At 42.3% G+C, this 72089-nt stretch overlaps 4 protein-coding genes across 9 annotated transcripts in view; 1 reads left to right on the top strand and 3 right to left on the bottom strand.

Moving 5' to 3' along the window:
- The window catches only part of LOC145455339 (uncharacterized), a 6646-nt gene extending 4371 nt beyond the window's left edge, over positions 1-2275 (bottom strand). Inside the window, exon 1 of the mRNA XM_080333305.1 lies at positions 1-2275. This exon is cut by the window's left edge and continues 439 nt beyond it. The gene's annotated coding sequence lies outside the window, so the exon portion shown is untranslated.
- A 14984-nt stretch (positions 2276-17259) lies between these two features.
- Positions 17260-28036, top strand: LOC145455056 (cytochrome P450 2U1-like). Its single transcript, XM_080333011.1, has 5 exons — positions 17260-17563; positions 21520-22091; positions 22154-22340; positions 25235-25449; positions 25525-28036. Exons 1-5 carry the CDS (start codon positions 17434-17436, stop codon positions 25930-25932), a joined length of 1512 nt encoding a protein of 503 aa, XP_080189137.1. The 5' UTR covers positions 17260-17433; the 3' UTR covers positions 25933-28036.
- Positions 28037-30521: 2485 nt separating this feature from the next.
- Positions 30522-36279, bottom strand: LOC145455057 (uncharacterized). 2 transcript variants are annotated; one of them, XM_080333013.1, is made up of 6 exons: positions 35734-36279; positions 35591-35676; positions 35051-35293; positions 32898-33050; positions 32131-32381; positions 30522-30811 (listed from the first exon to the last, which is right to left on the bottom strand). In XM_080333013.1, the coding sequence occupies exons 1-6, from the start codon at positions 36213-36215 to the stop codon at positions 30605-30607; spliced, it is 1422 nt and encodes a 473-aa protein (XP_080189139.1). In that variant the 5' UTR covers positions 36216-36279; the 3' UTR covers positions 30522-30604. The 2 variants fall into 2 exon arrangements, with proteins under 2 accessions (XP_080189139.1, XP_080189138.1); XM_080333012.1 differs by having other exon boundaries at positions 35591-36277.
- Positions 36280-39461: 3182 nt separating this feature from the next.
- On the bottom strand, positions 39462-67650 carry LOC145456506 (transmembrane and coiled-coil domains protein 1-like). Of its 5 annotated transcripts, XM_080334627.1 has the most exons (13): positions 67392-67650; positions 66718-66779; positions 62451-62505; positions 50213-50309; positions 49172-49268; positions 48267-48414; positions 45958-46101; positions 44401-44488; positions 44144-44340; positions 43227-43336; positions 42902-43037; positions 41277-41489; positions 39462-40261 (listed from the first exon to the last, which is right to left on the bottom strand). In XM_080334627.1, the coding sequence occupies exons 1-13, from the start codon at positions 67446-67448 to the stop codon at positions 40157-40159; spliced, it is 1509 nt and encodes a 502-aa protein (XP_080190753.1). In that variant the 5' UTR covers positions 67449-67650; the 3' UTR covers positions 39462-40156. The 5 variants fall into 5 exon arrangements, with proteins under 5 accessions (XP_080190753.1, XP_080190757.1, XP_080190755.1 ...); XM_080334631.1 differs by lacking the exons at positions 62451-62505; positions 66718-66779; positions 67392-67650 and adding exons at positions 50604-51729; positions 51804-52804; XM_080334629.1 differs by lacking the exons at positions 62451-62505; positions 66718-66779; positions 67392-67650 and adding an exon at positions 55478-57059.
- Positions 67651-72089: the final 4439 nt, after the last annotated feature.

Genomic DNA, 72089 nt, shown 5'->3' with positions numbered 1-72089 from the left:
ATATACACTTGACTCTGAACGGTCTGGCTGTAAAAATGTTTAGTTAAGAAAGGAAAATAGAAAAAAAATTAAACAATGGTAGCAAATGATCAATGAAGCAATGTCTGGGCGAGGTAGGGCAACAGTGTTAGTGTAACGACAAGAGATGATCAAGTACGGCTTTTTTGAATCTATTATAAGGCATTTCACGGATATGTGGTGGTAATGCATTCCAGATGATAGGTCCCGAGTAGTCGATAGATCTCTTAGTTAGGTTGCTATTGGGTGGGGGTAAGTAGATGTTTCCTTTAGACAGTGATTCCCAACCGCGGCCCCGAGGGCCGCATGCGGCCCTCAGCTAGCCTTTCTGCGGCCCCCACAAAAATATTGAGAAATCGATTTATGGAAAAAAAGTTTTATTTATAAAATACTCTTGCTTGGCTTGGAGTCTGAAGTTTTCAATTAGGATTGCAGGAAAGTTGTGAGTAGACTGCTAAAATAACGTCACTACTGTTTCAATGCAATGTGCCCTAACTTTCCAGTTGAACGAGCAGTACCTATAGATATAGGTATAGATATAGGTATTGACAGGACCGTATCTGCCGCACCTCAAGTCCCCCAATTGGGGGGAACGAGCTCGAAGAGGGCCCAAAATTATTTAGTGAATTAGCATGAATTATAGAGTATTTTATTCAACTTTTTCAAGATTTTTTCGCGCTGCGCGCGATTTCAAGTTTCCAAGTACCTTCATTTTTTGGATACTCTTCCACCAAGATATAATACGCAAGATTTATAGAAGTGGGCATATCGGCGTTGGCCATTACCGCGTCACGACGCACGAATACATGTAAAGTTTTAGGCCATATAACATGCGACTCCAAGAAGTGTGCCAGAACGATCGACAGCGAGAAAACCATGGCCGAAAAGGACTGCCCTTACGCTGACCGGAAACTTCGTTATGTATATACAAAATACATATAGGTATAATTGACCATAGGCGCCTAAATGACTGGCGCCGAATATTCCTGTCTTGGCAATCTGAACCTCGCGAGACAAATAGGCTACCATCCCGCTGGGAAGAATTATATGCCAGTGAAGAACTACCAATTTGAAATCGTGTGCGTCTTTTAGTTTAGTACGTTCGGGCGATTCTATATTTTTTGATATAGCAGACTGGAGGTCACGAAATAACATCATGTAACGAAGTCGTACCAACGGGTCCGCCCGTCCGAATATGTTTAATTATTATTTACGGGCCCTACTGTTTCCCAGACACCTCACTCAGCTCTACCGGTAAATCTGATTTCGTGAGCAGATAGGACAAGTAATTGATAGCAATATATATGCAATTCCCGATCTTATTGACCAATTTTATTTTGAATTATCGAAAATTTTCGCGCTCCACGCTGGCTAACTAAACGGTGATCCTGATTTCATGGCAGAAGAGAACAACGTGACGGGGGTTGGTTTATCACCCAATGGAAGCTCAAGATCAAATTGTTGTGAGGGGCCTGACGAAGTGCTGTTTCGTTCCGGCCAACGGTTATACGATCGAAGATGTTTAATTATTATTGAATCGTCCTACCTTTTCAATCACAACTCACTCGGCTCAACCGGCAAATCTGATTACGTGAGGAGAGGGAGGATAAAAAGTTATACCAATATATTTTCAATTCCCGATCATATTGACCGATTCAATCATGAATTATAGAAATTTTTCGCGCTTCGTGCGATTAGTCGAGAGAAGCTGCCTAAAATGGACGCCCGTTTTAGATGATAAATAGCGGTCAACAGCCATCTAGTCTGAGGGTGCCAAGAGCAACGTTTGGGGGGGCTGACGAAGTGCTGTTACGGCCCTGGGTATTGATATCTAATTTACGGATAGATGTGCAACAAGTGACTCACGATTAAATACGCCGAGATGCGTACTGCTTAGCCGGCAAAAAACAGCATAATTGGTAGTCCTATAGCTCGCGACACAAGCGTCCGAATAATTTGATATGACGGTGTTTATCGAAAGGAGGTGTCGGACTGATTCCAAAAATACGAATTGAAATCTTGCCAGGGCAATAAAACTACTCCGAAATAGCCAGCAAAGATTGATTGTTCTGAGCAACGGGAGCGCGGCAACGCAATGGCCAATGGCGTCAAGCGAATGACCGGAACAATGCGAATTTTCATATTTTGGTGACTATTTTGGGTTCCTTTCATTGCCCTGGTATTCGTGCGGCCCCGACCGTACTCTGACATTCTAAATTTGGCCCTGCCACCGAAAAAGGTTGGGAACCACTGCTTTAGACGAGGATCTCGTGTAATGGGAATGGACATCTTTAGCAGGTATGAAAAAGTCATCAAACACAGGAGGCAGACTATTGGAAAAATATTTGTGAACAACTTTTGATACTTCGAAGCGATATAGTTCATCAACTCGCAAAATTCGTACTTCTACTAAAGTACTTCGACTAATGCAGTGGTCGGGAACCTTTTTTGCCCGAAGAGCCATATTGGCCCTATTTTTTCCATCTCAACACCCAAAGAGCCATACGTGACAATCAACTGTTACGTCACAATTGGAAATTCGTGACGTCATGGTAGCACTAATTCGAACGCACTACATGGGATTCCTCGTGTGCGCCACATTTTCTCTGTAAAAACTGGTATTTATTGTTCGAAAATAAAGCTCGTAACGAGAGGTAAGACGCAGACGGGCCAAGCCTCCACCAAGGATAACGCAATTCCTTGTATAAGTAGGTTATAATTTATTATAACTGATATTAATCGAATGTGACTGTCACACTGATTCTGAAAATCCAAGGGGCGGAGATAATAAAGTCAGCTGATCCGGGAGAATGCTAATCATGTGATTAAAAACTGCTAATCGGGACGCATCTCAGGCGGAGATAATAAAGTTAGCTGATCCGGAATATTGCTAATCGTGTGATTAAATACTGCTAATCGCGACTCATCAAGTTGGAAAGGTTACGCCCGATGGTTAGTCAAGGTGTCCCGAGTTTTCAATCAAGTGGCGTTATCTGTTGCATCATAATGCGAAAACGCGTTATAGGTCATCAGTTGTCAATTTGTTGAATGAAACAGCAGCCTGTTGATAGCGACACTGCCACTGTAATATGTCGAATTATCATCATCGCGAAATAAAGGTCGTGTCAAATTCGTTCGGTACAGCTAAGAAATGGTTTATAGAATATTGGTATCGCTCTGCAATGGCGGGTACATAATTAGTGAAGCTATTTATTACATAGGAGAACATCGGCACTGTCATTATCGCAAATATTTGTGTGTAGGAATGGTACGCAGTTTTTATAGATAACAAGTTATCTATAGTTTGTTCCGATTTGATAAATCAAGAGATTAACACTAACTTTATGCGCTGCGATCAACCGGTTTCCTTAATCCTGGGTTGATAAATCCTGGCGAACGCGATAATCGACTTTTATTGCTAATCCAACTTTATTATCTCCGCCCTAAATAATTATATCGACTTCTCCATTCTCAAAATATTCGGCGGTAACATAACGTTGCGCTACACGCATAAATTTTATACTACACAGAACGTGGAGAAAACGGACGTGGATAGCTATGGCGTTGTTTGTAATTCGAGTTTGTAATTGTGAATGTCACATCCACAACAGCTCATTTCGCGCCGTAGATCAGGAAGACAATGTGTATTGGAAAACTGCGTTTTGAAATGGGCGGCGCCATATCTGCTGTGCTCTTCGACTCAACGTATCGCACAATTCATGATTTCGATTCGTTACATCGCCAGGAGGTTTGAGTCAGTAGTCATTTCGATGGCGTGGGTTCGAATCCCATCGCTGCCACAACGCCAGGATACAGAGCCTGTACTCCTTTTTGCACCTCGAAACGAAGTCACCACACGATACGAAGTCGCCACACGATAAACGTTTATTACAGAAGAGACATCTTAACAGCACGAGTACTCGTTATGTCAGGCAACTAAATAAACGGCGCAATCAGAGAACTAATCATTAGCGTGTCAATTAACAGGTGCCGAGATTCGGCTCCAGTATATCACAAACAATACTGGCGCATGGAATTTGCGAGTGATATTGGCCGCTGGCGTGACAGTAACTTAAAGTTGATGATTTTGAAGAGAGGGGGTCCGAGCCCCTAAACCTGAAGACGGCATTGTCTTTACCTCACAAAAACATGTTTATACTGCCACGAGAATAGTTATTTTGGCCGTGATGAAAATTTACTGCGATATTGAGCAATTCAATAAAAAAATAAATATTTGGCAAAGAGCCATATCTTATACCCAAAAGAGCCATATATGGCTCGCGAGCCATAGGTTCCCGACCACTGGACTAATGATATGTTCTTTGAAAAGGCTATTGAGCATGGCTCAACGACCGGACGTATCAATATGGAAGGTTTTAGTCTACCAGCAACGGTCATTTTTGACCAAGGTCTTTTCGCCGCCGATATTTTTAACACCGCATTCCGCCCAGCGGAATGTTGGTCAAAACGTAATGTCTTCACTCTTCATGTACCCCCCAGCGCGGAAGGGGTTGGCGTCGGAAGACCCGTGTCTCATGTTGCCGGATCCGATCGTTGCACAATGCACACCCATACACTAAAGCAGGAGTTCTCAACCCGCGGCTCGCAGACGTTTATTTTGCGGCCCGCCACATCTTTCATTATGAACGCAATTATTACTGGCACGGTATTGTTAGATGTTGATTTAGCTACTTAGCTCTCTTATCGCACCGTCTCTGTTTCGTTTGATTACTCATTTTTTGATGTGTTCTGATTTCTTGATTCATGCTCGAGTTTAGATTGTTATTGTTTTGAATCGGGTACTCGGCAAGAGTCTGGTTCAGGAGAATCCCGCTACGTACTACATTTTTTAAAGACTGTTTCACTCACCGCGAATGGTTTTAACAGAAACAAGAGCAAGGAGCAGGAAAATATACGGCAAAAACTGGTTTCGTAACTCTGCGTGGCACAATGAATTTGCTTTCTCAGATATTAAGGGAAAACCGATGTGTCATATTTGTCGAAGTACAGTTCCAGTAAGAAGCGTAGAAGCTTAAAATGATACCACGACAGTTTCTTCTGGGGTTAGACATATCACTTGATCTTGGAAAAAGCGTTGCTAGCTAGGTGTCAAGCCCAGCAATCCATAATTCGAGGCAATGTTGAAATTGCACACGACGTTACAGACGCATCTTTCAAATTTGCTTGGAATATCGCTAAATCCAAGAAATCTGCTAGAGAAGGTGTGACTTCAATAACACCTTAACACGCTGTGCGAATATTTGCTGTTTCCGGATCTTTGCAGCAACGACAATATCACCTGACAAATTTCGAAGCTAAAGTTGTCTGATTCAACAGTGACCAGAAGAGTAGCAGCAATGTCAGTCGATCTTTTATTGCATGTTATGATGAAACATGTTGCCGAGTAGAATACTTTAACCTAGCATTGGGCGAATCCACCGATTCTGCAAACATTGCATAGCTAATTATCGAGGTGCATTTTATCACAATGGACATATTTGCAGAGGAAATGCTGGCTGCTAAAATGTGGAGAGGGGACCAGCGAAAAACTTCAACTTGACAAAGCTGACTTATGTAACTATTGGTGCAGTGCCCCCGCCATGAAAAGAAAGGAGAAGGGTTGATTGGTCTGCTCAGAAATGAATCCGAACGCCAGACGTCTTCTCGTAACACTGAGAGCTCAATGTGATAGTGGCCTCTGTAACGAAAAAGTTGGTAGTTATATACTTGCTCGCTCGCGCATTGAAAAAAAGAGTTCGGTGCTCTGGCGGAAGAGCTTGAAGGTGAATATACCGACCAGGCAACGAATGCAATGCACGCTCAATGAAGGGATTTACTTATGCCACTGGAAGATACATATTCTCACAAAAAGCAGCAACTGAAAACTTACGAACGCTGTCCATTAATGCTTGAGAGTGCAAAAAAATGTGCTAAATGCCCGTATACGACTGGTAAATAGGCTACAACAGCCTAAATGTAATTGTAGCGCACAAATACATTGTAATAATATTCTGCGGCCCGCAGTGTCTTTTGCTGTTAAAATGCGGCCCGTCATACAAGGGAAGCTGAGAACCCCTGCACTAAAGCATCGCGACGGTCTCCGACAGTGTTTTTCAGAGAGACCAATGTCGGGCAAACCTGCCATGCATTCAAACAAATATATGTAAGGTCGGCCCATTTTCATGATCAAGCCATGTCGTATAGTAACGACTTTTTTACGTGTCTTGCTTGTGGCGAGATAGCGTCATGGTATGATTCACAGCTGCAACGCCAATGGGTTGCGGGTTCGGGTCCGACCGAGGTCGACTCCCAAATTCCTGCCTAAGTGTTAAAGGTTTATTTATTCTAGGCTCCTCCTCGCCACGTGATCCGCGTAAGCGGTGCCTAATGAAAAGCCTAGAAGCGGGCCGTACTATACAAGTCGGTAAATACGGAATCAAAAGTAAAGAGTATCGGCCTGGTGTAAAATGACCAATTTAGTCAAAACACCATGAATTTCAAACAAACCAACGTGTATTGCTTATTGGCAGTAGTACCCAAAACTGTGTCCTGGTCTTCGGATATATGGCCACAGGAAATCGCGCGAAGCTCGAAGAAATTTCTTATTGCTAGTAATTAAACAAATATTACAGACATATGAAAGATCGCTCTGATGCCGTCGCGACTCAAAAGTATACCCTTTACCACCCATGTTTGGGTCGCGACTCATGCTTGAAGAACCCAGCATGTGCTACAACAAAGAATACAATGCCCGTTTAGATAGATTGGTACTCGTAATCATTGTGTCCAGCCCTAATGATGAAGTAGAAGTATAAGTGCTGCATCACCGCCTTATACTTTGCTCATCTCTAATATGTTCGCTGTCGCTTTATGTCGCTATTAGCCTACTGTAACTAGATATTCATTCATATATCCCTCCTAGTAGATATGGCATATGGGCCATCTTAAAATCTATATTTTCTACCTCATTTTTAAATGTATATCGGGGTCGGGGTGGGCGAATTTTCCAGCTCGAGCGCTGAATTCAGATTCTGAATGATTGCGCTACGATATAAGATGTAGTACAGACGAATTACGAGTATAAGCTAAAACATTAAGGCGAATGACGCAGTGTGTTAAACGAGACCGTGCAGTGAGTAGTGCGTTAGTGAAACGGCGCAGACATGTCATCGAAAGTAGCAGGTTCGTGCCTTAGCTCCACCGTCGGAATATATCTTGGCTACTACTCAGAGGTGGTCAAATTAGTCAAGAATGCTACTCAAGTAGAAGTAGAAGTAGCGACGAAAAATCTACTCAAGTACAAGCTGAAATAATTCTTCGATAAGCAACTCAAAACTACTTGAAGTAGAAGTAGAATGGACTGACTTAATATCTGCTCAAGTAAGTAAGTACATAGTTGTGAAAACGTTCGTAATTCGTTCATGTGGATTGACAAAAGGTGCAAATTGAGCTATGCGAAAGGTGCCGAGCTTGATTCATATTGATACCTATTTTCGACAGCATAAGCATTCGTCCGCATTATGGGATGAAAATGATAGTATTGATATGGAAATGCGATACTAATCCTCTGTTTACTCGAACAGCACGCTTTAGAAAATATCATGGTATGGTGCCCTCCCCCATATTATAAGACTCGTAGTTTATTCGAAGAGCAATACGGGGAAGCTGTATAGGATACGGTGTAAACACCTTGCGCGATTACTAAACAGTAATAAAAATATTGTGAATCGTAAAAATGCCATATTGTGTAGATTTAAATCCGGAAATTAAAGGCATTACTACACTCGCATTAATACTTCAATATGTGTGTTATCCAGAGGTGGTCAAAGTAGTCAAGAAAACTACTCAAGTGGAAGTAGAAGTAGTGAAGAAAAAATCTACTCAAGTACGAGTAGAAGACTAGAAGTACTTCTTCCATAAGCAACCTAAAACTACTTGAAGTAGAAGTGGAATTGAATGACTTTAAATCTACTCAAGTAAGTAAGTAGTTGTGAAAACGGCCCTAATACGTTGACATGGATTGCCAAAAGGTGAAAATTGAGCTATGCGAACGGTGCCGAGCTCGACAGCGTAAGCATTCGACCGCATTATGGGATGATAGTATTGATATGGAAATGCGATACTAATCCTCTGTTTTCTCGAACAGTACGTTTTAGAATATATCATGGTATGGCGTCCGCCCCCCATATTATAAGGCCCGTAGTTTAGTCGAAGAGCAATACGGAGATGTGGTATAGGATATGGTGTAAACACTTTGCGCGATTGGTAAACATTAATAAAACATATGGCAGACCGTAAAAATCCCCTATTGTGTGCTTTATTTCCGGAAATTAAAGGCATTACTACACTTGCTTTTATACTCCGACATATAGGTTATCCAGACAAAAGAACTGATATAAATTAAAACTCGAAGTATATGATACTGGGAATTGAAAGTGAAATATCTTTTCCAGATTAGGACACGCCATGGACATGCTAGATTACGATATGATAAGTAAATACTAGATTGCGAAACATAACTTTAAACGTTATGATGAGCCATATATACTGTGATGAAATATTTCATATGGGCGAAGGGCGACAATGTGGTGTGAACGGAGCTACGCCAACCCGCTGCCTAAATTATATTCACCAATACTTTCGTGAAATCATAGTGGGCACCCCGCATCCACTGCGCGCGAAGCGCGACGAAAATTTTGAGCTTTGCTCAACTTTATGAAAATGAAATGTTGATACTCCGTGAAAACAGCCCCGAAACTCCTCAGGCTACCTGATTGGAGGATTGAACTACTTCTACTTGACAAACTGAAAATAGCGAAAAGTAAGTAAGTAGATCACAAAATATCACGAAGTAGAAGTAGAAGTAGCGAAAATCAGATCTTCTTGAGTAAGTACCATTGGGAGTAGAAAACTACTTGAGTACTTCGAAAAAGTAGAAGTACTTCGTTACTGACCACCTCTGATGTTATCCATACAAATGAACTGATATTGATTAGAAGTCAAAGTATATGATACTGAGAATTGAAAGTGAAATATAAATACTACTTCTAAAAGCGGAATATGTATTTCATGTCTTTAGTCCAAGAAGTTTCGAAGGTTGGTATGCTAAAACAGCTCTAAAGCCAAATAAAAGTGAGAGTCCACTTTTCCAGATTAGGACACGCCATGGACTGCTAGATTACGATATGATAGGTAAATGCTATGGATTGCGAAACATCAGTTTCAAACGTTATGATGAGCCATACATACTGTGATGAAATATTTCACATGGGCGAAGGGCGACAATGCTATGTGAACTGACCCACGCCAACCCGCTACCTAAATTATATTCACCGATACTTTCGTGAGATCATAGTGGTCACGCCGTATCCACTGCGCACGAAGCGCGACGACAATTCTGGGCTTTACTCAAGTTTTATGAAAATTAAATGTTGATTCTCCGTGAAGACAGCCCCGAAATTCCTCAGGTTATATTCCTGATTGGAGAATTAAACTACTTCTACTTGTCAAACTGAAATTAGTGAAAAGTAAGTAAGTAGATCACAAAATATTACGAAGTAGAAGTGGAAGTAGCGAAAATCATATCTACTTGAGTAAGTACCAGAAATAGAGGAAAAGTACTTGAGTACTTCGTTACTGACCACCTCTGCTCCTACTACTGTTGTAGACGCGTACTGTGTCCCGGTGGTAGCTGGGTGAACCGAGCTCGAACAATTTCGGCAATTGAGGAAGACCCGACAATAGACTCGCGAAAAGAGATGATTACGCGTGAATGACAATTAGTCGACTAGCCTTGCGAAATAAAGAGCTGGAACATTTCAAAACGCATGTCGAGGCGAGCAAGACCTTAACAGGTGATAAGCGCCACCGTTACTTAGTAGGATATTATCAATATTAATAACATCTAAAGTAGTCCAATCGCAATATATTTTATATTGATTTTATACAACTTACCGCGGATCGGGCAGGTTTCTATGTGTCGGACCTTTGACTGGGCACTCCTTGTCGAGGGACGTAAGCAGTGCGTATACAAATTGAAAGCCCAGACGGATAAAGTGAGCCAATTTCAAACCTGGCAGAAAAATGCTGCGGACGCGGACTCGGGGAAACGAGTGGGAACCATAGTGAAAGAGTGCATGCGTGAATGGAAGTTGTCCGAAAGCGTGTATACTCGCGAATAGCTATTTGCATGTTTATGCGACTGTTGACGTCAAAGTCTTGGTTTCTGTTTTTTCAGCTCTATCCTCCACGTATCATCCAGTGCACCGACTCAAATTCGCTACCAGCAGCCTTACAAGCGCTACGTATCCCCATATGTTCCGAGAAGCTCACATGTCATTTTGCATTGACATGATAATGCGAGATGACACGCGCAGTCGCGCATATAATCACAACGTGACAAAAAGGTCATATCATCGCGTTCGCGACGTCATAAGGGCATGGGCAGTTATTCTTTACTTCAAGGAATAGATGTTAATCATATGAGTATATTCACACCTTGCTATTGGCAGAGGTGGTCACCGGTCTGTAACGAAGTACTTATACTTTTTGGAGTACTCAAATACGCTTTGCCTATTTGCACTACTTATTCAAGTGGTTAGGTTATTTTTTAGACTATACTTCCACTCTTACATGAAAATTTTGACAAAACTATACTTCCTTTTTTTCAATTTTGATTCTGAATAGTACGTCATACGAACTCCGGTGAAATAGCGAAGAATAACGGAATCGGAATATAAGTTCGAAAATTCCTCTATTTACAGTGCCATCAGTCGAAAGGATAGATCTCACAATTTAGAAAGTAGTCATCTTCCACTTGCAGCAGTTCAGACATGTTTTGGAAATCGCTGCTTCTACATGTAATTAGGCAGACATCTATACTTTCAGTTGAGTTGCAACACCGACTACTTTTTACCAATGTTCTCTCTAAGCTCCGTACGTGCGCAATTGTGCAGTGCTGACACGGACTATGCGCACATAATCACAGAATCTAAGCTGCGCACAAAGAATACGAAGTGATGACCTTTTTTTAGTCGTTGCGCACTGTTGTCCAAGAGACCGCGCAGTGAGTTGGTGAGTGCGCGGTGCGCGCAGACTCGTCAATAATTTGAGGGAACATTGCTTTTTTGACCACCTCTGGCTATTGACCATTATATAGTCGTAGTGTATTAGTATACCTACATGTTTGAGAGACGTTTATACGCTCGTGAAATGGTTTCAGCAGTATAGCGCGATGCATGATATTGAGCGCGATATATTACCGGTCGTAAATCTCGGCTATGTAGCGAGAAGCAATCCATGCTTTTTATTAGAATTGATATTGCTGTGAAGGTCATCAGGCGGTGATTTGACGACGAAGGGATCTGGTTCGGGGGTTGTTGTTGTTGTAGGTGGGGTTAATAGTGCTTGACTACTATGGTCTTGTGCAACAAACAATTTCGGAAAAATAATATATCCGCCAAAATTAAATTGATCGGATGACTAATACGAATTCATTAACAGGATAGGTCTGGGAGTTCTTAACCTTTATTTTGACCGTGGCCCATTTTCTCGTTTGAAAATGCTCTGTGGCCTATACCTCTTATCCTGGCGTCCTAGTCCTGATCAATACGTGGTAATTGCCGGCGCCTATGCCTATTTCACTAAAATATTCGTATTTTTCTCTCACTTATCATATTTAAATCTAGACCTCTAGAGACATGAAATTTCAAGTTAAATATATCTCCTCCGACCCCCGACGAACGAAATAATTTTGCGGCCCGTCGATCTCCCCCCCCCCCCCAATTGGGGGTTTGGGTTCGGTAGATCGGATAACTCTTGATGTGCATTATGAGGATGACCGTCCGCTCACGTCGCGAAACCCAATGATCTTATCGCCGCATCCACTGCGTGAATGGGGTTTCAGTACATCTGTGGTGGGAAATAATATAACCATTATGGGCCAGCTCCAAACAATTCTTCGGAGAACGGGATGCTACAGAAGCTGCATAATGTCATAGTATGTCTTGTACTTAAGTTGCGATGTCAGAACATTCAATCCAATGATGCAATCAGTTCATGTGACTCTTCAATTATGTACAAAATCCTCATACCATTACGATTCGTTGCGGTGGTGACGTATGCTTCCACAATTATGATAATTTTATGATACAATATTGCGATCTACCGAAGTACCGTATAGATCTACATTAAATAACTTCAGTCCGAGTCCGAGTTTAATGCACATCATTTGCAACGACATACGACACGACCCTCCCGGAATACTTGGTTACTTCCGCATTAACTTCCATAGTTATGGTATAATCACAATTATTTTCGTTTCTGTTAGCCGTTGGTTGTCATGGCCGAGGTACAAAAGGCCGCCGTTTCCCCAACCGATTTTCGACTTGTACAATGTGACTTTATGCAGCCCATACGTATAATTCGATAATATGAATATTTTTTGAACTAATAACATAACAAATATAACTGAACTTTCACTAAAGCTACAATTTTCCGAATAGGTCTGTGGCCCATCTCAAAATGCTTCTGTGGCCCACCATGACGGCCATGGCCCACTGGTTATGAGAACCCCTAATCTAGGTATAATGTAGCGAGAAAATGAAGAAAAAAAATCGTTTTTATTTTTGGAAAACCGAGAACACTTTTTCGTTTAGCACCATCACGTCCATACCCATTTCGGTTGGCCTGTCAGAATGACGCAATCGCATAGAGAGCAATCCCAGTTATCCGACGGTATATATTGGTCGTAGGTTCACATCCCGTGATTCGGATATTTTTTAAGTGTTTGTGAAGTGTGAACCCATGGGAATTTTGGATTCGAGGAAGACCGTGGTCTCAGTGTTTGAAGAAGCCGTTGGGGAAGAAAGCTAGGCTACTTCAAGTCTCACTGATACGAAAACCCTAAAACTCAAGAACTGTCTTATAATTGTATTGAAAGATATTGTCGGGCTTTCATTAGTTTTGTATCCCTGTTGATGGCAAACATGCTAATATGACACGATAAAATGATTCTTTAGCAATTCAACGTAATATTTGGTCTTTGGAACCAACGTACTTGTCTGATGATCGAATGAAAGTGGTATCTCTTGAAATCGATGACTGTATTGCATAGTCCTATAGAATCCTATAGTCCAATGCTTTTCAACCTTTTTAAGCTCCATTCGCACTTTTTTCGTGAAATAAATTTTATTCGCACAAACATATCGAACATTGTTATACAAAAAGATGAAGATAGGCCTACTCAACATTTAGTTCAGATGTGCAACAAATTGGATAACTATGTAGCTTAAGCTATCAAATGTCTCATTGAAAAGGCAACTTTTTTGCTCGTTTCACTTCCAATTATTTCAATACAACCCTTCTCGACCAAACAATAATGTTGTTCGGAATTCGTACAAGAACTTCTACTAGTGCTTGGATGACCAGGTCTTAAAATCTGTTCTGCACTCCTATCCAAAATACAGCGTATTTTTCGCGAGTGAAAAATGCTTGCTGGCAGAAATCGTTTTTGAGAGGTGACACAAAGGTCCCGCGAAGCTCCAGTTTGCCGAAAGGATGAGAAACCCACATGTTTGTGTTGAGGCTTTTGCCTTATGTCTTCGAAACATATGGTGCAAAACGATCAAGGAGAGTTGGCACATTAGAGCTCGATACCTGATGATACGTTGCTCCAACTTCTGTCTCGCAAGTTTATGAGAAGAGCAAATGACTCATGGTACTGCGTGTTCTACTCTTCACCTCAATCTAACTTGAGAATTCATAACAGTTTAATAACGGTAAACCAGCTTTCAGACTACCACCAAAATCTGCGTTTTTGTGGCATCTCGCGACCCGAGCCTTACCCATGAAGAGGAATGTATATTTAATACTACAGTTGTATGCTACGATGATTACGGGCATGTATGACATACAGAACGCGCACATCACAATTCTAACCAACACAACTGTACAACACATGTCTGACGTGCGCGACTGTCTACTCAGATTGCAAGAACGCGACTATTCCGTGCCGACAACGGAGCGTATCCAATCCATCTTGAATTGTTTGGTCATCCAGCATCAGTCGTTTTTAGCCCGAGGTTTTGTCCCCGCTCATGTTTTTGGCACCGCATTTTATCAGCGGTTTATTCGCCAAAACTTTACGTCTTCATTTGCCCCGACGCAGAAGGGTTTGGCCTCGAAATGAATGAGTCTCATAGGTCTGAACTCGCTCGTTGCACTCCCCTACACTAGTTCATCCCAACGGTCTTCGACCATGATTTCCAGAAAAAAAACTGTCGGACAAATCTGATCATGAATTCCATGCCATATGCCCAGGCCGTGTTATTTTTGGCATGTGCCAAAACCGCCAAAAATAACTTATTTTTGGCATTTTTCGATTTTTATTTTTGGCAGTTTTGGCATCGTCCTCTAAATATAGATAGTTTCAGACTCGAATTTGTCACAAAAACGCTTTATTTTGGCCATTCTGTCAAAAGACACCACAAAATGTGCAGCATCCCCGTATAATCAGTGCCAACAAACAATAAGAAGAAAAAACCTAACGATTTCATAGGTTATTTATAACAAACGAAACCACAAAATGTACAGTATCCATCGGAATCGGTGCCAATAAGCAAAAAAAAGAAAGAAAAGCATAATAAACACGCTCAACACCTGATTGTTACAGCTGTTGAATAGACTTAAATCGTTTGCACTGTAACAGTGCTTCCACCTCATGTCAGCTAAGTTTCTCCTAAATTTATTTCTCGCCCAGAGAATCTGGGAAATATCGGCTTCAAGAGTAGCCGTTCAGGGAAAGAATGTTGCCAGTCATCCACAAAAGGTTTTCAGAGCTTCAAAATCTCTGTAGGGCCGAACCGGCATCCATGCATCATGAAAAGAGATCCCTTCGCCAGTGCCAGCGATCTCATCGCGGAAAGAATTTTCTTCTCGATACTTTTCCAGGAGTTTCCTGTGTTGTCTCTCAGCACATTCTATTTAGTAGCCCGACTATACCATCTCCTTCAGTCTACCGAGATATTTTCGGATGACTTTTGTCACTTCAGGTGGCTTTAATATTACCAACTCGCATGGAACAGTCCTGGGAAGGTTAGCTTGTTCAAGAACATTGACGCAACAAGACTGTCTGGCAAAACGAGACTATGCAGCTCAGAAATAGCCAGACAGTTTGTTGCGTCACAATGTTCAACTCGATCGCAATGCAAAAATCGTGGTTGATTTTGGGGGTTCCAGTTCCATGAGCAGAATATAATTTATATTTTAATAATCAGTAGGCCTACAGCGGCAGCTTCTCATTGATACCCGTTTTATCAAATTTAGCGCTCGGCAAGCCGGTCAAAAATGGTCGTAAAATTGCCTTTGGACAAATGGAAAGTATGACGTAAACCAAATGCAGTCAGCCGTTCAATCTCGCTGTGCCATCACCATTTAGGACACCATGCTTTCACCCCTAATGGGTGGGCTGGACCCAGATTAAGAAACCTGCCTTTCACACACGCTCTTCTCGTTTGTAATGCGGTCCACAACACCATGAACGAAATACACTATTTGGCAGGCCGTGTTATTTTTGGCATATGCCAAAAATTGCTTATTTTGGGCATTTTCAAATTTTCATTTTTGGCAGTTTTGGCATCTGGCTCCTGAAATGCTAAAAATAACACGGCCTGCATATGTCATATTTGCTGCGCGTCTCGCTTATTGGCTACAGTAACCAACACAGTGTATGTAGAAACGGTCGCAGGATTTTTTGCAATAAATTCAATAAATATCACATACATATTAACAGTTAGCTCTGGCACCGTGTCGACCCGAAATTGTACCCTTTGCGGTCCATATACTTTATTAACCATGAAGGGGTAAAAATTTACGTTACAGTAAACTTGCGAATGTGAGTCGCTGTAATGATGGTTTATTTACTACTATCATAGTTCCTCGCGCTAATCGAACAGTTATGACGAAAATATGATGATTGTTTAGCGAAAGAATGCAGAAAGTCAATTTGACGTCATTTCTCGAGCCTGTCGCAGGATCAGACGGGCTGATATACTTTATGTTTGCCACTATAGAGAGAGAGAGAGAGAGAGAGATGATATTCTTTCTCGCCTGCACCATCGAGATGCTTTGGCGACGGAGTTGCGATACGGCCCCATGAGGTCATCTAGTCTGCGCCCCCGTTTTTTTTTCTCCTCCATGCTATCCGTGATTGCTGAGCGCCTAGCAGGATAGCTGCGGATACCATTTTTCGAGTCTTTGGTATGACCCGGCCGGGGATCGAACCCACGACCTACCGCTCGAGAAGCCGGACGCACAACCATTACACTATCTCGCTCTATACTACCACCACACCAGCTTCCAAACCAGACTTTTGGTGACGAAACAGAGTGGGAATATTAATTCACTACGGCTTGTAAGAGCTACGATTAGTGGTGCGTAGTATTAAGTTTTTACAATCGCGTCGCAACTACAAAAGTTACACTGATTCTAAATTTCCTATCAAGCTTATTTGAATTATTCCTCGTCAGAATAGTTAACAATTTTTCACGATTTTCATTCGCACTTGATCCCGATTTTCATTCGCACCATTCGCACCACCTTCGTCATTCGCACTTGACCCGGATTTTCATTCGCACTATTCGCACCACCTTCATCATTCGCACTGCATTTTTTTTCATTCGCACCAGTGCGAACCGCCACACAGGTTGAAAAGCACTGCTATAGTCCGATAGTCGAAGTATATACGAGATCTGAACCATCGTTATGTAATAGCTTACGCATCGCGTACCATTTGCAGTCAGTGTATCAGAGATGAGCATGGATTAGGATTAGGTTTTGAAAAAACAGGATTTGTGAAATTTTGTCGGATTTTGATTGGATTTGGATTAGACATTTTTTCGGAACGGATTAGGATTTGGATTGGATTTATCTATTTTCCGGGAGATTGAAATGTCATGTGGCGAATGGCGACAAACTTTATTCAGATCAGTTATTAATGTACTTATGGTTACTAAGTTATATTGAATCAAGTGAATCGTTAGTTGTGAAAGAGAATTTTCGAATCCCTCCATTGCATGAATTAGTATTTTTTCTGAATTTCCAGTTTGAATCGGATTAAGATTGGACATGGACTGGAATATGAAAAAGTTATAGATTAGGATTAGGATTTGGATTATGACATAGAAATTTCAAATCCGCTCATCTCTACAGTGTATAGATAACCAACCTACGTAGGTTAGTTATATAGTCAATCGTTTTCGTTCGTATCGATTCACCGAGTCGGTCATTTCTCTACTGTTGCTCGGCGAAGCGTGAGAACGGAAGGAATCTATGTCTGCTCTGATAGCTTGGTCATCATAGGCCGTAAGTTGTAGAGTTACAGCAGGATATATTCGTCAATGCAGAGATATAAACAGCATGGATTTCAGTATGTGGATGATATCCAACTATGCCAATACGCAGAGTGCAATACTTGGCCTTGTAGTTATAGTATCATGCTGGGCGTTGTTCAGACTACAGCGACGGAATGCTGATAAGCTGCCGCCAGGTAAGTCACATCTCGTGTAACAACAGGTAATAAATAATATCTTACGAAGTATCTCGCGATAAAATTCGTATCTTGCACATTGCACATGGATGTCAAAATCAATTTCGGTCGCGTGACGGATACAGAGGCCTTTAGATCGCTTGCGGGCTGAATCAATCAAACTATGCTAAAATGTGACCGCAAACTCACTACACCTTTATTTTTCAGTAGGCGGCATGATCATCGAGCTCTCTATAAATATGATGTATGATACTACGGATCATTAGGGCTACTATTTTAAACAGTGCTCTTCAAACTTTTTCGTCGTGGTACACCCTTTTAGCATTTACTCGAAACTCGTACACCCCTGACCACATAACTCACTGATTCCGTAAAGTAAGCCTGATCTAGGGGTGTTCAACTCAACTTCCTTGCTATTCACGGCCATGCTTCGATTCCATATATAACATACGGCCGTATTCCGGTGGTGAGTCCTCATTACCCATCTGGACGTCATATACTCATGTTAAATTGGCTACTGGGAAATTCGCACCCCGGAGGACCGTTGTGGTGTTCTGTGTCATCACTGATATCTTGAGGTATTTCTTGGGTATAAAAGTTTGAAATTGTAGCAGCAGAACATCCCGCAGGCTTACTATCTTTTCACCCGAATCGCGAGCATAAAGGTAAAGGTAATTGGATTGCCTCTGTGGTCGCGCACAGCGCGAAAGATCTTTGCATCTGAAAAATTAAATTTCGTCGATAAAATTGGTTGTTTCACATATTACTGCAAATATTAATCCATTCTAAGCCCATGCCTGGTCGCTTCAACATCCTATCGTTTCATCACATCGCCTTACATCCTATCGGGCACTAGGCCGAGGTAGATGCCAGATTAAGAGACCACAACTAGTCGCTGCGGTATCATCCAATATGTTCATTACATCGCACTGTGTCTTGTACATCTCATTGTACATTGCGTGTGTCTTGAGCGGATGAAAATAGAATCTGACGATTGTTGATGTTGTGTCTTGTCTATCACATTATCCACTGATAGCTAAAAGTAATAGAACCGCTGATTTTTATCGATAATTGTGGTTTCCACGGATACGATTTTAGGTCACGGCAAAAAATATATGAATCCGCCGCACTGAACTATTTCACCACAGTAAAGAAACTGTGAGATTTGTAGATTAGATAGAATTAGATAGGTGGCTTTGTAAGACTGGTACCTTTTCGGCCAGACCTTGACCTTGACATTTTTGCCTCCATTGATAACCAGCTTTCACTCCATTTGTTACTTGGAAACTCACATGTGAACATTTTGCCCTTCTCCTTCTTTGACGACGATGTCACAGACGGTTACTAATGGCGACCGGAGTGAGGACGCAAGATTGCTGCCATTAAAACTGACTTGATAATGTGTCCAACCTTTTCTGTCTTGAATGATCGCTTACTAATAAAAAAAAACACTCAACTTTTAATATAAATGAGCTGGACGCATATGATATGAATGGTATATGATATGGTTTGGTATACAATGCTATTTCTTCTGTCAAGTGGCAACCTTTATCGAAAGCAAAAAGTAAATCCGTAAAGCCCCGTCCTGCCTGCATCAGGAGTTTGTAGCAATAGCAACCAAAGCAAGTGACGAATAATTAATTCAACTTGTAAATGTAAAGGAATCCTAAAATTTAATAACTTTGACATGATACTTTGTTGTGGATACAGGGTAGCAGCTAAGCATAGAGTGCAAGACGGAACTAATGGGTTTGAATTTTTGCGACATGCGGTTCTTTGCTCGAATTTGCACATATATTTTGTTATAATCCTCGAAGCTATACCATGTTTACATCCAAAACGTTACACCGCAATATCCATGCACAACATAATTGTATTACCCAAAAACTCGTAACTGTTCCCTCGGCAGTAACGTGTTTCAAATTGTTGAATTGTCGGAGGTTACCAGGGTGTTTCTTACCCTACATCACTGCTGTTACGGCGTCTTTACAAAAAATCCCCAAAAATACCCGGTAAAGGACGAATAAAGATCAAGGTAAAGTGTCCATAAATGAAAGACAGCCGAAAGATGAAAATCGAACACTACTGATTGAGAGACCGCGTATTTGGTCGTTTCGACCTCCTATCTCAGCGGTGGGCAAACTACGACTTAACTAAACTTTTTCTCAATATACTTCATCATGCCAATGCTAAGTTATAGTCTTACTAAGATGTTTATTTTTTATTCGATTGCTGGCGCAATATACTGACTTCAAACCCCGAGCATTTTGAACGGGTTCCATTGCTAAACGGTTGCCCGACATATGAGCATGCGGCGCAATGGAAAACGACAGTTCAGCATAGAACACATCAGCATGCGTCACTTCAGCATGTGACTGTATAACCCAAAAACTTACCCTAACCCGAAACATAGCCCTGAAATTAACCTTTATATATATCCTAACCTAAAGCCTAACCCTAACCCAACCCTAACCTACCACTAACCCGTAATTTAACCCACGTGCTCATGTGTCGCATGCCAAATTGTCGCATGCCGTAATATCGAATGCTCATATGTCCACGGACCTTGCTAAACACCACATTTAGTGCTGCACTTTGAAAAACTGATTCGCGCGTGAGTTAGATAGATTCGTCCTCGATATGTATAGAAGTATATTTTATATTTATAATATCAAGATATTGTAGAAGAGTATAATTAAAGATAACATGATTATTATGATGTCGTCAGCATTGTATGTCCAGGAGGCAGAGTTGCAACCAAGTGACAACTCAATCTCACATTTGTGGTATATTCAATTTACCACCAAGTAAAGTCCGAGTCCAAGTCGGATAACTGAGGGTCGAGTCTGAATCCCAACGTTGAGACTCGAGTCCGAGTTCAAACCATCGTGCTCATTGTTAATTTTCCCGTTCAGGTCATGCTCATTGCTCAACCCACATTTTTAAAACTCTGCATATTGACGATATCGAATGTCTGGCATCCGTATAATACTAATCTCCTCACTCTTTAGTTTCTTGTCCTGCTCTTCAAGTACCAGTACTGATAGACGAAACAGGAATAATACGGAAACTTTACTATTCGTTGAAGTTGCAATGAAATGCCTATCTTGGCCGTCCTAGTCTCGAGTCATATGACTTGGTCGCGTTATGCGAACTGACTCGAGTACAAGTCGAATCAATACACAAATTGCCTCGAGTTGATTCGATTCATTTTCCGTATTTTAAGAAAATATGTCGAAAAATCGCGACTCGAGTCGGACACGGATCAAGTCCGACTGGAGGTATCAATCGTCAGATTATATATTCATATGCCCAAGACACACACACAATGTGCAATGCGATATACAAGATACACAATGCGGTGTAATGAACAGATAGGGGGATGCCGAACGACCAACCAGTTGGGCCGTCTACTTGGATGGCGCCTACGCTCACCACTATACGCTATCAACCCCGCAAATGCAAAAGTAGAATCAGCAAAACAGATCGTTGCCCATATGGATTCAAATTTTCATCCTGTTCTAATAATCGGCACAACCGACTTTCATCCCTAATTTGACAAATTGGTGATTGAGGACGAGCAGCTCATAAAATCTTATCAATGTTTCTGACGCATGTACGTTATCACCGAATCAATGTTTGGCTTGTTTTTTTTTATATTCCCTCCGTCACTACTGTACTAAATAAAAATATTGCGTTTGGCTAATAATCTCGATTTACTAAAATGCGACCCGCGAATGGATTCAGATGTTGAATGCGGCCCGCGAGCCAAAAAGATTGCCCACCCCTGTATCTGATCATTACATTTGGCAGTGTGTCTGATGCATCTAATTGTACACTGTGTGTCTTGAGGAGATGAACATAATCGAATCGTATATTGATTAATTGGTTGATTGGTTATATGTTATTACAACAACAACAACCACAACAACGATTTCTGACACAATACATTTCAGGCCCTATGGGTTGGCCCATCGTGGGCAATCTACTCTCGCTCAACTCCCATGTCGAAGAGCTTTTCGCGAAATGGAATAAAAAATACGGCCCCGTCTGTCATCTGAAGTTTGGAAGCATTAATTTCATTATATTGGGAAGCTTGGAGGCCGTTACAGAAGCTTTCGTGAAAAAAGGCGAAGTTTTCAACGACCGCTTGCATAACACCATGCCCGGATTTGACAGCGATTCAGGTATCATATTTCTGAGCAATGGCCCTCGGCTGAAAGAGCAGCGACGTTTTGGTTTGTCGACATTGAAGATGTTTGGCATGGGCCGAAAGAGCCTCGAGCCCAAGATATTGGAGCTGTGCGAAGATTTATGCGACGAGTTGGATCCCTTCGCCGCATTGCGAGAACCTGTCGACGTCAGGCCTATGATCTGCGAAAGAATATCAGGGGTCATATCACAGCTGGTGTTCGATAAAAACCTGCCAAAACACGACGATGAATTTCGGACCTGGACCCACGTGATTTCGAACGGGACGAAATACTCCGGCATAAATATGTTGACTATGTTCTACCCGTCTCTGAAAGTATGCGAGTGAAATGTTGTAACCGCGTAAATTATATGTAACAGCGTAATTTCGGTTGTTAGATCATTCCACCTTTTCGGTGGGGTGCACAGGAGACGAAAAGATTGGAGCTTAAAGGTCGTCGATTATTGTTGAAGCAGATCGAAGAGCACAAACTTACCCGCGACAGCAAGAACCCCAGGGATATCATAGATTGCTTTATGCAAGAAATGGCAGACCGAGAGTCAAATGCAACACCCGACGACCATGGTAAGTTATAGTACGAATCTATCAGATTGGATTATGTTTTGTGGTTCAAGGTAATTTTGAAAGTATGATAGTTTGAAAATATATATATCAATGACGCGATGTAACTGAAAACTACATTTCTCCACTATTACCTCGAAGAGGAGTTTCTAAGAAGCTTGTAAATACACAGTCTCGATTCGTAACTCAGCATAAAACACTTAGCAACAGCACATGGCACAGGATCGAATTTGTCGACCAATCCACGCGCAGGCCCGGCAATGAACATTATTATTCGGAAATTTACAGTGCATGTCTATTTGGTCACCCTCTCCTCATATTGTCCGTGCAGATATCACGTTGGATATCGTAAACCAGCAGTGGGGTACGTTTTGAGTACTGCGAGCCACATGTATCTCATAGAATTTTCAGTGGGCCATATTAATTTCTCAATTCGGCTTGAAAGCCAAAAGTACACCGGCAGGTGGCAGTGATGTCATATTTCGCTGGTTGTGCTCGCACGGGAATGAGTGAAGGATTCTTTTCACGGGGCGAATCCTACGGTGCTTGCTCGAACTGAACATGTTGCTGTTTGCAATTTTCATTTCAACTTTTTACATTGAATGACTTACGTGACTTACCTTACACCGAAATTAGACAAGATGTCGTTTGGGCCTGACTCGAAACAATTTCTCCCCGACATGTACGACCGCGTGTACCCTATTGTTACATCTTAAACTTTTTCATCATAATAGTATGGAATTTCCGTGTTCAAAATGTATCTCCTTGTTACTCATATAATGTAGGGCAGGGGTGTCAAACTCAACTTGCGTCGCGGGCCGGATTCAAACCTTCAGATCGCTCGTGGGCCGGACTAGTCAAATGATTCCAATATGTTGCCTCAAAATCCATGGCCTTGTTTTTCACTTGAATACCTAAGAAAACTAAATTTTGACCAAATTCTGACGTCACGTATGCAAATTAGGTGTTTTCCCACATAATGTTAAAATTGTATTACTTATCTTCTGGTGGGAACTGTCTGTCCTTACGAAGTAGTTTGGCCTGAAAAAACGTTTTCGACTGAAAAACTGACAAATTTTTTCATGAAAATACTACTATTTTAACGAAATCTGGCCCTATGAAAAATTCCAGTAGATATATCGCGTATTATGGTAGAAATAATTAAAATTTGTTGTAGAACAACCAAAGATACTTTCCTACATTCTCGGGTAGAAAGTGTCTGTCCTTACTAAGTAGCTTGTCAAGAATCGAAAAGGAACATTCAACAGTAGCAGTTGTTGGCTGGCAACACTGAAGTTGTGCGTACACCGTACACTGCTGGTGACACACCGTGTTGCTTCATTTTGATAGTGTTGTCTACATTCTACATCACAAAATTTTTCATCATGCGCTTCTTGATATAAACCATGGAATGCCCAAGCAGTCTTGCGTCAGTCACCTACAGTGCATAATCTACGAGATGCAGAGGTCAAAAATTTTGTAGACAAATTTGATTGAGCCAAAACTGATGCAGAAGTGTGACATCAAATATTTGAATCAAATTTTGTGACTATTTTATTCTCCTCCTGCGTATAGCGGTTTTGCATTGACGTTTTCGCTTCTATGTGATGGATTCCTTTTTGGTCCATTTTTTCCAAAACTTCTGAACTCAGTGTGCACATTTTTCCTTTCTGGAATTGAATGTCAATGTCAGCGACTTGGTTCCTAACGGTGATGGTGACTAGAGTGAAACCATAACAAAAGGTTCAAAAGGTCCCCGGCCTCCACAGAAACCTGAGTCCCGTTCTAATCTTGATGAAGCAAATTCCAACGCCCTCGTTTATAGTTTGTTTGTTTTGTGGTATTCGTGGTGTTTGTCGACTACTATGGTCATTTACACCTCTAGGCTTTTTGTAAGACACCGCTGACGCGCATGAGGTGGCGAGGAGAAGCCTAGGTAAACCTCCAACACTTAGGTATCGGAATTCGGAAGTCGACCTCGGTCGGACTCGAACCTGCACCCATTGGTGTTGCAGCCGCGTATTATACCACTGCGCTATCTTGTATTCCTCACAACGCATATCCCGGGCTAACGCCACATTACGACTGAAACAAAGGAAGCTTAGAAATATGTAATCTCATATCGTCGCTAGAGTCACTGTTTTATAGGTTTAAAACTTTATTTGACCGGCCGATCATCCTGCTTTTGTCAATTCCATTGCTTGCGAATAAAGGTGTTGCTAGAAAAGAGCCACTTCATGGTAGTATAATATAACATAATATCACATGTATAGGCTTGGTAAGAGGGTATTCAAGTGAAAAACAAGGGCATGGATTTTGAGGTAACATTTTAGAATCATTTGACTAGTCCGGCCCCCTAGCGATCTAAAGGTTTGAGTCCGGCCCGCGATGCAAGTTGAGTTTGACACCGCTGATCTAAATCCAAATACATTGAAATAGCGCGATAAATTATGTAGGACTCGTGTCGAAAATGCTCTCGGGCAGACTTGTTCAACATAGATATAACTTTTGACAGATCACCTGTAAGATATCTGACGCGGTAATAGCAGCCATCGTAAATGATGAACGGTGCGTGTGATCGATATAGTCTATGGAAGGTGGTGCGCACTGCACAGCGCATCGTACATGGTGTACCTGTACGGTAAGTTAATATGGTGACTGGAGTGCAGACGCAAGACTACCACCGTGCGGTTGTTAGGTGACATATATTAACGGATTGAACGTGTTCCACATTTGCTATCTGGTAGCGGGTCGAATGACCGAGGTTATTATTACTTAAAAACTTAAAACTACTTAAAACCAAACTTTTTTTATAAATGTGCTTGATAATACTGTCCTTTATTCCATTTAGTTAGCAATATATTACGGTCCGTCTTGCAGACATGCCTGCTTTTCAGGATTCAATGACGCTCAACTGTTGGGGATGGTGCGAGATTTATTTCTCGCTGGAACGGAAACGTCATCTACCACCATATATTGGGCAATATTGTTCCTATGCAAATACCCGGAATACCAGTCAAGACTCTATAGCGAAGTCGACGCGGTGTTGCATCAAAGGCGACCGTCTCTGGAGGATGGTAATCGATTGAGCTACTCAAAAGCTGTAATTCAGGTTTGTTTCGAGAATGCTACTCCTCATAATAGCTGCAAAATCTAAATATATAACAACTAAATGCTTGCTTCATAGGAAACTCTACGCATGAGACCTATTGCTCCGATGGCGGTGCCTCACGTTGCGAATAAGGACGCTGAGATAATGGGATATCACATTAAGAAAGGATCATTTGTGGCTCCAAATCTGTACCGTATATTACATGACGAGAAATTGTGGTCCGAACCGGAAAAATTCGATCCGAGCAGACATCTCGACGTGGAAGGCAAATTTGTCAAACACCCCAGTCTCATTCCATTTTCCATCGGGCCCAGACAATGCCTCGGAATGCAACTAGCTAATATGGAAGTTATGCTATTTCTCGTCTCGTTGGTACAGCGGTTCTCATTTGAAGTGCCTGGCGTGGATGAGATAGATTTGAGAGGAAAAAATGAGATCGTCTTGAGACCGCACCCATATAAAGTTTTGATCAAGCGGCGATAGCACTTAATAGCGAGTTGCTCATGTTCACCTCAAATATATTACTATCCCTTACATAAAAATCATCTGGGAAGCATATGTGGAGTTTGATGCGGGTTGGTTTATCGGTCTTTGTAAATTTGAAGTTTTTACGGTGCATTTATGCATACACTGGAATAAACAAAATTTAATATTCAAGAAATGGGGCTACAGCTCTTATGGCAGTGCCCACGGGTCACTTGGCGCTAAGACGTGTGAGTATAGGGATAAACAACATATCCTATTGCAAAAAGTTGAGACGGCAGTGGCGTGTTCGCCACCGAAATAGATTCCGTATAGGTCAGACCTGGGCAAAGTACGGTCCGCGGAGCTATTCTGAGCGGCCCGCGAAAAGTAGCTAGGAAGAAATTCAAAACATAAAACCTACTTTTTGATGTTGCTGCGTGGATTAAACCCATAGGCTGTATAAAGTGAACCGGCATTTCGTTTACTCTGCCGTGATTACGCAGCCTACGTAGTCTACCTCACATGCGTAATCCATATTCAAAATAAAGTCAATGTAGCAAATTATGCCGTAACAATTAACGTCACTATAGTAACTGGTTCCACATAGTTTTTAGTAGTTCAATCCATTGCCATTGTCACATTGTGGATAACACGGGCTGTGCTTGAAATTGTTACTGGATGCGTTTCCAAATCGCTAGCTCGTAAAACTATAGATTACTATCCTACGGATAAGCGATCAGCATCGGACGGACTCGGATAGCATTCGGACCGGATATTGGCCAATTTTGTGGGAGTCGGATATGATTCGGATATTATTACGGAATTTTTTTCGGATATTGTCGGATAGTTGTAACTTTTGATACGGATATTTCAGTATGGTTGTAAAGTGAAGTTAGTTTTGATTACAAAGCCCGATAAAGAATTCATCAATTCGATAACCAGTCACAGACAGTTGACACCTTGCGATATGACTGCGGCATGGTAGCACTGCAAAATGTCAGTCAAGGATTCAAGCAAACATAAATCAACTAACATCGCTACCATTGGAGAGTAGACAATACCTTATAAGGCCAATCATATTATCACATCTATTTGGTAAAACAGATTAGGCCAGGGGTGTCAAACATCCGGCCCGTCAGACGATTTCATCCGGCCCGTGAAGCAATTCTGAGCAGATTAATAAAAAGATTATATTATCCAGCACGTTTGTAACAAATCATGAGATTTGCGGAAAAGAGTTCCTTCAAATAATCGCTCATGGTAGAAAGTGTCGGGCACGTAATGTTCATAGGTCACATTATAACATAAGTTCTTAGGTTTCACCAGTGGTGGCCCTACGAACGGGGGGGGGGGGAGGCTGGGCGAGACTTACCGGGGGTGCCCCCTATAAGTATCTATCCGTAACTTCAGACCCCCCTTCCGCATCGGTTATTATTATCTATCTTTCACCGCCGCAAAAGGTTTGCCAGGTCCTGGATTCGGCCATGTCTGTTTTGCATGTGTGCAAGGATAGACTACATCAAAACTAAGTAATTCTGCCGCATGCAGAGACGTGATGATTATCGGGATACGGACTTTTCTAACAAATGCAGTGATTTGATGATGATTGACACATCTGTACGGAATCATATTCTTGCTTGGTACACGTATTTCCATGTTTATTCGTCATTCTCCTTGAAAAAAGTGCAAAATCCAAATAGGGGGGGGGGCGGGCGACCGCCCTCCTCGCCCACCCCAAAAGCCACCACTGGGTTTCACTATACCGGAACAAGTCGGTGTCATTGACACCGAATTTCGAGAAGGCACACGGAGTTTAGAGTTTCATGGGAAATGGACCAAAAAGTAGTTATTCACAACAGAGAAAAGCCCAGTATTGTGTTCATCACGCTAGATTATGACTAAAGCAAAGGGAACATATAACTATTCCAACTTCTATCGTCGGTAACGCCCCTGTTTTAGCAGTTCTTAAACTGTATTCAACCGTACAATCATTTTATTTTCGCCAATTTCATTGTTCGCGAATAATGGTGTTGCGACTTGCTAGAATAAAACCCCTACGACACATCATGCATGTATTATTATCTTTAAATGCTTGATAATAAAGTATTCAAGTGAGAAGCAATGGCACGGGGTAATATTTTGGATTCGATTGACTGGTCCGGCCCGCGAGCGATTTGATGGCTTTAATCCGACCCGCTACATAATTTGACTTTGATGCCCCTGGATTAGGCCAAAGATACAGCACAGTTGAAGATTAATCTCTTCTGTTCGAATAAACACGTAACACGTCAGCGAGACAACTTCTGAACTGCTACTGGGGAGGAAATTTGGACATCTTTTGTGGGACCAAATTTCAGAATGGTGCCTTAGCATTATGTATATTGACATTTTGTGTGACTCGACTATAAGCAATAAGCATTGTGCTCCAAAGTTTGCGCTGATTGACCGATGGTATTTAAGCATCAGCTAGTTGCTAGTATACAAGCTTTCACGCCTTCCAGCATTTGGTAGCAAATGTGGCTTATCTGCATCCAACGTTAACCTCTCATAATTGTAAAATTCCATGGCAACAATTAGCTTCTATTACTCATCTTATCAATAGTTATTGGGTAATATGGCTCAATGCTTGGTTGTTTCATATGACAACTGCCTAAAAATTTCTGTCCTGCTTTCGATCCGAAATGCAACTTTCATCAATTCAATGTAAAGTAGTAGCGCGTCTCTTTGCGTTAGCCTTCAAATAATAATTAAATGTCCGATTTTTGTTATATTTCGGATATAGACAGATAGTTTGATGAGATTCTTCGGATTCGGACGGAAAATTTCACCGACACTCAACCGGTCGGACGGATTCGGATTCTCAAAAATCAACATCCGCTTATCACTGCTACGGATAGATGCGTAACTCCGTCGTCACACTTCATTACGCAGATAGGTTTACTGCTGAGCCGGCTAAAACCAGCATAATAGATAGTCCCATAGCTGGCGAGCCATGTGCTCAACTGTAATAAAACTGGTCTTAATCGAAAGCTAGTGAAAATACAAATTAGAATATGCTCAGGGGGCAATGGAACAACTCCGAAATAGCCGTAAAAGCCGATTGTTCCGAACAATCGGATCGCCACAACAACGACGATGGCCAATTCCATTGAGCGATTGTTCGGAACAACGCTGATTTTCAGACTTAAGCATCTATTTCGGGGTACTTCCATTGCCATGAACAGATTTTAATTTGTACACAACATATGCTATACATTTGCATTTGCATTACATTGGTGACATTGACAAAATAGATACACCCATCAATCAGTGCTCGTGATTACTATGAGTCATCATCACTCATCAAGGATGAACGGGCATGCCAAAAAAGGGAAGCTGAAATTCGAAGAAGATTTGGAGCACTAAATATCTGTCAGGGGTAAACCCATCATCCGTCAATTTAGTTTGTGCTGAGCTCGTCAACGTGTACAAGGAGTATAATTTAAGTATAGGCTGGATCATAATACAGATACTCGGTCAAGGGAGGGAGAATTTGAGAAGAACCGAAGGCTTTGCTCAACAACAAGGCTATATTTCACAAAGCTGCACTCAGTGCATCGTGTACACTGCTCAGAAGGCAACGACCAAATCAATAAGGTTTACAGTATCCCAAATATATTTTAATGTTTTATATGAAAAAACGTGGATACGGGTGTAAAGAGAATTTAAAATCTATCATGCTTAACATTGTTTCGAATGATGACGATAAATAAACATTTCTCATTACCTTATGTCAATACATCCACTGCACAGCATCTATTAAACAATGTAATTCTCTGCTTTCATATTAGAAATAAAATTAATACGTTGGAGGGAATTGTAGCTAACATTTTTGACTCGACCCGCCAACGTATTCTCTACTTCTCGCTCGGTGCGCCGAGAAAAATTATTGTCCACCCCTCGTAGGTAGTTGATGATTAACGATGTACCAACTACTGCAGAGATTTTATTAATGCGTATCCGCCGCTAAACGGAAGACACTCCACTCGCTAAGGCAGCCTATCACGAAAAAGAAAGAACAGACACCTATACCAAGTGTCATATGTGCAATATACAATGAATCTGCTACACAATTACATAGTAAGGTCGTCGCATGATTAGGAAGTATTCTGCTTTGCGCAATTCCATTGCCTTCTGCCGATTTTGCCAGCATATGCGAGGAGATGCAATATGTAGCGTACATTCACCAACACCACCGAGAGCTAGCGTATGCAAATGCACTCGCGTCAGTTGAAACCAATGTAACAGGGATTGTTCGATTCTAAAATGTTTCCATAAGCATACAGTTTCCTAACCTCAAGTAAATTGATACATTCTTGAAAAATATATCCGATGATATCTACTTAATACCAAACGGGAAATGCATAACAACACCTGTATAATTTATTTTATATCTGTTGTCTTAACTCCCATACATCAACCCCCCCCCCCCCAATCGCTCACTCATTTTAACATGCCCAAGCATTCGTGGAATCAAGTAATACTCCCGAGTTTCGCAACGCAGGATGATTGCCAGCAATAGTCTTATTGATGAAGTTATGTCACAATGAACCTCTTTCGTAAATACATTTGACGTTCCCAGTCAATTTCTTTAATAAATACAGAAGCTGATCAATAATAATTGAAAGAAATTGCGCGCAAAAATTTATTATCACAAAAATTTGCATTTATCTGAAACGCTGCTTCCCCCGGGTCCTTCGAATTCTGCCGATATATTTCCAATGCCGATCTCTATCATCCTTTTCGATATTCTATCGATCCGCTTTTCGACAGCATCTTTTAAGCCGAATTTTCTGAACAGGCACTCGATTGACTCGGACAGGGCGGAGTCTCGGCGGAAATTCCCATCCCGGTCGGTCTAAGAAATATTCCACGCGCACAAGTTTAGATAAGTGCAGTCAAAGCATAGTGATGGTCAGCAACGATGTACTTCTGCCTTTTCGGAGTATTACTTGCTCAGTGATTAGGGTTTAGTTAATACTATTTCTACTTCTACTTAGGAAAAAACACATACTTTTTACACTTCTGATATTGCAAAGAATAAGCACAACCTTTACTAGTGATATCGTCATAACAACCGGTAGTAATTGTGACTGTATCGCGGTAACCGAATTCATTTTAGAAAATTGAACCCATTTTACGTACGTCGCGTGGACGCGTCTAGCATTTTCGAACCTCTGATCAATTGCTAGAGTGTGGGACTCCTTGTTCAAATCTACTTTTTGAAAGTACTTAGGCTTTAGAAATTTAATTTATACTTCCGCTTGAAATAGCTTTGACATGTCTTCAATATTGTAGTGAATAGGAATTTCCTTTGTCATAATACCAATTGCCGATACTCAATCATGACTTCGTCACAAACAGGATCAGAGATTTTGATGACATTGAACAATTGACTACAATTACAAATAACTATGTCTGGAAACTAATTAAGTAATAAGTAGCTTAGGGAAGTCGGTCGGGACGACGTGTCGCATACTTGCAGTCAAATTCCAAGGCGATAGCTCGCTATGTTGCTTGAGGCGCTCTAATAAAAGTGATGCAAAACTATCCAATCGCTACTTTGTACTTAACAAAATCTAAAACGCGAAAATAGTTTGACTACAAAAAATGTTGAAGAAGTCTAACAACATAATCTCTATTGTAAGCATTCGGAGCAGGTAAAATATATACTGGAATACTGCGGAATTGATGTTTTTATTGTTACTGAGCGCCTCCGGTATTATATCGATGGATTGTGATTGAAGTAAGATGTTCATTATTCTAGATGGCGTGCAGTGTCTTAGACTTGCAGTTTTAGCCGACAAGACTGCAGAACTAATCTAAATGACGGCGGTATCGGATTTGATTGAAGTAGTGGTTATCTTATCAAGGTATGTTTTTAGCTATACTTCCCCCGTATACTCCAACCGTTCTCGAAGCGTATAAATACTAATTACATTTTGTCAAGAAGTAGAAAGTAGTATTCAACATACTTGCATCAAATTTATGAATGGAATTGCCATAGCAGCCGGGTGATATAGTCTCGTTCTATCAACCGATGCCGCGCATTTGTGGCGCCATTATATTTAGTACTAAAAACAGGCATATAGACCATCTTGCGTGTCGGAAAGAAACGGCTCAAAAGTATATACTTCATCTGCTAGAATACATTTCGATTGCCTCATAAAACATTACCTCAACGCAGTCTTTTCGGAATTCTTTCAGTCCCAAGAACTCGACAACCCGTTGCATTTCCCTGGTAGGGTTATTCTTTATGCGTTCGTACGATACCAGCAGCAACTTTTTCGAAGATTTCGGATCGCGAACAAACGGATTGCTGTCGGCGTCAAAAACCCGGTCCGTCTTTGGGTCGTGAAATTTTTCAATCCACGTCATTGTCGTGTCAGTCCATTTGTCCGTTCTGTGGATGACGTGATCCATCCATACTTAGGGGAGAGAAGTACTTCAGACGTGTGTTTTAGAGATGAGGGATCCCAGAGAACCTCTGCCATATGAGTACGCTATAGTGGAACAGATGACTTAGTGACTGAAAAACTGTTGGTCGACATGGAAATTACTGCAGTGTGTCATCACAATTATGGTATCTATAAGCAGGAGTATTATTTTGATATAGGCCATTACGAAATATTTGCCCGAATAGGGAATGATATCCGCGGATGAGATAAAATTGGTGATGATACAGCAATCGGTATGCTGTTTAATAGCCGTCTCCACGAAGGTAATGACTACATATACCGACATCGGATCCAATGTGGCCGAATCACAAGTGTTCGGTCTATCTCCTGAATATATACCAGAAACAATAAAATTTCTTCTCGCGAATTCCCTCAAAATTCATTTGGATATCGGATAAATACGGTGGACGGTGGACGTACGATAAAATTATGTATAGACGGGCCATTTTGACAGCTGCTATATTCATGACAACAGCTAGAACTCACGCTTCGTCCTGAATAAACGCGGGTCCGCCACACCAGTATGGCTGCTGCTAGATCTCCAATTGAACTCGGACAATACCGCTCGGTGCGGATCTCTAATCACTATCACAGCTCTTTCAAATTTGCAATGTGCTCGCGGGCCCGTTGGATAATGCGCTGAAAAATTGCGACGAACGCTGCGTCATCTTTTGAGGCAAAGCGAAACCGCCACTGCTCATCGGAGAAATGAAGGAGTAAATATCAACATCTCGAATGGTAATGGTGGGGGGTAGCAGACCGCCGTAATAGCTGATTTCGATAGTAATTGAATAGTTGTTACGAATCTGCACAATTCAATTAACTCAATAACAGGCAGCGCTTCCAATATTGCAACCGGCGAGGGCTTTATTTCTAGCAAGGATCACAATCGATTCACATGTACGTAAGGTTGGTAACGAAATAGTTCTACTCTTTCGGATAGCTCACGTCGGTTTTGCCTACTTTGGCTACACTTACTCAAATACTTAATTTTTCGGACTACTTCTACTTGATTGTTTTTAGGCAAAACTATTTTTTTACATCCGGATATTATAACGCAGAGAAAATTTTTAGACAGGTTTGCATTACTCAGATCAGTGAAATTGTGATACCAACCTGCTGAAATAGCCACTATATCACGGTAGCACAAACTGTATAGGCTACGTATGTACGGAATATTATCGTCTTTTATATCGTGCTATAACGATATCTCACAAAAAGTGTTAAAGCCTCGACAAAATCTACCATTTTCAGGCCTTCTATTTTCTACTTCTACTAGGAGTAATTTTGTCACGGCTTCGAAATTGCTACTTCTAAATATAATTAAGTAAAAAGTTGTGACATTACTTCTTCTTGTAATTGAGTGGTAATGCTGACTACTTCAATTAACTCTGATGGTTTCAATAAAGGAATTTTCGCCATGCCTGAACACGCCGATAACACTGGGCAACAATTTTGAACGAAAAATTTGTTGACTTTGATTTAGCCTTTGAGTTCAGCTTATTTTGGCATCATGTCATAAGTTATATAGCCAAGGGCTCAGTTGAATTATTAAGAAAAAAGGGTCAGATATCGAGCTAGGCCGATGCTTTCACCCATTTTTGGTTAGATGCAATTATCCGTGGACATTTCAAGCACATATTTGGTGCAAGCTGCAGGATATGGCAAGAAAAATAAACATTACATTCGCTATCAGCCATAGGTCCAATGCCCCATTCTGCCTATCCAGTGTGAATTGAAACTCCTACGCTCGATAGAATGGATCAAGATGAAGATCTTAGGGATGAAGATTTTGAAATCGAAGAAGATTCAGAATGTAGAGTAGTTTATCAACACAAGTTAAATGGTCTGACATATGCTTTAGGACTTGGGATAGAAATAGTCGAAACTTTCAGCATCCTTCCGAATTGAGAAAAGATTACTTGGCAAGAGAGAAGATATCTCACTCTCGATCATGAATAATTGCATTCTCATCTTAGGGCTACTGTCGGTTGCTTCGTGTATTGCTTTGATACTGGCATAGGCATGATACTGTTACTATGGATGGCTGGAAGAGTTAGGAATCCCGATTAACAACTCAGGTCAATGGCAAATGTCTAGGCAGCTCGAAGAGGATCTTAAAGTGTGGCATTCTCCAAAATGGCATAAACATAAACAATTGCACACTCAGTTAGTCTTCATGAATAACACAGAGAATGATACATAAACATTGAGAATAATACATAAACATTGAATTATTGCAACATCACAAGCCCGATTGGATCATATGTGTCAGCTTTAAAATATTGTGTTTTCTTAGTGATGGTCAGACAATAAGGATGGACATGTACCCCTGATACGCATGTGCCACTGTCACATGTTTGTGTCGGTCAGCAGACATTCAAAAAAGCAAAAATATCTAAGTTAGTTCAGATTTGGCAGGTGCCCTAGCTCAGTAGTTAGGGCACAAGTCCCGCAATTTGTAGGCTCAGCAGTTCCGATCCAATCGGTGGCTGTCACCGTCACCCTAATACCCAGAAACTGATGAGAAATTTTATCCCAGCTCTGGAAATGGGTATGGGCGGCGGATTACTATTCCCCTGTGGCACTCCACACTGGGAAATCGAATGACATTGAAGCATTTTAGTAGTAAAACTAACCTTTTATCGCCACCGTTCCCCCATCCATGCAGTCGTCTAATTCAGCACGGAAACCACCACGAAGCAGGCTTCGGTCAGTGTATATACTGCCCGTCCAAAATCCCGTCGCTCGTCTGATGAGATAGCGGGTCCACGTGTTGCCGCTACCAGGGAAGCTTACTAAGCCCGTTAGCGGGTAATGCAGTGCTTCCTGATGATGGTTAGAGTTGATTCCTTTATTCATGTACTCCGCGTGACTACAATCTGCGAAATTTACAATTTACATGTGGACGACTGGCAAAGGTACGAATTACTGTTGATCCTAGCACCAGGGTCAGCACCGTGGCTCAAACGGTATTTAAAGCGGGGGCCGTTTTCAGAATGCATAAAAACTATTCAGGTGGTATACTGGAGTCAACCGTTTGAAATCCACGCAATAGCAAACCAGAACTGCTTTTCGATATCAAAAAGGTATTTATATACTTTACTATGTCGGAAGGTTTCGAATATGGATTGGGGGACTTTCATTTTGATTTACAAGAAATAATGGTGACTTCATACTTCCGATATTAACATGTGGCCAAGAATGGCTCCATTTGTTCACTTCTTCCCTCGCAATCCGAATTTCCACTTTCGCGTTTGACACCAGCGTGGTGATTGGAGGCTCATCTCTAACAGGTTTGCTGTGGCCAACCGGCAATACCGTTATTTCCTTTGGTGCGGTATTTTTCAATGTTACTAGTTCTTTCTTTCCCTCGGGTTTGCTGCGAGCCCGCTTAGTGTTTCCCCAGTCAATTTCATAAGCTTGCTTCCACAAATCAGTTGTTTCTTCGGCTGTATTAGCAATCAGTCCAGCGTTACCTTGAGATTCCATTTTCGCCTTCTGTACCCTAAATTCGCTATTAGCCTGCTTAATATTTCCAGATTCATCCCCACCATTTTCATTACGCAGAACAGATCCCGTGTTGCTTGCATCCGCAATCAGCCCAGCATTAGCTTCAGATGCAAAGTTTGATTGCAAAGCATTAATTTGATTCCTGGTAGCTGCCTTATCCAGTAAGAACTGAGGCCACCTCGACTTCCGGTAGCTAGCACACTCCGCAATATACACGCGGTACAACAGAGGAACTGAACATAGCAGTATTGTCCCTAACACCAGCGCATTACGGCGAGCTATTCCATGCATCGGTCTTCATTCGCTAGTGGGAACCGATTCTCAGGTGTTACCCGTAGGCTTGCTTACGTTGCGATTACATTACGTAGCAGTAAGCTTAGGATAATGGCATAGCCGTAGGGTTTGTTCAAATCTTACAAATTTAGAAGTCAAACCCGACAGCGGCATCAACTTATGGACGCTTAGTGAGGGCAACCACAGCAGCCTTATTATCCTGGAATTGTACCAGGAGTCGGATTTCTAACACGAATCACGACGTCATAGCGACGTGCAGTGCAGTCCGCAGTTCACGCTGAAACCCGGGAGACAAGACTACAGCAGTGCCTGTAGTCGCCAGCTGAGTAGTTCCAATCAACGAGAGTCATTAAATCACGGAATCCAGCAGTTTTGCCTTGACCTTCACACAAGTTTTCCAACTTATAGGCGCAGTGATACGCACGTTGAGCTACCACTGTGCTGCCAAGGCTTCACCGGGCTCGTTGACCAAACAGTTCTCTGAGCGTGTATCCATGTTAGATTAGGGTTGCCATACGTCCGGAATTTTCCGGACATGTCCGGAATTTCACTGAAAAATCTGCGTCCGGTAGGAATTTCTAAAATATGCCTAAATGTCCGGAATTTTGAAGGCTTGAAGCAGGCTCAAAAGTTTTTCGTAAATAAACATAAACAATATTATTTTCAAGCAGATTTATGCTATTCAAAATTGTTCTTCGGGCCGCGCGCGAGTTAATGCAACGTATAATGTAGGCAATGTATATTAGTATGGGCTCCAGGCACCACCCTCGTCAAAAAATGCAACCAAAATAAATATAAATAACCATCATTTACTGAAATAAGTCTGATTGTAATCGCAATTATAAGCTAACGGTATATTCCTAAAGTTGGTTAAGGCCGATTGGATCCTTCAATCACAGATAGTGGCTCCAAATCTTGGGGTCGTCCGCCTCTATCTGGAGATCGCGATGATGTTGGACGTAATCAGTTTCCTAGGTCGTGAGTAAGTTTGGGCAGGCTGAATTTTTTTAGTAATCAGCTTATCAAGTTTTGAGCTTTGCCACGGAACATTTTCAAGTGGGAAATGCGATCGCGAGCATAAAAGGTTGGAAATCACCGGATGTGGAACCTGCTGGTGGATTCTATAGTAGCCTAATATATAGAAGAATCAATATTATTGACAGAATTCATACATAAAAAACAGCCAAATGCATATAGTAAGTATCCAACAAGTTACATCGACTATACCCTATGGTGGGCCCGGAAGGGGGGGATGGGATTGTTGTTTCGGACCTGAATAAAACACATAAACAGATAGCCGCACCGACCTAACTGTATAGCAGTGCTGTCAAACACAATACTGACAGGCCAGACACGGCCCGCCAGATGATTTCATCCGGCCCGTGGAGGAATCTATTGCAAACCCTAGCAAGTAGCAATCACCAGAGCTCACATTACAGATGGACCAATTCATGACCTATGCTTCACTTCATTCCTGTATATTGTATACAGTCGATGGGCAATGCTTTGCTAGTGTGACGTCATATTGACGGTCAATGTGTTACACCTTTTTAAAATCCGCTAGTGGGCGCTATAAAGTGTCCGGAATTTGCTTCACCAAAATATGGCAACCCTATGTTAGATGCTATGAATACTTTAGGATTTAGTTGTTTCGTTCGCACCATTTCATGATTTTATAGGTCAAACCAACAAATTATTTGATTATTTGTCCGTATAGAACTGACCATCTACAGAAGACCAGGGTAAACTGCATATTGGGACCGTTCCGGAAAATATTCGGCGTTCAGTTGAGCTAGTTTGAATAGAGGTCAGTCCATGGTGATTGGTGAATCAAATACTCAATGTCGGCTTTACCACTACTGGTGTTATGTAATCTACGCGCCCCGCCGTACTTCATAATAGGTCCGCTCGAATGTTATGTGCCAGCACCAAGTAACGCGGGCTGGAGATGCAGGGGGCTCCGTCTCACTCGACGGCTACATGTCCAAAAAAAATTGCGTCGGACTTAAAAAAGTCATTAGTAGCTCCTCGAAACGAACAACAAGCATAGCACATAAATTAATTGGAAGAAACTTTTCCGCAATAAACCCGTCATCGAGCGAGATAGTGTAATGGTTATGCGTCCGGCTTCTCGAGCGGTAGGTCGTGGGTTCGATTCCCGGCCGGGTCATACCAAAGACTCGAAAATGGTATCCGCAGCTATACTGCTAGGCGCTCAGCAATCACGGATAGCATGGAGGAGAAAAAAAAACGGGGGCGCAGACTATGATGACCTCATGGGGCCGTATCGCAACTCCGTCGCCAAAGCATCTCGATGGTGCAGGCGAGAAAGGATATCATATCTCTCTCTCTCTCTCTCACCACACACATTTTCTCCTCAAACTGTTGAAGATATGATTTTCCGCGTTCCTTTCTCATCGAATCCTGTCATAATCGTAACATTTCATTCACAACTTACAGAGCTATTAACCCCGGTTTGTGATGTCGTGTGCTAGATTCTTTGAATTTTGACGTGTGTTGCAAAAGTTGAATTATGTTCCAAAGTAACTTATAATAATAATAACATTGTAAGTTACTGACATTCATACTTGTACAAACAAAGGGATTGTCAAAATGTGCAACTACAACTACTCACTTCATGGGGCCGTATCGCAACTCCGTCGCCAAAGCATCTCGATGGTGCAGGCGAGAAAGGATATCATATCTCTCTCTCTCTCTCTCACCACACACATTTTCTCCTCAAACTGTTGAAGATATGATTTTCCGCGTTCCTTTCTCATCGAATCCTGTCATAATCGTAACATTTCATTCACAACTTACAGAGCTATTAACCCCGGTTTGTGATGTCGTGTGCTAGATTCTTTGAATTTTGACGTGTGTTGCAAAAGTTGAATTATGTTCCAAAGTAACTTATAATAATAATAACATTGTAAGTTACTGACATTCATACTTGTACAAACAAAGGGATTGTCAAAATGTGCAACTACAACTACTCACTTTTTTAAAACTAGAACTAGAAACTCCGTAACTAACGGCCTTTCAAAATGAGGGCTTTCGACCCCAAAAAGCCACTGTTCGAGTGATCGTAGTGACGACCCTGAGCTAGCGATCGATTCAGGAACACCACACAACAGAACAACTAACTAGATTGGCAGTTTGTCCAAGCCTGCAGGCTGTATTTCTACCTAGGCTTTGAGTCCTCTACAGCGATACTATCCAATCTCCAAACAAACTGCAGAACGCTCAAGTGCACCATCATTTATTCTTATTCAAAAAAAACTTGAACACACAAAATCGCAAATGTAATCAGTAAACGAAAATTTTGCACATTTTCATATCATCTTTGCACGTCGGAAGGAAGCATTCGAATAGGCAGAGTGTCGCGATACGGGTGGAAGTAAAACCACGCGGCTAGGTTAGAATTCGTCAACCCACCCAGATCAACGTATCAAGACAAAGCCCATCGCCGCGATTAGATAATGGCTGATTAACCGTGGCTTTCTTTTTTCAAGGATACGGTGTCGTGGAGCGTGCGTGAGGAGAAAAACCCACAAAGGCGACAACACCTCGACATTCGGCGAGGTCTACACCGCAGTCAAATCAGAGACAACAGACACTACTAGTAAAGCGACTCACAGTGCTTCACATCAGTTCGTACCCCCGCGTCGGCGTGTCATACAGTGAAAAAGTGGGTGCAGTGGCGCGGGGAGTACCCCATTCGGAGATTCGGGATAGTCGCGAAAAAAAAACTTCTAATATATGAACGCATCTTACCTACTATAATTTCAATGAAAAGGCTAATTGTACTGCGGCGCGTATAAGAAAACCCGACACTAAACGGGGAAGAGAATTTGCAAGAAAGCGCTGAATCTACTGTCGCCACCGGTTCGGATTTCAAGAAAACGATAGTCCTCCACGAAGCGGATGTTCACGGATCGCTACCTCCACCACCAAGATTCTTGAAAAACACCGCCCAGCGCGGTCCAGTTACGATACAACACGGCCACCAATAGAAGAATAACTCCGGTGGTGACGGCGCGCGTCTGTAAAGGAGAAACATCGTTATAACACCACCCCGCGCGTTGGCGACCTGCGTGAAATGTAGGGAAGGGTCCAAAATAAACTTTTGGCAGGCTCAATTGGATAGTTGAAAAACTTCGTGGGGTAGCTAGTGAAATTTGGCAATAAAAATTATTTATTTGATAAACCCGAATTTCTTTTAAATCTAATAACTATGCTTTTACTGGTTGGAATTGACTCAATTTTGTGCGCAGTGTTTTTTAAGCAACCTAACCATTTCTTCACATTGGCTGTAAAATTCGGAAAAAAGTTACTTTTGAACAACTCTAACGTAGGCCGCCAAATGTGGTCACTACTCAGCCCCGAAGTAATTCTACTTTTTAGAGTAGTCAAGTAGGTTCTACGGTAGTTACCGGCTTAGACTATTTCTAGTTAACAGATTTCAGTTTTTAGGCAAACAAGGCCAAGAATATCGAATTTTGTACTTCGCGACACGATACAAAGACTACGCGCGGCGCGAATCTTCACCCAAAACCCGCGTCACAGCTATTTACACGCGCACACGCGAGCCTCACCGCCATTGTCGCCGCGACAATGCCCGCCATTCAACACATTCACTCGCCGACACGGAAGCCGGCATTCAATCAACAGCGGTGATGACGTACGCAACTACGCTAGTCTGGAGGCTCCGGGCCAATTCGCACAACTAATTTACAAGAATTGTGGACCACATCACTAGGGCTGCGCACAATGCTTCGAATCAAATATTAGTAACAATGATTCCAGTAGCGGGTGGTGTCATTTTTGAGCACTAAACGCTCTTATATCACCAACGAGAATCATTGTTTTTTATACATTCCGCCATCGTGGGAAGTCTTGAAATCACGGCGTAGTATCACACGCAGTACAATTCTTAGCACGCTAGCGGAAATTGCTCTGAAGTCGCGAGCAACCCACACAGCATCGTCACAAAGTGGGATGAAAGAGGCGCGCTCGAAAAATACCACATTAGCTTTATGCTGTGCAAGCGTCGCGTACCTGATTCCGCACGAAAGGCGTCAGGATGCTGGATATCGTCGACGCGAAAACGAGCAGCACCGCCAGCACGGACAACAAGAGATTGATCAGTTTCCCCACCAGCGCCTTGGCGGTGGCGTTCTCCACGCCCTCCATCGTCACCAGCTGCTGATGCTGCTGCTGCTGTTGGACTTCCATTTTGGTGATTCGCGTCTCGCAGCCCTCCAACGCTTCCTGCCGAGGCAAGCGGGATAATTCCGTGAGACAAAACGGACAATAAAGCATATCCAGTCAGCACCGATGCTGGCTAAGCCACTGTTGGTAGTGATGACTCTCAGCTAGCATTGGCTGCAAGAGCATCACGAAGCAAAACACAGTTATCACGATTCACGCCGACGCAAGTACATATTTTAAACGCGCCACTGGAGCTAGAGCTACACATAAAACCAAGTTGGCCGTTAACTAACTAAATTGCTTGTTTGCAAGTCCGCTCCTTCTGTAAATTGTTGCAGCGCAAACCTGTTTTCGGATATCGGCTACGCCTGACGCCGGCGGTATGCAAAGCTTTTGCGAAATCCGCTATATTCAGCTACACATCGCAATAGCGTGACGCCGCCGTACGGCCAGTGAATTCTGCATGTTGAATTCGGCACTTGGTCAATGTGGCATTAGGAATGCATCAACTATTATTATTATGAAAGCGATGGATCAATATTGTGTTAATAAATTCACTGAATACGAGTGTGAATTGTCACGTAGGACACGGTAAGTTCGGCACTAGGCTATTGGTATGTCTTTATTAACGTATTTGGGTGTGGGTTTAGGATGGAATATTTCGCAAAATATGCTAGATTAGCGGATCAACGTAGTGTGACGCGCCTCGTATGGTAGCAATCCCGATCTCAACCGGGTGCGCATCCGTTTCGCATATTGCAAGAAGCAAGCTTGAACGAATTCAAGCCTCGCGTATGTAATTTTGCAAAAACTCAAAAACAGAAACACCTAATCTTGTTCACATGACAAAATCATTCGTAGCTACGGCATGAAACAAAGTTCATCGGCCGTCATACTAAAATCAACCATCACATGACAGATGACTCGAATATACGGACTTCAACACTGTGTAGTGTGCGTTCTCGACAATATCCGAAGCTACATGGCACGCAAGCGCGTTGGCGGACAAAAACGGTTCATTGACACGAGACGTAGGCTGAGATGAAATATTATTCGTGGGGTGGGACTCGTGAGAGTGAGACGCTGCGGCGTTACGAGTACATCGTTTCAAATTATCGCCATTTGGGTTACGCGGAGGATGGAGAGTGCTAGAGTACGTACTTCCAATATAACAGATTCGGTCAAAGGGTCGCAAATTTTCAACGGTTTATCGGAGGTGGCTACTTTTAAAACAATATTTCACGCGGCTCCTGTGACAATATCACTCACAAAAGCGACGCAGCCTAAAACTACTTTACACTTTTCAAGATCCAAATTGTAAAAAGCAAGCAGTTTGTCTAAAACCCTTTCAAGAAGGACTGGAGGCAGTCTAAAAAATATCCACTTAAGCATAACGAGCAAGCAATATCAATTTGAAGTACTTCGTTACCGACCACCTCTGCAGAATTCTCGAAAATTGCTCACGAGCTTACCCGCATGTCGCGCGCCCTCTCCTGCGCGTGATACTCCAACTTCTCCTCCATGCTAGACAACTCCTGTCTGACGTCATCCATCTCGCGTCGATGCAGGTCGGTCAGGTCTTGTATCTGATTAGAGAGGTCCGCGCACCTGCAAACGATCGACGTGTCTCTAATTACGCATGAGATTCCGGTTGTAGCTGTCAGCCGGGAATTTGCTTACGCGTGAGCAAATATTGGCGAATCGGTTGCGTTTGGTTGGAAATAGTCACGGTAACTCATCCCACATCTCGATTCTCAAAACTAAGGTTCGCTATACGCAACGGCAAAACGCTCTCACCTGAAATTGACTTGTCTCAACCGGTCTTCGAAATCCGAGACCACTTTCGACTGATTGGCGCTGAGAGTTTCCAATTGAGTTTTGACGAGCGCCGAGTCGCTCTCTAGTTCCTATAAACGTAAAACAGTTATAAATAGGGTTGCATTCAAAACAAATTGTTGTTTAAAACACTTTGATTAGAACACGTTTTAAACAGTGTTTAAAACGAAGGCCTTTAAAAATAAATTGTGTTTTTTCAAGTTGTAAAATCATGCCATAATTGTGTAAATACTTTCCAAAAACATGTTGTATTGGCCTACAGACAATTACAACCCAATATAGCCGACGTATACGATATGGGATGATTGGAAACATCAAAATATTCGGTTCAACAGCTATAGTACGTAGCTATAGTACGTAGGTCTTCGTGGCGTCTTAGCTTGAAAAAAAACATATTTCAAACAAGGCCCTTGTTTTAAATCTGTTTGTTTAAAATTGTTTTTTGTTTTAAATGCAACCCTAGTTATGAAACAATCGCTGCGGCCCCCGAAAGACAGCAGTTTATCGCAAGGCACTATAGAATGCGAATTACTTGTATGTCAACAACGAGCGGATACGAGATCGGCCCTTTGGTTGTCTACACTACAGCTATAAATATCTTATGGATCAGGTAAATTCGTGTTGATTTTATACGATTATTTGTAATTGGAGATTCACTAACAGTGATTTTGCCATTGCGATAGCGACGGAGTCACAAAATTCAAAGACGACTTCATCCTAGTATCCGAGTACGATGCAAAAGTAGAATCTCCAAGCTATCGGACCACCAGCAAATTCACAACGCATCGTAATGACCGCAAAAGAGTCACAAAACCACCACGAGAAAAACCGCACTCAGACAAACCATAAACACCAACAGCCTGTCGGCGGCGACTCACCGGCAGCTTATTCATGGCTCGGGCGAGCGTGGCGATCTGCTCCCGAACAGTGGCCATGTGAACCGCTGGGGAGCTCGGCCTAGGCGGCAAACTGCTGACGGAAGCTTGCGCCGAGTGAGGATAGTCCAAGTTTCCGATCTCCCCAGAGTCGGACGTGGTACCGCTCACGTCCTCGATGCTGTTGGATCTCTCAATGTCTGACAAGGCGAAATGAAGTATTAGATCTGGTGCGAACGAATCTCGTGACGTTAACCTACCTTCCTCTCCGAACTCGTCCTTAAGCGCGGCTATGTTGTCGACGCTGGGATATTTCTTGTTGGATGTTTTCAGTTTGTTCGTGATACCCTGTCGAAATTACGAATGCGATAAAGGCTACTAATACTGCTGGGCAAACGATGCGGGTGCGAGTGACGAAAATATACCCCTTGGCAAGTCACAACCTCGGTTTGCCGTGTGTCGCCTTTGAAAAACATGTTGCGCAAGGGAATGAATATTCACGGAATACAAAATACACATATATCAAGCAGTGATCAACCATCAGAATGGTCACAAAGCGTGACTACATAGTCATGCTCCAGAAACATTACATTATATTGCATGGCGTGTAGCTGGCATCAATTTCCTTGTGGCCGCAAAAACGATACATGTTTGAACTATTCAAGTCCCCATTACTGATATTACATCATAATTAAGGGGTCATTTACACAAAATATAGTAATTAAAAGAGCTCAAAATATATAATTAGCATAAGGTTGGCCTACTTCGAGGCTAACCCCTGCCCGACTACTATTCGGGCTGATGTAGCGGTTGACCTTCGGAAACGCGAAATACTGTACGGTATCACGGAGCACCTCATTCGCCATGTCCGATTACACGTAAGGAACTTGACTGTAACGCAAGACACGCATTCGCACAGCCATTCACGAACGATTAACTATACTTGAAAGCACAGACGGGTATTTGGACATCGGCGTCTGAATTAGACAATGTCACTAACATAATAAAGTGTGAATAAGATGTTGTTCTATCTATATCGTCTGTTATCGAGTCAACGAAGTAACCGAAATACGCGAGAACACAGAACGGACGTTTTTCAGAGAAGGTGAGAAAACGGGCAAGCCGGCCTTGACTACATTAAGCGTTCCATCGAATGACTAACCGTGGTCAGTATAGTTTCATTACATTAGTGTCTTATGGAAGCCAACCGTGGACGGGAAAGACGCCACAACTTCCTTTAATAACAAACCTACTTCCAGCTCGTGCACTACACCATTATTCGAACGCTGTAGACCTCGCCGCCGATACCCAATTCCCGGAAAATGAATCGCTACAAACACAGAGGCCTTACATCGCATGCGAGCAGCCTTCTACACAGCTCTTACGAAATAGCATGCTCCCAGGGGACAGATCAACGCTGGGTTACATTTATATATCATATCGCATAGCCTCTTGGAGGTACAGAACTTCAATATACAGTTGAATAGTATATTCATATTGAAATGAACCCGGATATTTTCGGATGACAATTTTCAGGGGTAATCGTCAGCAACTAGTAGAGAATTCAAAAGAACATCGTATATCAACAATCGTATCACAAAATGTGACGTCAGCAGCATGAAATTTCGAATACGAGAGCGTTCAATGTACTATTTTTAGATGGTACACGAACTCTTTGTTGACACAGCCTTGGCTGGTGTATTTTGATGAAAGTCAACTCGAAGGCACACAAATGAAAGTGTGAACGGCCCCTCACAACGACACGAAATTTGCCGTCTCGATCATATCATATCGCGCGTACGACTGCGAAATCCCACCTGCACGCTGCTCGCCACGCCGCCGGAGATATCGCTAAATTTGGCCTGCACGTCTTTTAGGCCGTACTTAGCGCTGCTCGCCCTGCCGCCGTTGCTATCAAGGTCTCGCAGTTTGCGGTGATACCCATCCAGTTTTTTCTGGAGCTGAAAATCAAGGTTTCGCGCGTTACCAAGCGAAAAACGCGAATCACATTTCAGAATACCAGCCTCCCGGTTATCATGGAGCGCAGGCTAAGTTTGCGGTGCGGGTCACGTTTCAAACCCATGGCGGCTGGTCAATCTCCAGGGCTACAACCAATACAGCGCGTAGGCTATGGCATGATCTCACATCAATTCTAATGATAGCTGTGCGAAGGTGAGTAGATTGAACTCACGACTACGCGGTCAATTATTATATATTACTGGTCTGCATGAAATAACGTAGCAGATTAATTACGCGTGGTGTGGCACACCGGCAACCGGGGTCGGCGTACAGGTGCGTCACACAACTATTCGTTATTCCTGTTTCCAATCCTATCGACGCCGTGATATTAGCATGGCGAGACTGCATCACCGCTTCGAATGCGTTCGGCATTGCTAACGCATAGTGTCTGGCCGCAGTCAGCTAATGATACATGGCTACGTACGTCATAACGTTAACTGCACTTATGACACAACGCGTACCGATGGAAATTAATTACTAGTAGGAAGTCACCACGCGTTACAGGGCGCATATACAGTGTTTAGACAGCTGAGATTTGTGCCAATAAATTATTTCCGCCACGAAACATAAATGACACGCATCTGACGTCACAGTAGTGCAGCGATGGCGCGTCCTAAATGCGTCCAAAAGCTACTTCGGTGCGTTACGCAAACGTCGACTGAAGACCATAAGTCGAATCGAACGAATATTGAATAATTCATTTCGCATCGATGAATAGACTACTTTTAGCGATAAGACTGCCGATTTATGTTTACGCATCGAATGCATATGCACTATGCAGAGCACGTGGAGCAAGGGTGCTATGTTTATTACCAGTCGAATAAATTGAAGGCGCCATACAGCCACCAGTGCCGATAATTTGATTAATAGCTGCAATAGCCTGCTCCCCAGATATGTAGTGGAGGAGGATGTCCATAATGTGTCAGAAACAAAGTGCTGCCAAAATTGCCAACTCTGAGAGGCTCGCTACACGGGGCAATCCTAGAATTGTAAAGCTACCACTATATTATGAATGGCAAAAATTACGCCCTTTCGCTACCCATTACGATCCAGGTAAATAACAGTATTGCAGCAGAAATGGCGACGCTGCCAAGTATGGGAGTGACTTGAGATGAATGACCAATTGACCATATCTGACCCAGAAAGACGTAATTGCTTCGCTACACTGAGTTAACTACATATGCGCTTCATTAAATTTGGTCACTATACTCAAATCTCAATTACAACATTTTTCAAAATACAGCGAACACTTCATGCTCCCACACAGTCGCAAGCCATAGTACAGCCATAGTACACAACAAGCGGCCACTGGCCGGCCAGTCTTCCGAACAACAACTCAACTACTATTGTGCAGTCTATAATACTTCTGGGTCATAATGGATGACGCTGTGGTTACGTATATACCGAACAATGGAAAGGTGACATATATCTACAATCCATTCACGGGCTGAGGCAGCGACACTTTGTAAGCCAGGCCACGACTTCTACGTGGAATCATATGAGCACGGCAGTGTTCCCATACGAAAAGAGACAATAGCAAAATAACAAATCCGTCGAAAAATCAAGTTGTAAACTCGCGAATCGACGAACTGTAAATCGACTTGATATAAGATCAGCAATATTTCACGGCGTACATAGAGCCAGCCCATGAAAGGCTCATCAGACGTCTACACGAAATTAGACATTGGCACGAAACGTACTGATAACCAAACTGAGAAAAGATGTGGCGTGAAGTAATCCTATTATCCGCGAAAATATGTTGCGGTGTGGCCAATTAAAATAGACCATCTCTGCGATAATGCGCCAGCCACGCAGCCAATGAAACCGAAGATGGCAAAGATATTACCAACCACGTGATGCTAACACAATGTTGTTGTTGTTTTTGGTATACGTGTGTTTCGGCTACTTTGGTAATATTACATCAGGCCGATGACATTTGATTCGATTCCTGATCTGCTGACTTGTAACAAGGAGTACTTTCGTTTCAGGCCTTTCTAAGACACCGCTTAGGCCAGGTGGTCTTCACCCGTGTTCAATGGATTAGTGAAACAACTATATTATAAAATTACACTACACGTACGTGCCCAATACTGCGTACGGCTCTCACCTGCGCGACCACGGCTTTCGACTTGAGGTTCTTTTTCTCGAACACGGTTTTCATTCGGACGGCCTGCTGCTTGTCGGCCGTCTGCGATAGCCTCAAATATTCGGCCACATTTTCGTCGCGGGCTTGTTGCTCGATTTTGATTTGTTCGCTGGAAGGAAAGATTAATATGAATACGAATGGTCATGGTCAATTGGTCATGGAATGGAATTGTGCATTGTGGAATTAGGCCTATACGCTATCTATAGGGCCAACAATTATTTTGCAAACCCACAAAAGTGGAATATTTTCTCGTCAGATTTGTTCGACTTGGAAAAATTTTTTCGGGCCACGCGCGATTTCATGTCAATGGACTTTTTGATTTAAATATAGGCACCGTCATTAGTTGTGTCGAAAATGGACAGGGCGTACGAATGACTCAGTAAGCCTAAGCCACATGGACATGGGTTAGTTAGGGTACACGGGGAATAATGCAACGCCATAACGTCAATGGTAACGTCACGCAGAGTCCCTAGATACACACAATGAAGAGAAGATGTTCGCAACCCACTTTTAACCTCACTACAATAGCAGTTAACATCGTTTCGGTAATTCGTAGTATACAAATAATGGAATTGGAAAGAAGACAAGCATCGTAAAACGGCAGCCTAACGCGAATTCGCGCTGCCAAGGCCTGTAATGTGCAACCTGACTGTTTTTCCATGCTATATTCTACCAGGATAGCTTGAAAGTGCGAACTTTGATATGTTCTTCCATAGCAAAGTCTTGTCAAATACGAGTACCTCAGCACTACTACGCAGACTTCCGATCAAACACGACTTGAACAAAAACAGCCTTAGCAAACGGACTATCCCACACCGATTAGTAAAACAAATTTGCGGGTCTAGCTACGCCATAGCAAAACGCACCTTGTCTTCATGATTTTCTGTCTGAGGCTTTCCCGATGCGATCCAGTCGCGGGCACTGCTCCGTCGGGCACGTCCCCGGGCATATCGCTCGCGACTCCTGTGAAATTCCGATGACGAAAAATCACGACCATTCGCTATAACTCATTGATGAGATTCGATAGTACATCAAGTTTTAAACAAGCGCTCGCGTTGCGAATTGTGCGACGCATACGCAATCTTTGAATCACATTTCCTACCGCACAAAGACCTTCATTTCCAAGGCGATACACCTACCGCTATCTCAGTTGAGTCAGCGTGTCATAGGGACAAAGCAGTGAAAATAGTACCACATCTGCGACATTCTGTAACCACCATCCGAAATACCAAGTACTATTACAAGTGAAATAAAATAAGTCCACTTAGCACTTCAGAATTAAATAGAGCACGTGCGGGAGTGGCTAGCTCTCTAATTGCAGCGAAGTACCGCACTGATAGTAAAGTATGTCGTAATAACACGGCGTGTTCAATCATCGGTTCCATTATTTTATTTTTCAAAACACACAATGTAGAATGCGACGCGTTGAGGATATTTTACAGCCCAAAACACCACAAAACCACTGGAAGCACCGTGAGACAAAGCATTAGACTACAAAGAAACTTTGTAAGAAATTCAGAGAGTGACGACAAAGAAATTTACAAGTCGATCATAGCTGTAAGCAAGACAATAAATGCCGCAGCAAGGATTACGGTGCTATCTCGAAAAATCGATTACTCGAAAATGACCTCGTTGCGAAACGACCACGTAAATTCACGGGGCGTTCATCTACCTACAGCAGAGTCCTAGGAACAATCGATATTACGTGGAACAGTAATATAAGTGTCACAGGCACAGCACAGGGACTTCGTTGAAAGATGCAGATTAAGCGCGGAGAATTGCAACGATTTTTTATAACATAAATGTGTCATTGCTCAGCTACCGAATAATGTTGCGTAACAATCACTATCAGAATATACTAGTTTCGCCAATTGTCCAGCCTAAACGATTCAAAGTACTATTCTTACCTCCAGCCAAGTTCGGGGCATCGACTCCGTCAACCTGGATCGTCTCCGCGGCAGAGAAGCTGGCCGTATCTACATTTTCTCCAAGTTCTGATATTCCCTGCAAATACAACCTTTTATGACTTCACATTATACTAAAATTAGCATGGCAACCATTGCGGTACACCGGCACTCTAAGCAACCGGGTTAAAGAGACATTAGTGCTTTCATCAGGTAGAGCAACAGATATATTGCCAGCAAGGAGATTATATCAAGATAACGATCTAATTAATCCTTCTTACTGCACACGCGGGATAATTTCTCGGGATCATATGATGATATAACGGGACCACAAGAGAAACGCCGTCGTTGTACACAATATGTACGTGTACAACAGTACCGTATGGTACGTCACCTGCTCTTTTCCGCAGTCAGTACTACCGCAGTCCATGTCTACTATCCCCTGCGTCAATGATGCTGTTCTAAAATCTAACGTCCACTGCTCAGGTTCGCATCATTTCCGAAGTGCTACAGTGAAATGGTTCACCATTGACTCGATCTTCTCACGAGCGGCTAGCCTACGGCTGGAGAACGCGAAGTTACGAAAAAGTGAGATAATCAACGATGCGTTAAGTCGACAAGGCTTGGTCGTTAGGATAGGAGAATTTCCCGTTGCAATACAAATAAGGTCAACGCGGAACAACACAGTGACGTATGTGGGTGGATAAGAACTTGATCGTCACAACCACTATTGGCACAGGTCCTTGGGCTGCATATACTATTCTAATCTTCAGGTGATAAATCACTGACTGAGGACATAGCCTTCGCATCAATTGTAATGGAAATCTGGAAATAGCCTGAAACCACTTGACGAAGATTGGAATTGCAAATACGATGCGTTTGATCCACAACGCAATTGGCGATTACGCGTCGCCAGGAGATGGACGCGATCTTGCCTCTTCAAACATATCATTCTTGCAACGTCGGGAACAGGAACACTGAGCAGCGAGTTCTTACTTTGTCTATCAATATTCTCACGTAGATTTCGAAATCACTTTACCGGCAGCAAATATTTAAATATATCGTGTCTTGTTCAAAGCACAAAAATGAAAGTACATAAAATGAACGAAGTATGACAGGTACAGTTTCAAATAACGGATCAAACGTGGAATTACATGCATAATTGTTTCGTGGTTCACAGTTACTTCTTCTATTGCTTCACAACGCATTTTTTGCGAGCGCAAACGTCAGTAACTTTGTGAAGCATCTACGTCAAACAATATGTAATTTCCTTCAAGTTTGGTGGCCAGGATCCGAACGGATTCATAAAACCGCTTCCAGCTGATATTACCCAGTATATAGGATCCTCATCAGGGTAGATTACGTCAGCATTGTCCGATTGCAGACCGGATGGATCAGTTCACGAAAAATCAATTTTCAATAGTATAAATACACGAGCACGGATCTAGAAGTCTTTCTCAACAGCACCACAATTTTTCCGGCAGAGTTATCCACCGGTAAGTTCTCTGGACTCTAGAATCCTGCAAAATGATTGAGAAATTATTACGGTCCCCACTAGTATATAGCGTAACCAGAACGAAACTTTTAAACGTACCGGTAGTGGTCATTCGATTGCGCTCGACTACATGGAAATGGTATTCTATCAAAAGTGAATTAATCCTCGCGCATTACTTCAGATTACTTTCAGAGTATGTATTTCAATATAAACAACAGATCCAAATTTACCAATTAGATTACAAAGATTGCACAGTATCTCTGCTGGATTCCCACCTTCTATAGTCAGAAATCTCTTCACACACGACAGATGCACTCAGTTCTGACCTCGGATCAAAGACACTTAACTCCGAATCGAGTGGTTGTGACTCAGATAAGTGCTTAATCAAAGACGCCTTATTGAATCCTTCCAATATTACTACGAACTAGCAAAGATCACAACTCCAGAAACCTCACTATACTCATATACACGATTACCTTGATCAAACGACATCGCAGCAAGGCCAAAATCCGGCACACAAATAGGCGCGTGTCCATGAGTGCAGCAAAGTCGCGTCATAAAATAAATATAATTATGCCGGCGTCAAGCTGTGTGTACCCGCTTTCCAATATAACACGACTATTTGAGGGGTGAGGGTCGGTGTTTGTGCTCCGTTTGTAAAAAAAAGTGACGTCACTTCCGTGTTCCAATTCGTCTTCACGCAAGACAAGCGACGAAAGCACGCATCAATATTTAATGCAGCAGTCCGGAACAATCTCGCCGTTTTCAATCGATCCCGGCGGAAAAACGGAAACTCATTATAGAAATGGGGCTCAACTCTTAAAATAATGGGCAAAATCGAGTCACATTTGATTCGAAACGGATACTCAGAAATTTGCTCGAATCGAATCATAGCTTTTCCATACTTTTTATCGGCCGAAATTTACAACAGGAAAGTAGTAAATCGAACCATATTCAAAGCTATTTACGTATTGCGAAGCATAGGACCGTTACATAACGAAATGAACAATTGAGCATGGATCACAAGTGACATAACAGCAAGAGCAAGCCCACAAACTTGGCCATTTACCATTCGAATTCCGAAGCTAATATCCTCATTAGGGCTCTTCAAAAATGACTTTTTTCTCAAATCGTACTGGCTACTTGATAAAATTGTTAGGTTACCTAATTTAAGCCTACAAGCAAAATTTGGTTCAATTCCAGCCAGTAACCGCTCTGCTACAGGAGAAGAAAGTTTGTAGTTATTATATAAAAATTATTAGTAAAAAAGTGGAAAATTTTCTGTTTACCCTATGAAAGTGTTACTCGGTCTATAGAAACGATCCTCACCAAATTTGGTTCAATTCCAACCAGTTGCCGTCGAAAATTTTTGATTTGAATAAACTAGTATTTACTGTGGTGAGCACAACTCTAATAAATAAACAAAGAATCGGTCAGCGTAAATACTATTTTCTTCAAATCCAAATTTTTCGACGGCAATAACGCCGCTTCCACTGGTTGGAATTGAACCAAATTTGGTGAGCATCGTTTCTATAGACAGCGTAACACTTTCATGGGGTGAACAAAAAATTTTCAAATTTTTTATTATTTATTTTTATATAATAAATAGAAACTTTCTTCTCCTGTGGCAAGCGGTTACTGGCTGGAATTGAACCAAATTTTGTGCGTAGGCTTAAATTAGGTAACCTAACAATTTTATCAAGTAGCCAGTACGATTTGAGAAAATAAAGTCATTTTTGAAGAGCCCTGATCCTCATACAAATCGGTAATCTGAATCTCCCATTTAATTCAACCCAAATTAAACTTGCGATCATGCTTGACTACAGACGAAGCTGAAACGTGTTACTGCATGTTACCAATAGCGGTCCCTCTAATTCGCCTTTATGAGCTTCAACAAACAACATATATGTGTGCTTGAAATGTACGTAAAAGGAGGGCGGTATTCCAAAACCGTCTCGACCATTGTATTAGTGCCATCGCAAACTCAGTTACAAAAGCGCAATATATTCTTGAAATTACTTCCGGAAACAATGCACAAGGCTTTGCGGATCGGAATCAACTTTCCGAATGACGATCAGTCCCCAATTCTACCTTTCGTTAGTCGACTGGAAACTTGAATCCCATAAATCAATTCCCACATTTACATTGAACCGCGGTCTGTAACAACATCCGCATCCAATCTCAACCGGGGAAAATAGGGTGCAAATAATAGGAACGTTGCTAATTCGGCAGCACATCGCATACAATCAAGAACCATAGGCATGACAACCTTCCCTAGCAAAAGTGACGCACGAATCGATCATGGTCATATTAAAACATAATTCGAATGTCACTCAAGTCAACCAGCGTGACATCGCGAGGCCTAGCCCGAGTAACAACTAAAAGAAATACTTCCAACGCAAGCGGCTAGCTCACCCAGTACCTGAGCATGCGGTGCATGCGGCTCCTTATGGGATCGTCCCAAAAACGGCGTGCCGGGTGTTTTTCGCGCCAAAAACTTGACCGTTTTCGACCAAGTCGACACGTCGGCTTCGTTTCTCGGATCGCGTGGCACACTCCAGTTCGCGCTGTGTTTCGAATGATGCGGCGAGTTGGAGCGAGCCCGGGACAGGATTTTTCGCATCGGCTGCGGCGTGCGACTGCGCGGCTTTTCCACGCCGCATGGCCGCCTGTCGCAGTCTCGCGTCGAGGACGACCTGGAGAGCGACTTGGAGACTCGAAGTTTGGTTTTCTCGAACGGGCCAACCGCTGCGCTGTCCTCGTGTTTGAAAGACAACAGTAAATCCCCAACGCTGCGGCTCGCCGGCATAGAGTTCGATTTATGCCTCAGTAATTTGTCCAGCGCCGCAGACCTAGTCTCGGCGGTCGATGAAGATGCCCAAAAATCGGCACTCAAGTCTTTTGTGGGAGTCGACTGGGTGGAGCCGGCGTCAGCCTGTTCGGGAGCGATGACCAGTATGTCGTCATAAAAGCCATCGTCCGCTGTCGCGGCTGCGCGTTCTCCCTTGTCGACAGACATGTCACCAATCGTAACCGTAGCTAAGATATGGTGTATTTCGAGAACATATATGAAATAACAAGGCTAGAGACGCATCTAGTAGAATATTGAAAGAAGTTCGTAGGATTAAATACTTTCGCAAACTGACAGAAATGATGAAAAACACAATTAATCAAGTTTAATATTCCGTTGTAGTTACATCATCAAGCAGACCTGCAGCTTGTAATGCTGGTATTCCATGCAGAAAGTAGAAGATGCCTCATCCATCATACCTCAAGCGAATTTAATAAGAGACCGCTACCAATCGATATGATTTCACAATTACTAGCAAATATTATTTCACAATTATTAGCGAATAGGCAGGCTACTGACGACGACCCCAGTTACTATACCTTCATTACCCTGCACCTCCTACTCTGCGGTGTAGACTGCAAAATGTCTCAAGGCACATTTCGGAAAGCATCTGACAAATTTTTTCTACTGCTGACCGCATGCATAGCTGTCGCCCTGACGTACATTCTATCTCCCTGATAATTAATCATTACTGCCCGCGAAAAATCGAAGTATCCATATCCCAGCCGCAATGCACTTGTCACGCTGGCATCGAGGTGCGCAGACGATTGCCACTCCATAAATTAAGGCGAATGACCAACAGACAAGATACCTTCACCGATACATGGAATTAAAGTAGGAAATGGGGCGCATATCCCATAATTTTGAATTAACAATCATGTACTGATATGTGGAAAGAGCCTATGAAATCCAGATTACATACATTTTCCGGTGCCACGCCTGAGATCGACGGCTTTATCAATAGCGTGAACGTTCTCAAGTCGACGCACGGCTGCATCTTCGCCTGCAACATGCTATCTGACACGGCTGAAAGCAAGCACGGCATGACAAAATTTCACGCTCGGTAGCCAACCATCTAAAAATCCCGCTTGCATCGAGTTGATTGCGCTGTCAGCTGTCTTTCAAGTCTTTGATCGTAATATTAGCGACGTTGCCGAAACGAGGAAGCCTGTTGATCTAGCTACATGACTTATGATACACACTATGCTTAATGAATGATGATATAAGATGACGTGATAAATGAAAACCTATGATATGCATTGTCGAAAGCAGCACTGCATACCGAAGAATCCTTTTACGCTTCCAAAAGTCACTAACAGGAAATGAGACATACCTCTGCTACGGCATTTATTGGCGGCTTGTACCAAGACAGTACTTCGCGGCCTATTAACAGTGAACGCTGAGCATAACCACGCGGCACCATTGCCCGAAGCATTCACCGGATTGGTATTATTCATGTTGTATATTCAACAAATATACGCCATTTCCTAATTACTAACATCCGTTGAAAAAGCATCATCGATCGACTGAATAACCCGCGTCATTAAGAATAGGCCTGGACTACAGTGACAAAAAGCTGATTTGAGTGCCTTCCGTCTAGCTCGTCTTGTCGCTATGGACAGTTCAGTACGCGGTCATTCCAACTCCCGTACGGAAATGTTTGGCTACGGGTAAGCAGTCTCGGCTCACACGGTTAGGCTACCACTGGCATTGTTTACCGTCAACTACTCGAACTATGAGAACAGAACTATCTTCGCTGACGAGGCATCTCCAATGTAAACAAAACCTTCAACTTTGGATCTATCACTTTCAATATCAAGATCGGTTTTCCACCGATACTACGAATTGATATTAGCAGCAAACGTTTCCAAAGCATCTAGCTGTTAACTATCTAACTATTACACCAGTCCAATCAGCCGTAAATCAACATAGTATTCGGGCCAAAACCATGCGTTAACAACAGTCTTTGAGCTGCGCTCAAAACAAAATCCGTACAGTAATAGATCATTTCCTTTCATTGCAAGCAGAGCTGCTTGAATCATGGCGTATCTACTATCTACATTCTACTATGATGATGCCTCGGCTGATGAGCAAATACAGGATATCCAATGGGTGTTCGATTGCCGAAATCTATTCTATTGCTCTATTCACAGCAGGTTTAGACAATGGCAATCCTATATATGCAGCAGTAGGAACTAGGAAGTAGATTTGGTATCGTAGGTATTACAATGCAGCCAACAGGCCATGCGCCATCGATTGATCGTACAAAGTCTATTTTGTATACTGTCATCATCATTCGCCAATAGAATCAGAAACTTTGCTGAAGTCAGACGCATAACGTTCCACTAGGAATTTTTTGCCATCTTCAAAGGCTCATGGAAACCCTGGCACGCACAACCATAACAGAACAGTGATGGTAACTTTCCTGCGTACTGCGCAACTCAAGTGTACAGTGGACACGGGTAGCCGCCGAACCTGAGTTCTTGCCATACCCGATCATGCATCTGGAACAGGGGTCGCCAACGCAAAATGGGTCGCGGGCCACTTTTCAAATTTCGTAGCGGCCGCGGGCCGCATGAATTCAGTATCGATATCAAATAGGTATCCACGTTTTAAAACTCTACGTCGGTACAACGCTGTGCTACCTAACATAGGCGATGGGAATTGTGACCACATTAGAAATAATATTTTATTAAAGGAATACAAATACAACAAAAATCACTATCATCAATTTCATTTTATTTTGAACTCTGAGCTGTGCATGATACCTGGAAACGTTACTAGCTGAAAGACCATCTCCACGTAAGCTTGATCTTATGGGGAAGCCCTGAGCCAGTGGTTCTCAAACTTTGTTTAGACACGCCCCCCTTACTGAAAAATTTTGCGCGCCCCGTATCGTCATATCACAAAATGAAACCAGAATGCTAGTAATCCCAACGGATAACTTGATGGCATGGAAGGTTATGACTGCTGGATAGAGAAATGTATGATATGAATTCGGAATTTCACACAGGGCAATAACCATGTATTTGAGGCAAATCGCGCGGAGCGCAAAAAAATTTTCAGTTGACCGCAGGTCCGCCCTTCTTCAGATGCTTTCACGCCCCCAGTTTGAGAACCACTGCCATAAGCCGTTTTCTTAGCGTCTCGGTTATGGCAGTGTTTAAGCCACTTCACGTCAAGGCAATATATGCCCATGCTCATTCATATCATCTGATTCTCCCTCGATGGAATGCTGTTGCCATCACCAAAGCCGTTTTAGCTTGTAACGAATAGTGATGTTGGGCACAAGAGAATAGCTTATTTTGAAACAACAACAAAAATATATTGAACCTGTAGTCAATTTCAGTACTTCAAAATGGTTTTCTTAGCTTTCTTCCGAAATGTCAAATCATGTGGCGGGCCGCAAAAGATGACCTCGCGGGCCGCATGCGGCCCGCGGGCCGCGTGTTGGTGACCCCTGATCTGGAATGATGCATCGATGTGTCGTGAGCGCATCTCGACTTTAAACAGCGAACCACAGCAGCACCTAGCGACAACATTGTCGGCTACCACCCTGGCGTGAGTCCTACATATCTACACAGTTTGGACGGATTTGTATTAATTGCCCGTAACAAGTAAAACGCGGGGGGACCGATACAATAACGGAGTCGAGCTAATTAGCAATCGTAAGTTGCAAAAATTCTCATATCTCTGTTAGTTTATCTGGACGACACTAGCATCCTCCACCTTAACTTCATCGCCTCATTTACAACAAGCTTCCAATCGCAGAACTTGTCCCCCAATGCCGCCCGCTGCCTGAGTGACTAATAATCATGCCATCAAAAAGTGATTATTATCCTAGAGAGTGACTTCATTTGGCAACGATGGCGACTAGATGTAACATAACTTTAAAATGAGAAATCAAAATCGAATGTTTTATCAGATGACACAAAGTTTAATACCAGAGGGCGCTACGCTACGGGATTCTGGCGATAACTCCAGCACACCCCCACCTAGTCACGACATTCTCTATGGCAATCGGCTGAGAGTCGAGTTATCACACTTTGAGACTAGATCCGACATATACAATAAAGGGAATCAAGAATGAAGGATGATTACGACCATAGTATGTGAGGAAACAGCATGCCGAGCGCTAAATTCAATAGAACGGGTATCAACGGGAAGCTGCTGCTGTACTGATTATGAAAACATAATTTTATTGTTCTTGTGGCCCTGGTACACCACCCAATCAGCCTCTAAATTTGCATTGTGATCGTGTTAGGCATTGTGACGCAACAATTCTGTCTGACAAAAGAACCAGAGAGAGCAATGGACAATGGACATTACCGAGAATGGACATTACCGAGAACGGACATTACCTAGAATGGACATTACCGAGAACGGACATTACCTAGAATGGACACTACCGAGAACGGGCATTACCGAGAATGGACATTACCGAGAATGGCCAATGCCAAGAATCGAGCTTAACGTAACGGACGTTGTCGAGAAATTTATACCTGAGAATCGATACCGAATGTGACAACGCCGTGACGCACACACGCGACCCGTTCATATGCATAACATGCCTGCATTACATATATTTGCATTCTCGGTAATATCCATTCACGGTGGTGTCCATTCTCGATATTGTCCTTCTCGGTATATATATATCGACTTTTCAATTGGATAAAATAAAATGAAAAGGGCAAAAGAAAACAGGGAACAAAAAAACATCAAGATAGTCAGTTTTAGGCTCGTATTAAGCGTCTCCAACGCAGGCGGTCGTGGGCGTCTTCAAGCGACAGCCCGCGTTGCGCTAGGTCAGTCTCCATTGTCGAACGCCATGTTTTCCGATTCCAGCCACCTCTGCGCCATGGCTCCGTCGGAATGTGATTGATGATGGCGGCGGCTGGTTGCTCGTCTTGATGCCGCACTAGATGGCGATTAGGCGGAAGCGTCGTTCAGCTGCCAGTAGACGGCATGGGACCGTTCCTGTGAGCTCTCGCAATGCATTCGTGGATATATGCTCCGGATGGTGAATGCCGAGTGCATAGCGGAGGAGTGCGTCATAGTTAGCGTTGAGCGTCTTAGCCAGCTTCTCTGTCAGCTTCTCGGTAATAGCATTCTCGGTAATAGCATTCTCGGTATTGACCGGACACCAACGTCACAATACCAAACGCGATCACAACGCAAATTTCGACGCTGATTTTGGGGGGTTCCAGGGCCATGAGCACAATAAAATTTACGTTTTCGTAATCAGTACAGCAGCAGCTTTCCATTGATACCCGTTTTGTAGAATTTAACGCTCGGCGAACCGGTCAAAAATGGCCGTAACCCAAATGCAGCGAGCCGGCCAGTCTCGCCGTGTCTCCGCCATACAGGACACTCTGATGAAACCAGCCCCGCATGCTGTCAGGTGAATAAGGTGCAATGCACCCATGTGACCATGCGCTGCGCTAGTGACTTCATTCGGAAGTGTTTCATGTGTCGTTTAAAATTTGAACGACGGAAAACGTCAAACGCAGTATAATTCGCGCTTGAATGGACTATCAGGCGGCCTCATTTTACTCGGCTGTGGTGAGGATTTCGTTCTTCATCTTATGACTACCCGGTCGCAAGTCAGGCACGTGGTAGGTGGTATGACAAAAACACGCGCATGAGCATTATCATCGAATATGCATCCCGAGTTGCAATCTATAGCAGATAGACAGACAGACATTGAAAAACAGTTTTGTACAGTCTTAGGGACTGTAGGATGGTAGGAAGGTGCTTCCACGCTCTCCCGGTCATTAGCAATGACCGAGTATTGACGGCAACAATACAAACCCGTGGCCAATATCGATTGAGGAGAGACTGTATACAGTATAGACATCGCTACTCCCGAAAATGACAGTGGGGGGATATAGCAGACGCTAACACGCCCATGTACAATGAGCAATTGAGCATATTGTACAAAAATGGTATGTGATTTCAAAGCAGATAGTGTAGATTCGTATAAGGAGGGATTTGAAGACGTAGACCGCGCTTGACCTGACAAATTTCGCCAATCTGGGTGTGGACATGACACATCTGACAACCTTCAATTTCCACTTTTGAATGAACTTGAGCAGGAGCGCGGCCGGGGGGGTGAAAGGCCGTAATCACCAATAAACTTCCGTCTCGGACATCGTGACGTTTTTTTTTTGTTTCGTTTACGCCATGATGGATATTCTTGACGTCACATCATTATTTAAAATGCGCCATCTCATAAAAATGACCCTGGTCAAGTTTAACAAGTTGAGTCAAATAAAATCGGATATAGACTTCGACTTGGATCCAGGCTGGCGACGAAACGAATTGGATTGTTGTCACAGAATCGGTAAAAGGATCCGGATTTGTGAAAACAAGTCTCACCACCGGATAAAACCGGTAAAAGCGATATACAACGCCCCGATTGCGCCATAACTCGACACAAATGTATGTTCTTCATACTGATAAACAACGTGGCATAGGCGTCGGATTTCGTAGAAAGCCAATCATCTCAAATCGAACAGCTCTCGTTCGCAGAATAATATCACGAAATGACTTCGCTTAGCTTCCATACGCGCGACATACCGAAAGGCGGATATGCGAGCAGCATCCAGGGCGTATTGACAACGGAATAACAGCGCCATGGTAATTTTTGATGAGAGAAATGTAAAGGCCCCATCCGGTAGCTGTTGTTTGATCACAGGCTGCGAGTTCATCGAATATGCTCATTGCTCACCGATATCAACTAAATTGTGACAATAAAAACAGACAAGACGTAGCAGGCAGACTACATATTACGCCGCGTTATGTGACAACAAGGCCGTTGCAGACATGCGCAACAACAAATATTGGGATTAAAGTCATTAGGTAAAAAGCACGCTAGGCGTTGGCTGAGTAGTGAGTATGCTCGATTGATTAAGAAAGCTCTTTGCGATATTAGCGCCCCGTCATGTCAGCATAGGAGACAAAACTTGACACCCGATCAGCTGATACGAAACGCCAATTTGTATTGTAATAATTAACTACCCGAACCGCCTATATAAAAGAGGTGGCAATATTTAGAATATGAGACGTATGACGTGAGCAGGGGACGACATCAGCTCTCAAAGAATAAGTACAGACGGTAATTAGACCCAACCGAAGATAATAATAACACAAACGATAATCGCCAATGTACCAACATGGCAGTTCAATACCACTGAAACATCGATTCGGTTGCCTTGAACGAATAATGAGCAAGTTATGCGAAATAGACTGATGACTTCCTGACTTCATAATTTGTTATGCAACCGATATCCCAGCCTAAAATAATCGATTTTCGAACTTGCGGACTGAATCAACTTGAGAAAGACGAGGTAAAATATCAGCACGCTGAAATAACTCAAGAATTCAAAGGCTCAAGCGACCACAGACGAGGCACAAATTCGGCAATACGCCCAAACCTTCTGACGTTTGGTTACACCAGATGATATGTGACGTCGCAATGTCGTACTACGAAATGCTTTCTTTCGAACCGATGACCTTATAAAGATTTGGGCGCCATCGGTAATGGGGATGAAAATGAATCATAAAGTAGCTATAACACACACATCTAATTCAGATATTCTAACGACTGCATGATACATTGTAATGACCGCAGAAAGTAAACTATGGGAGTACTCTTGCCCTTGCGGGTGACCCGGAAAGGGATGTACTAGTCAAATTCCGCTTTTACTGAATGATAAATTCACATCCTGAACAGCTCATGAAGCATCGACGTGGGTCATAGAATTATGTGTGTTGTGACTGGCAATGACAACGCTGTGTTTCGTCAAAATTATTAATACGGTGTTGGCGTGCTTTTAAAACGGCGCGACAACGGATACATACCATCAATAGCAAAAATGGCACAAATTACTCACATGACCAACGTCGAACATTGAAAACGTAACCAGCGCAGCCACCGCACTTGCAGACCTTCAAAAATGAAGAAAAAAATGAACCAGGTACCACATCGCAACTGACCGAATTTCACTGGTCAAATGTGTAATAAAAATCTGATGGCCATTTGACCAAGTGTGTAACACGGGCATAGTGAGTCCCATGGCACTTCGTGTAGGTGTATTCTTAGTAATCAAGTGTTTGTTTGTTTGCCAGCCGACTCCGGCAATATTTTCGAATTGGGTACCTTCTCTGTGCTCACCACGGAGGAATAACTGAGCATTAGCATACATTAAACCATGGGTTGGCAACCTACGGCCCGCATGCGAAATCGTCCGGCCCGCGACATAATAATTATAGTAATCAAGTGAATGAGGCCCGCGCCGTTTCTTATCGAGTTCCAAACTGCAGTGTTGGCACTGTTTGGAAATTGTGTGGCATTTTTACGATATAAGTATGTCGTAATAGTCTATTATCACACCATAAAACTGTCTCGAAGGCGGTACTCGTAGACTAGACCTATGCTCTTCATTCAGGTGTATCGTCCATCCGAGAGTGTTCCATAATTTTTAAAGTGGGTACCACTGCAATGACTACATCATATACAGCATTAAATTAGGCCGATGACTATAGCCATCCCAATAAATAGGCAGAACAATATACTCGCATTTGAACAAAAAACTGCGACTCTGAGAATGTCAAGTGGACACATAAAATTATGCTCACTTTCCCATACCGGAACTGAGCAAAACTAGTAGCAAGAGCAACACTGCATTGCCACTGTGATAGGAAACTCATTTACTGAATTTTCCAGTTTTTTCGACATTCATTCTCTACAAAATTTATTCATGCTATTCAGTACTCCGTTTGATGTGGACGCTAATACCATTCTCATAAAATTTCGAGTGTAGAACTTATTGAAACGCAATGCTGGAAGGACAAATTTCATACAAAGGGCATATCGCTGCTTGACTTTTGCTTATAGAAATTAGTATGTATTCCAGCTTGACCAGCAATGCAAAATAAATTGCCACTATGTGAACAAATGTTTTCCACTAATGAAATTCACGAAGACCTAGCCCGATGTCCATTTAGAAAATGTCCCGTTTGTTGCTTCATCTGACTTGTTTCCAGATGTTAAAAACTGTCACAAAGCAAGCAGCCTCAAGTGTCACATTAACGTGGTATTGTTGAAGTGTGACTACACATATTGCGCTCTTTTGTGATTGGTATGATTGAGATTACAGCAATGTATCGTAATAAGCTAATGCCATTATCGTAAAATTTAAAATTGTGGCACGCCAAAGAGTTGTTCACTCGATGTTTGGCCCGTCACCAGCAAAAGGTTGCCGACCCGTGCATTAAACAAACGTGGAACTACTTCGAGAAACCGATGTCCACCAGTCTCGACCTCTAGTATCACACAATGTTATGATGCGTGCAAAAGAGGGGAAATGTGTTTTTTACGGTTGAGGCAAATCTGGTATGGACAATACTGACAGATTTTGCTACACTGCAACGATCAGGAATTACAACTGAATTCAATTAATGCATGAGGCATCAAAGTGAAAGTAAGGTAGATTTCAGAAGGCTTAACATTAACAATCATAACGGCGGTGGATGGTATATGTATCTCTATTTTTCAAAACTCTTTGAATATTTTTCAAGTATTTCGTTTTCTACGTTTATGCAAAGAAGTTTTGGAATGTCCTAAATCGCAACAGCTAAATTTCTACTTGTAATTGTGAAGGAAATTATGGCATTACTTCCATTCCTACTTGAGTAGCAATACCGACTACTTCAGGCTTTGACCACTTCTGGCAATATACAGGCCTACATTACAAAATATTGCAATAATGATATATAGCCTAACCACACAAACAAACATTCTGAGATATCGCACTTGTAATGAGAACATATCTGATAAAACCTATTCATCTAGCTCTATCAAGTGACATGACAATCCAGAGCATAGCGCTACTTACGAGTAGCAAAACTCAAAGAGCACAAAGACGAATCATTGTCAGCCGACATTGCTGTAGCGCCATTACGTAATTTGCGACTGCCAAATCAACACATACAATGGAGTACCAGTATAACAATACCAACGATTCTGGCATCACAATTACCTTGCTTTGCGCAAGCATCTTATACATCAGCACATATCAAATACATCGCGTTAACCGAACATGACTGCAGTACAAGCAGGTTATTCAGTGAAATTTCTCAAGCAGACTGCCTGAAGCAGAGTTGTTCAATAACGAAGTACCGTAAAAAAAACTTTTTATTGAATACTTAAGTAGGCTAGATCATATATATATATTCCGGATGCTTGCTGGAATGCTTTTTATTCTACATGATTTAGGCTTATACTTTTGCACTTCAAATGGTGTCTTTTGTAAATATGCCTATTTTGTCTGGACTTGAAATATATCCGCAATTGAAATTATCACAAACAGATGTCTGAAATTCAAGACCCTGTTTTCAAATCGCTTTAAATTGTCTTAATATGGGGCTACTGCTATGCATGGGAAGACCCAAAACAGAAGCAACATAAAGTATATTAAAATTGGTATCAACCTACCAATAAGAATGATATAGAACCGGTAGAAAAAGTAATGGTATACGCAAGTAGCCTCTACTGTACATTGTGTCTGTTTTAAAGGTACTGATAGTGCTATACTTTTATCATCCTATAGCCTATACAACAAAACCAACATATGATTTCGTATAAGTTTTAATTTGGGTCACCTAACATTGATTTGCAATATTATTATTACCAATATATCATCACACACATGTTGAGCGTGGTGTGTACAATGTATAATGCACTTAAATCAAATGATTGCGTCTTTTGAGAGCTAATATCTGGACTGTATGTATTTGTTCATAAAGTTACACCAACAGGCAATAGGTTTTTTCAGCTTCAATTTCTGTCGGTGACAAGGCGGTGAGGTCTATAACACATAGCGTTTGGGTCTAATTTGAGGGAAAGATTATTATTATTGTATTGTAGTGTTCAGAAATTCAAAATGATTGCAATCAAAATTGCTCTCCTCTCAGTATTTCTCATTAACACAGCACAACCAGACCCTTATAATAAGGATTAGTGCAAGCGTAGGCCTATATTCTGGTAAATCCCACAATTAGAGACTCAATATGCTTGTATTGGCATACGTAGGTTAAAATTTTGAGAAGATGAAGAGTTTCCAACAATTACATGAATTCGCAGATCCATAACAATGTGACAAACGAAAATTACATCACAATGTCTGAATGCATAGAGGGGAAAGATCACACTTCATCACCTAGATACACATGATCACTTTCACCTAGCTTCTAAATCTTATCATATAAAAATATTGTCATCATTAGCAAATACCAACAATCCTTCTGATGTCTGCGTGGTGACCTTGAAGGACCTCCATAAACTTTAATATCGGCACCAATCAGTAAATCTGAAAGTTATATTATGGCTAGTACACTATGGTAGAAAAAAACACGATCGACTTGATACATTAGCTGAAACTGCCAATACCCATCTTAGCTTACTCAAGTCCCCAAGTCTCCAGCTAAATACAAAGGCCTTATGTTGACCAAAAATATGTATTATTCTAAATTGACATTGGTGGTGGAAAATCTTCACAAGCATGGCTATAAGACCAAAAGCATTTTGAAAAGTAAATATTCAAAGTATAAATCCAAAATCAGTCCAGTTAGAAGTGCGTGTTAAAAACTAATCTGAGAAATTAATTTCCGATAAAAGTCAACAGAAAATTTCAACAACAATAGCACAGATTATGGAATCAATTTTCTTGATCGCTAGTGATCTACAGTGAATGAAGCAATAAAACAGGGAATTTCAAATGTAATTTGCAACTCCTTAGCGATGTCAATTTTGTCTATATCAAGAAATATGGAGCAAGCATGGAGAGCCAGTCCAACTATGTGTAGCGAAAAAGTATAAAGGAAACAAACCTAGCCTATTTGTTTTACGGGAAATTACAAGAGTCATTCATCACCTTCACCATGCATTTTTATCAATTCAAGATATCTCAAAAATTTCAATACGGATAAAAGGAAGGAAGGAATCGAACTGATGGCGAAGTCAATCAAACTCCCACCTTGGTCCACATATATAGCAAAAAATTCCCAAACAATTGAACATACCGCTAGGTGCTATACGCTACGTGTGGATCGATTGACCCGTGTCATTATATGTATAGAGTTACAATAGAAATATTTCACCTTGATCTTGTATGTTTTTTGGGGCTGCCACATTTCTTGGCATCTTCTCTTGAAAAGTGCCCCTGTTAAAATTGGATAAACCGCTGTGCTGAATCATCATCATCATCATCATCATTGGTTTATTAGCAATTTTATCAGTTCAATACACCACAAAAAATGCGATACAATGAAAAGACAGGAAGATGTCGAAGCGACTAGGAGTTGTCTATGGAATCAGACACCCACCTTGGCCTAGGCGATGTAAAGAGGAGGCATGCACACTGAATGAAAGTAAAGAAGATAGTATAGAAAAAGGAAGCGACAAGAAATAGGGCGGCATGTCATGGGAAGCGAGATCGATAGGTCGGTCGTGGTTCTGTAATCTTGAGGATGGACTGTATTTATTTAGTAGTAATTGCTTGTATTTCGACTTGAATGTGGACATGCTCGTCGACAGCCGGATGGCCGGCGGGATACTGTTCCACACATCAGGTCCGGCATATTTGATAGAGCGATGATCTTTTCGGTCGATCATATGATATTTGGACGACGTGGACGCGCGTGTGTTGTACTTGTGCGCTTTTGATTCAGAGGTAAAGAAGTCATTGAAATATTCGGGGCAACGACAGCAGTGAAACTGATACTTGGCGATTTCAGGGCAGCGAAATGTGTCGAAAAGCTAAAAATCCACCTACCATAACCGGGGAGCCATGGGCAGGGAGTAGTTTCTTCAAACTGGGAACCTTCTTCATCGAAACAGCATGAATTCAGTACTTTTGTAGCATTCCAAACTTAGGTATTGCTATTACATGACCACAGCCTCGGGGCAAGGACTACTACACTGGAAAAGATACCAACAACTCATGAATAAGGATCCCGAATACAGGCCAACGCCACAAACAGTCACCTTCAGAACTCATAAACATAATGTAGTACAGTAATGTCTGCATCTATTGTTCAAACATACCATAGTGAAACTAGTTTTAAAGCTGACTTAATGCTGCTTTGAAAGTGGCTAGGATATTTACCATTGACAACTTGGCGATACTTACCCATAATACGGCCAAATAATTATATGTAGCCTTCAAGGATTTCCCTGTCACCGCGCAACCGGACCTGACAAACATGGCAACTAACTAGCCAAAAACGATAACTTAGACCAAACTGCAACAGTCACATGGCTAAGCTGCGACTCTCAGATGCCCACACCAGCTGATCGAGCTTTTACTGCTGCAGTCTTCCAAACCAAAACAAACTGTGTAGCTCTTGCGTCACCTAGCAGTGTCCTTGGTGTCCTGTCGTCTGACACTCAAAACAAAAAGAGAGTAAGGATTGCGAATAAAGAGGACATTTGGGCGTCCTAGTAGGAAATTTTAGTTTTATTAAAAATGAGGACAAATGCTCTTAAACGAGGACATATGGTATCTCTTCTCAATACTTGACTCGTCGCAGCCCTAGAGATGTGTAAAAGGTTACAATCCGGAAAACTTGCTTCACGCAACTCGTTTATACATCCACTAAACCAGTGGTTCCCAACCGGGGTGGAATTCCCCCCTTGGGGGGAATTTTGCAATTTTTAGGGAGGAATTCAACTTTAGAATTGTAACGGATTTCCCAAATTGTTCATGTCCGAACTGTCATGTAGTCAACCAGTTATATCCGAACGTATGCTAATTATGGCTGTTTTTGTTTGCTGAAAGTATGTTTAAACGAGGGTTACCATATTTCTGTGACACAAATTCCGGACGCTCTTCAGCGCCCACTAACGGATTTAAAAATGAGGCGTGAGCACATTGTCGGATCAATATGAAGTCACACCAGCAAAGCTTTCTCTATCGAGTTGAGGGGGTCACGGTCCGGTTCACGAATATGTGGCTGTGTGTTGTAACCAGGGCAAAAGTCACACTTTTTCAGCCCCTCCCGCTCAAATAAACACTGATCTTGAGCCCACCGTACGGTATTCGATGCAACTTCTGGGAGCTTACTAAGTTACTATATGCATCGTCTCGTCGTTAAATGATTTGAATGAAATCTGTCAATAATAGTGGTTCTTCCATATAATACTATATAATTTTGATCCTCTCCGCCCACATGATTAGAGTTAGCGGTAGAGCTGGAGGAAGAGGATGACTTCGAAAATGCAAGGAGCACAATTATACATTAAGTCATGTTCATGTCACACCGATAAGATTCTTTATCAGCCTAATGCCTGTGCGCACGGCGCACCACTGGGCTATAAATTAGGGTTACCATACGTCTTCTTTTAAGAGGAGAGAGAGAGAGAGAGAGAGAGAGTCTTTATTTTCATCGAACCAAAATACATAGCAAACGGCAGTGATGGTGGTACAGAAAATATGCGTGCACAGTATTCGGTATTAGATAGGAAGAGGATTTGTCCTCTTTTTTGACTTTGAAAGTGTCCTCGGAGGACGCCCTTAATTTGTCCCCTTTTTTGAGAATTTTGGTCATACCTATAACAGAATTCAACAGACATGCCGTAAATCAGCACCAGAGTTACGCTCCGGCAGGTATTCCGGGCGCCGGGTAAAAAGTTTACCTCTTTTTAGTCATCCACCTGGCAGGGTGAAGGAAAATACTGTATTTAATACTGTATTTTGGGCAATGAGCGGGTAAGTTGACCTTTTTTTAGTCAACCGGCCACAATGTGGGAAAAATTTACCATTTTTTGAGAATTCTCCTCCGGTTTTGCAAGTTTAGCATTTCTGGAAAAGTGTCCTCTTTTCAGATTTCCAAAATATGGTAACCCTAATATAAATACCGTACATAGCCTACTGTTGGTTTCCAACTTTTTATGGTCGCGACTCCATTTCCAATTCCATTTCCAGCTCAAAATTCGATGAGCTGATTACGAATGAAAGGTCGGCGCCTTTGCCTTTGCCCAAACTTACTCACGACCTGTTTTGGCAGCTGATTACCGTTACATCTTTGTGAGCCCCAGAATAAAGGCAAACAATCCCCAGGTTTTGTACCACTATCTTTGAATATAGCATCTAAACCAGTGGTTCTTAACCTTGCCACCAGCGCCCCCCAAGGGGCGCTGGCGATTTTGAAGGGGGCGGAAACGCTCAGGGGGCGATATGGGGGGCGCTGGGCGCAGGGGGGCGGTATGGGGGGCGCTGGAGAAAAATGGCTTCGCAGTAGATGATGTGGTAGTAGGACATATCCTTAATGAATATTCAGAGCGAATTAACAACGAAAACTTCGTTATATATATAGCCTACAAAAGACATATAGGTTTAATTGTCCATAGGCGCCTAAATGACTGGTACCGAATGTTCCTGTCTTGGCAATTTGAACCTCAGAAGACGAATTCCATATGGCAGGGAAAAATTATATGCCAGTGAAGAAATACCAATTTGAAATCGTGTGCGTCTTTTAGTTTAGTACGATTGGCGACAGGGATATAGAACTAGATATTCCTGTTGGGGGATATCCCTGCTGGACGATTCTATATTTTTTGATATAGCAGACAGGAGGTCACGAAATAACATCATGCAACGAAGTCATACCAACGGGTCCGCCCGCCCGACTATGTTTAATTATTAGTTATGGGCCCTACAGTTTTCAAGACACCTCACAATGTTCCCTCTACGTTTTGACGAGTCTGCGCACACTCACAAACTCACTGCGCAGACCCTTGAACAACAGTGCGTAACGACTAAAAAAAGGTCATAACTTCGGATTTGTTGTGCGCAACGTAGATTTTCTGTGCGCAGAGACCGTGTTAGCTCTGCGCACGTGCGCAGCTTAGAGGGAACATTGCACCTCAATCAGCTATACCGGAAAATCTGGTAACCTGAGCAGAGAGAACAAGAAATTGATAGCAATATATATGCAATTCCCGATCTTATTGACCGATTTTATCATGAATTATCGAAAATTTTCGCGCCTCGCACTGGCTCGCTAAACAGTACAGCTGATTTCGTGGCAAAAGCGAACAACGTGATGGGAGGCGGTCGGTTTATCATGGGAGCCCAAGACCCAAGTTTTTTCGGCGGTCCTGACGAAGTGTCGTTTCGTTCCTGCCAACGGGTATACGCCCGAAGATGTATAATTATTATTGAGGGGTCCTACCTTTTCAATCACACATCACTCAGCTCTACCGGTAAATCTGTTTACGTGAGCAGAGAGAGGATAAAAATTGATATCAATATGCTGTTCCCGATCATATTGACCAATTCAATCAATAATTATTGAAATTTTTCGCGCTTCGCGCGTCTAGGCCAGAATAGCTGGCTAAGTAAATGGACACTCAATGTAGATGACCAGTATCAGCAAATAGCGGATAGCCGAAGGGGGATCTGGGGGCGAAGCCCCCCCCGGAAGTTTGGTTTATCACCCTATGGGAGGGGCAAGACCAACTTTTTTGGGGGGGGCTGACGAAGTGCTGTTACGGCCCTGGTAACGAATTTATTGTACCTACGGTCACGCCCGAATATTCAATTATTAATTACGTGCCCTTTATTTTCCAATACAACAGTTCACTCAGCGCTACTGGTAAATCTGATTACGTGGGCTGAGATGATAAAAAGTTTATAGCGACATATATATGTAATTACCACCTATTTATTCATGCATTATGGAACATTTTGGCACCTAGGGTGACCAGGCCACACAAACTTTGCTGACCATCGAAATCACGCTGCGGGGTTCTTGGGGGCGAAGCCCTCAGAAGTTTGGTTTATCACGCTATGGGTGCGCAAGGCAATCGTTTTTAGGGGGGTTGACGAACTGCTGTTACGGCCCTCCCTCTTACTCATTGTCTTTATTACATTCCTTACAATATGAGATTGGGGGCGCTGGAGCACGATAATCTTCGAAAGGGGGCGCTAGAGGGAAAAAGGTTAAGAACCACTGATCTAAACGGACTAAACAGACTCTAGGAATATACCATTCTCCTATAATTGCGATTATAATTAGACTTATTTCGGTAAATGAAAGATATTTTTATTTGTGTTGGATCGCAGTTTTTGCGAGGGTGGTCCCCATGTTAAAATCACTATATGTGATCTAAATCGCGAGAAGCGCGAAGAAAAATTTCATGTAGCATGAATGTGCCAAACAATAATATTATTTGAAAAGTTGTTTTACGAAAAAATTGTGAACTTACTTCAAGCCTTCACAATTCCGGACATTTAGGCATATTTCACAAATTCCTCCCGGACACAGTTTTAACAGTGATATTCCGGACATTTCCGGGAAATTCCGTACGTATATGGCAACCCTAGTTTAAATGCTATTTGAAATCAGCTCTTCTTCACATACAAATCCCCCCTTTTTTGAACTAGTTCAGATGTGCTGCAGTTCGCAAGACAATTTTGTAGGCCAGCGACGGCCTCTCAATCAAATATATCCTAAGCGAGCAAATGTTG

The sequence above is a fragment of the Botryllus schlosseri genome, chromosome 14 (assembly GCF_051294905.1).
Source record: "Botryllus schlosseri isolate E-star chromosome 14, Bs_hap1, whole genome shotgun sequence".
In the NCBI taxonomy this organism is placed as follows: domain Eukaryota; kingdom Metazoa; phylum Chordata; class Ascidiacea; order Stolidobranchia; family Styelidae; genus Botryllus; species Botryllus schlosseri.
The sequence above is the reverse complement of the archived record's forward strand: the minus strand, read 5'-3'. Positions and strand labels throughout refer to the sequence as shown.

Coding starts and splice junctions, on each gene's coding strand:
- LOC145455056 (XM_080333011.1), top strand. CDS start 17,434: ATGGATTTCAGTATGTGGATGATATCCAACTATGCCAATACGCAGAGT. Junction 17,564..21,519: donor TGCTGATAAGCTGCCGCCAG/GTAAGTCACATC, acceptor AATACATTTCAG/GCCCTATGGGTTGGCCCATC. Junction 22,092..22,153: donor TGTTCTACCCGTCTCTGAAA/GTATGCGAGTGA, acceptor TTCGGTTGTTAG/ATCATTCCACCTTTTCGGTG.
- LOC145455057 (XM_080333012.1), bottom strand. CDS start 36,215: ATGCATGGAATAGCTCGCCGTAATGCGCTGGTGTTAGGGACAATACTG. Junction 35,294..35,590: donor GCCACATGTTAATATCGGAA/GTATGAAGTCAC, acceptor TAAATTTCGCAG/ATTGTAGTCACGCGGAGTAC. Junction 30,812..32,130: donor TCCGAAAAGACTGCGTTGAG/GTAATGTTTTAT, acceptor AATATTTCTTAG/ACCGACCGGGATGGGAATTT.
- LOC145456506 (XM_080334626.1), bottom strand. CDS start 54,723: ATGTCTGTCGACAAGGGAGAACGCGCAGCCGCGACAGCGGACGATGGC. Junction 50,310..54,126: donor CGCATGCACCGCATGCTCAG/GTACTGGGTGAG, acceptor TTGTATTTGCAG/GGAATATCAGAACTTGGAGA. Junction 44,489..45,957: donor GCGTGGCGAGCAGCGTGCAG/GTGGGATTTCGC, acceptor TAATTTCGACAG/GGTATCACGAACAAACTGAA.